The sequence below is a fragment of the Pseudopipra pipra genome, chromosome 5, assembly GCF_036250125.1.
Source record: "Pseudopipra pipra isolate bDixPip1 chromosome 5, bDixPip1.hap1, whole genome shotgun sequence".
NCBI lineage: Eukaryota > Metazoa > Chordata > Aves > Passeriformes > Pipridae > Pseudopipra > Pseudopipra pipra.
The window spans coordinates 9597017-9659499 of NC_087553.1; the positions used below are offsets into that span (position 1 = coordinate 9597017).

The 62483-nt window shown below is 38.1% G+C and overlaps 1 long non-coding RNA gene across 1 annotated transcript; it reads left to right on the plus strand.

Moving 5' to 3' along the window:
- The first annotated feature begins 22710 nt into the window (after positions 1-22710).
- On the plus strand, positions 22711-60379 carry LOC135415267 (uncharacterized). Its single transcript, XR_010431035.1, has 4 exons — positions 22711-22785; positions 51607-51691; positions 57258-57461; positions 57554-60379. It is a non-coding gene; the product is annotated as an uncharacterized LOC135415267 (long non-coding RNA).
- Positions 60380-62483: the final 2104 nt, after the last annotated feature.

Consider the following 62483-nt stretch of genomic DNA (forward strand, 5'->3'; position numbering starts at 1 on the left):
AAAAGAACCCCAACACCCCCAAAAAAACCAGAAAAACAGATATACACAGCCAATAAAGAACTAGTGAAAAAAAACTTAATACTTTTATTAAGAAAGCGGAGGCCATGCCACCAGATCTCTCCTCTCAAATTGGGAAGAAGCAACAGTCTCTCAAAAAAACTTAGAGGCCAACACTGCCACAGGAGGAGCACAGCTGCAGGGAGGTTGAATGCTTTCTCCATCTCCACTGGAAGAGATCTCCCTTCCAACTTCTCCCCCCTTCTATTTATATCTCTGCTTACGTAAAGAATAGAATGGAATATTGGGATATGGGTACTTCCTTAGTTTTGACCTGGTTGCCAGGAAGAGGCCTAAACCAAACTACTACACCAGGTTACTAGTGACTGTCTGCATTATAAGCCTAGATGTGTTAACTAATTGCTGCCTGTACAAGGGTGTGTCTACACACAGGTGTCCAAACCACATACTAACAACCTCATCTGAGCCAGGGTTCTTGTGATTTGCGTGACCTCATGGATCACAAATTGCTATCCCTCTTAATTCTCATGGTTCTGAAATACTATTTATGGTCAGGAACTGGAGTTTGTTTCCTTTGAGATCAGGGCCACAACAACCATGCATTATAACACTTTAAGTAATGGAATTAGCTTAATAAATATGATGACTCATTGACTATTTTTTACTTTGGAAAACATATTTTTTTTCTCAATTGGGTTTGTTTCACCTCTTCCAAAAAAGACTTCCACTCCAAACTACCATCGATTTTGAAAATGGAATCTGAACAGGCTTCTCTGGAGCATTCAGAGCTGTATCTCACAGGTAAATTTTCATATGAGAGCATTCAGAGCTGTATCTCACAGGTAAATTTTCATATGACCTTAGCAACAGAGTTTGTTCCCCTCAGACCACATTTCAGAGCCTAACTGACCTCACTGCCAGGGTGCTCTTTTGAAGACCAAGATGATTATTTTTTTTAATTTTTTACTCGCAGCTCTAGTTATAACCTCATATCCCATTTAATTTGTTCCTCCCCATTCTCCACACAAGATTAGGAACAGTTGTAGAGCCTTAACATATATCCTCTCTTAATTATATCATAGCTGAGCCATACACAGATAGCTCTTTTTATCTTCCCTGATATGTAAATTCTTCTGGTCCCCTGACCATTTTTGTTTCTCTTCTCTGAACTCTCTCTAATTTGTCAATATGTTTTTGGTAATTAAGATTCCCACAACTAAATGCAATGTTCCATATGCCTTCATGCCAGATCCCTACAGATTTTCAGGAGAGGTCACTGCTCACAGCTGGGGCCAGGTTTCCAAAAGCACTTTGAATTTTGAGTGCTTTTGAAAATATGGCTATGAAATATCATTAAGGGAGCTTTTCGTTAAGGAGCATTTTGAAAATTTTTGCTCTCATGTAGGTGTCTAAACTGAGTTGGGACTTTGTTAAAAATGTGCTGCCATTAAAAATCTTGAGCAAATGAAAAACTATCTCCAATCTCTTTAAGAAATCTGTCCTATTGAGGAGAAGTTGTTGGGTTTCTTTCCTTCTCAGTATCTTCTATTTGTATTTCATGTTATTAAGATCATTGCTATCTGTTTGGCTATATTACTCTGTATAATTTTAAGTAAGCAAGGTTAACCTTTAAATTCTACTGAAACAGGTAATTTGTGAAGTTGCATTACAAGTAGTCAATAGTCCTGAAAGACTGGTGCCAAAAAATGCTTACTGATAAGGTGATTGTCTGTACCAGCTTGCCATGACTTTTACACTTCACAAACAGTGCAGACACTGAGCAAAACAAAGTAAATAAATCAGGCTCAATAGTTAGTTTGAATTTTTTTTCCTATGAATGGTGACCATTTTTACAAATCTGTGTGTTTAGCTAACTTCTCAGTGGAAAAAACCAAAACTGTCTCTCTCTTGTTGAATATACATGGATTAACCAACACTGTTTGGCACTAAGTTTTGGGGCTTCATACAGATGAGTTCAGTTCTTAACTAGGTCCTTTGGGATCAACTGGGATTTTATATTTTCTATTTGGGAGCAGAAAGAAAAACTATTCCAATTTCCTCTGCTAACTCTACAGAGCACCCGTATCATTGACAGAATAAGTTGGATCACGAATTTTTTAAAATCATATGTCTACCAGCCAGAAGTGATTGATCTGTGGTGTGCAATGAGTGCTTCAATGATACTGTTCACAGAACAATTCTTATTTTCCTTCACAGTTACCTCCACAAAGCTTCATACTGGACAGTACTGAGAGGAGAGGAGGGAGGAGAAATTTTTATTTTTGTTTGGGGAGAAGGCTTAAAATGGCATAAGAGCTGCAGTTGAAAAATAAATTACAGAAGGTTAAATAATCTGGATTTGTTTCTATGCTGCAGTAAACGTATCACTAGACAGTTAAAAAATTGTTTATGATGTGCCTAATAGAGCCATTCTAGTTTATCAGTTAAATATGTATTCATAATTTTTTAAAAGGAATATTATTTACCCAGAAGACCAGAACAGTTTCTAAAAGAGCTTTTCCAGTCCATAATGTAAATATGTATTTAGGACAAGTGCTGTGTGTACAGTATTAAAAAAAAATCCTCTGAAAATCTCTTTGAAAAGTTATTACACATGTCCACTGCTGCAGCAAAGTTTTAAATATTCATATCTCAGCTGTTTTCTTTTTCAGATTTCTCAATTTGGTTGTGAATATATTGTGGGTGAATTACTCTGCAAGAGCTTCATTTGTTGAATGTTAACAGGCTTGTGTCCTAAAGGACAACTCGTGTGTGTCAAGCCATATATGTGCTTAAATCTCTTCCAGATCAGGGACTTCACTTTGCGAGGCTAACTGAAATATCACACTCACATGTAAAGAAAGGTCTTCCTTGCGTGGTCACAGATCAGTTGAGATGGTTTATCTACCTCTTGCCTGTCTCTCCTTCCCATTTTACTGTTGGCAAATTATCTGCACACAACATGTCTGCGTTATTTGGACTCTTTGATCCAGGTTGGAAAGTCCTCACTGCCCTGCAAACCCTCATCAGAGAAAGCCCTTTGGAAGTTGTTTCAGAAGTCAGTCATACACAATTCTGGCAGATGGCAAAAGTGGCTGTAAGGAGAGGTGTGTGTCTCTGCTGTGTTGAGATTTGAGCTTGTATTGCCCTTTCTCTGTGATGCCAATCATTTGCTGAACAGGCAAAACCAGGTGACAGGATCAGTGCTTGGAAGAGAGAAGGGGAAGTCATCTTAAGTTCTCTTTGTGATCGTCCTGGGCACCAGGGAACTGTCTGTGTAGACCTACCACGTCTGGGTTGAGGTGAGAGTTGGTCAGGAAGTTCACTCTCATTTGCATAACATGCTGGGGATTTGGAAAATGTTTCTCTTTCCCTTTACCACAATCAAAAAAGGTGAAATTCTTGTAAGAAACACGGAGCTACATAGACCCTTTTGGAAATTAGAAAGAATAATTTTTTTTTAAAAAAGGAATGAAAGCCCAGCTTGATGTTTCTCAGTACGTACTTTGCATGAGCTTGCTTGAAATTCAGTTTCTAATTAATAAAGCTGTATAGGATAAAAATGGGTTTATTTCTGCATTGCTTTGCATTTGGTTTTTTGTTTGCTTGTGAGTACAAGATGGGTGTACAGCAGCAGCAAACCTGAGTTGGGGTATGTTGCATTAATTTGGCAGTCTTAGAAATGGTTATGCAATGTGACAGATTAAATAGAGAATCATCATTATAACAAAGAATTATTTTCTCAAGTAACCACTCTAATAGAGACTTGAATACATATTAGGTACAAGCTTTTTCTTATGTGTCCAGCTGTATGCCAGTGCAGAATGGTATTATGTTTTAATTCCATGAATTGGTATGTTAAATTTTATATAATTTTATATACTTTATGAAATTTATATTTTTTCAATTAATTTTCATTTTCCTGTAAGTATTGTAGAGATATAAGAATCAAATTTATTTTTTTTTTTAATCTCCTGTTTTGGATTTAATTTTTCCTTTGGTAACATTGTAAAAATTTGATTCTTCAGGACATGGAAGCATTTTCCACTGACTTCACCAGAGTTTTTGGCTGTTTTGATTATGTTAAGGTTTTAACCGAAGCAGCAAGCATGAAAATATCAAAATTTGGAAAATTTTAGTTTATTACATCATGACAGATACAATGAGAAAGTATGGAGTGTCTAAGCAAACTTTTTAAATGTTTTTATTGTTTCACAATGCTTTAAAATAATGTTAAATTCTCAGCAGAGGAGGATGGGTTTTTATGTGAAAACTGACAGCTGTCTTGAATTTCAAAAATGCAAATATAGATCCAAATTTTGAAATAGTCTGAAGTTCTTCCAATAAAATAAAAGCAGTAAAAACTACATGTGCTTATTGCAAAACAATCAGCCGGAACCTTTTTCAAAACTGAATATATTTACATACAAAATTCCCATCTCTTCCAAAATTCTTGTTGTGGAATCTGTCATGATATTTTTGTCAACATTTTAATTGAAATAGCTTTCAAGGTTTTTTTATGAAAACAAAGCTTTAATTGCATTTTAAAAAAAAAGAAGATAAATCAACAATTTCATCTAAAATTCAAATTAGAAACCCTGAAAATCACCTTAGACTTTATACAAACAAAAGATCAACATCTTCTTTAGAGCTGTTTTTCCACTTTTGAGCTCAACTTCAGAATAGATGTTTTTTTGTTTTCTATGTGGTTTTTTGTCTAAACTCCCTCTATATTTGACTGACAAAAGAGAAATGGAAAATCCTCTATTTTGTGTCAGAGCTTGTCTAGTTATTTTATTGTTTTTACTCCTACGATTGGTTTGTGTAAGAGATTCTGTTTTCTGAATTTCATTTGAAGACTGGGAAACTGATTAGGATATTAATGTTTTACTCCACCAATCTCTCTTTCCCTTTTTTTTTAGAAACCCATGGCCAGCAGTACCATCTGGACTCGCTCTGTGACTACCAGTGTTCCTTCTTGTTCATTCTGACATCCCTCGCAGTCTGTTCTGCTCTGTGCAGATCAGAGGCAATAATCTCCTCTCACTGGATATATGCGATATTTTTTCAGTGGATATGTGAGGCAAGTTTAGGGCCTTCCAGTTCAGGGTTCTGAGGGTTTTTTTAGCTAATGTGAGCCCTGTGACCAAATCTTGCTCATATTTAGAAGTGCCCCATTCACAGACCTGAAGACTTGCTTTTTAAGCCACCTCTTACACATTGCGTGGAACTTTGTTTTGAGGATTACCTTAATCGTTAATTTTTAACCCGGGGGTTATTAATAATGCTGTTAGCACCTTAGCATCCTCTTGTTTTTATGGCCTTTTATAACTTTCAGTGCTCTTATGTTTAATGTTTCAACTCCCTTCATCTCCTGTGACTCTTGTCACGAATTGGCTGTGGTGTTCTTCACTTTTCCCAAAGGGAGAATCTGCTTTGTTATTCCTAGGAGGTTGCTGAGCCTGCTTAAACACAAACATATTGCCCTATTTAATCAGTTTCTTGATCTTGTATTTCTTGTTATCTATTTGTTTTCTACTTTAGTAGTTATTGCAAGTAGCCTGAGGAAATATTAAACTGGTAAAGCTCTTCTGCTTCTAGGTCATTGGTTTTCATCTATATAAAGTTGATCAGCATCAGACAGTAAATCTATACAGAGAAAAGGTGATTTCTAACCAGTGGATGGTGTGAATTTATATCTGTTAAAATATACAGGTTGACTGTAAGATCTAAGGGGTTACATTCACACTCATAGAATTTAATGACAGAACTTTGCTTTCTTTCACTGGGAACAAGTTCAGACTCAACTCTTCAGATGACAGAGGTGCATATGCAAATGGTCTTGTAATTTTTTCCTGGTTTACATCTCTGGGAGTACCATGTTTTTTTAGTTGATTTCTTGCATGATGCAAGAAATAACTCATATTAAGTGTTCTACCTTAAAATCTGATTCCATTAAAACAGCACCTGGCTTAATATTTTTTAGTTATCCTCTGTAAAACCTTTTCAGCCTATAAATAAAGGTTCGTGGGGTTTTTTTTAATTTTAATTGCTAGTCTCACAAACTCCAAAACTTTTCTTACCATTGCACAACCTATCCTATATATAGTAGAAAGGTTTTCTGTGCCGAATTAGGCTGCTTCCCATGACACTAATACTTCAAGATCACTCATATGGCATATACCATTGATGCCATGACTTCTTTCAGCATTTTGTGTAGGTAGACCTTATTGAAATGCAAGCCATTCTGGTGATATTGCTTACCATGGAGTAGAGTCTAGGCAGCTGATCTCAGTTAGCTCTCCCTACAGAAATAAGTGAACTATGAGTTTCATTTAAATAATGTCTGTAGAGTTTTTTCCCTTCTTTTTTCTTTTTTTTTTTTTTTTCACCTGGAAAAACAAAGAAACCTCAGAAAGCTCCACGGTTTTTAAGACATATTTCAGTGTTGGTTTTGTGCTGTTCCAGTCCTTTGTTTTTAATCAGATCAAGCCAGCTTGTCACTGAGAAAATAACAGTAGTGCCACCAGACTGTAATCTGTCAAGCCCTCCTAGAAACCTCCTTTAATTGCTTTTGTAGCCTTACTGTGTCTTTAAAGAGTTCCTGGGCTACATCCCTGCTGCATTTTGATAAAAGTTCTCCTAATGACCTGTGTGAATGTCAACAATTGCATGAGAACACAGAAGTATCTTTTTGAGGATTCCAGAAAGTGCTGTAGAGTTCGGAGCATCTTTCCTTGCCAACCCATAAAAGTAAAATATGTCACTGACACCCGTGGAAGAATTCTTGAATGTGTGTACTTTGACACATTTCCCTCCTGGGAGCTGTTGTCTTATTTTCAACATTATTTAAGCTGTGTGCTGATAGAACTGACCCTAAAAAGCTCTCTCATGTTTTACATCGTGGATGTAAACAGTGGAGCCCTCCTTGTGCTATTTCAGCACTTTGGCTGCAGCACTGTGTCTTTAGAGAGAGGACTGGTAGGGTTAAGTAAAGACCTACATGAGCATCACAACATTTCATCACAACAGTGGCATTAAAGTGCCTCGTTTGCAGAAATATCGGCCCTGTGATAATCTGCTCTCCTACTTCAATAAAGAACATTTTATTCGATAGCTAATTTGACCTTGGAAAACCTGCAAAGCTCATTTTCTTCTGTTGCAAAAAAGCCTCAGTCCTTTCTATCTTGTTACGTAACAATCCCACACAACGTTTAAATTTTACTTCAGATGAAATATCTGTTTCCATTACTTTAGTATATTCACTCACCTATTCTTATAACTTTTTTCAGCCAGAGGAATTTTGAATTGAATCTATTAATATACATATATCTATAAGGAATCCAAATGCTGATCTTTCTATTAGGTTTGAAGTATGCAGAGAGTTGACAAGTCACATTTTCATAGAAAATTTCAGTAAAAATAAAAACATACAGATTGTTAACATTTTTCTGTAAAGATTTGTTGGTTTGCTTTGTTTTCAAATAATGAAAAGAAAAACATTTTGACTCAGGTCAGAATGTTTCGGTTTAGAAATGTCAGTGCAGTTCCTCGCAGTGGAATTCCTTTCCAACACTTCTAATCAAGAGTCCAGCTTCCTTTTCAGACAATATTTGCTGTTATGTCTAAGCTCCCTGCTTAGGTAATGCCTCTTGATAGGAATTCTGTACCAGAAGTACCAGAGACCTCCCATGGTACTGAACAGTCACCCTCACCTCTGAACAGTCCAGGAGTGCAAGGTAAGAGAACTACAGTTCCACAGTGCACAAACATGACATATTTACATTACATTTTGTTATGGCATGTGGGTGATGTGGGTTTGAATTTTCTTCAGATGCAGAAGACAACAACTCCAACTTTCACACCTTCTGGATAGCTATCCAGTCAATGAGACACTGAAAAAAGGGATGTTGACAACCCTCTCAACACTTCCGGCCAGACTTTTAATCACAGATGATCAAGTGGTGTCTCCTACACTCAATATTGTCAGTATGGGTCAGCAATTCTTGGCACATTCTGGTTGGAAGATGCTCCTTGGATCACTGATGCTCTGATCAGTGATCCTCCGTGGTTGTACTTGGTGGGGGATGCTCACCTGAGCTGACACTTTCAGCTCAGCAAAGAGGAGACAGCTTTGTTTTAGTCAATAGCAGAACTTCAGCAGTCTAAAGAAAAATTAATCCAGTTAATAAAGATATTAGTCAAATCAAAGCTTCCTACAGTTTCTCACACTCCAAACTGGAACCTACAGAGGATTTGTGAACTCCAGCACTTACTTTCTACCCAGGAAGAACAAACATTTTTCCTGGAGCTAACCTTACCTATCTCAGTTTCCCATCTGTATACAGCCATAATCATGCCTTCCTGGCTTTTGTAGGTGTTCTTCAGGATAAATATTTTAATTAGAGATTTTGACATACCTCAGAAAGCAGAGCTTTGGGGCATACAAATATCTAAAATGCAATCTACCATGTTTTAATGTGCAATAACACTTGTAGATTGTTCTAAAGGAAATTCCTGTACTCTGTGTCTATGGAGCTTAGAGCCTATGGTAAGGAGAGAAAAAAGTTATTCTTATGTACAAAGATAATCAATTCACCTTGCTGGTGCACGTGATTCCTTGTATTGGTTTATTTAGAAGCCTTCAGGTGATAAGCACATTTCTTTTTGCAGGAATCTCCTCAGGAAACAAAAGCATCCCAGATGCTAACACACCTGCTAATACTTTCACAGAACTAGCCTCTTGCAGCCACATGGGCAAGCTCTTTTTGTTCCACATCTTATAAAAACTTTACTTGCAGAACAAATTTAATCAAATAATTATGTGTAACAAACAGAAAAACTAATATAGTAATATAAACAGCTAATATAGTGACATGAACAACTAATACAAAAGCTGACTGGCACTTCCACTGAGGAAGGAGGTGTGATAACATCTGACAGCCCCTACTGAAGATGACCAGTTGCACTTTACAGAGGAAGCACATCATAGCTTCATAACAACTGGTGTGGGAGCACAGCACGTGCTTCTGTTTGTCTACACAGGTGTTTGCTAAGCAATCAAAAATAAATGCACAGTCTCAACTACATTTTGACCATTCCAAAGCACTATAAGGGTCTGAATTCTTAAATGACTCAGGGAGATCAAGGCTGTAAAAGTCTCACAGGCCCTCGGGCCATTTAATCTCTTTCCCCAGAAAGTTTTCCTTTCTGCTGTGTGGGTTTGGGGCTACTTCTGAACTGGGTCGGGGAACTCCTCTTTGAGTTGTAAATAACTCATAACCAAACCCAGATGGTTTTGTGAACATTTAAGAGGGACAGTGAGTGGTAACGGCAGGACAAAGGATGGCTCAGAGGTTATTTATTGCTGAAATAAATGGGTTTTTTAAATGCAGTTTAAGCCATCAGATTTTCTTCTTTCTCCTGATTTGTACTCTTTCATCCCACTTGCCATACATACCTCCTGGAGCTGTGGCTAAGCTTAAAAATTTCAGTCGTCCAACTGGAATTACTGAGGACTGGATTTCTGGTTTTGGTTTAATTTGAGGGTTTTTTAATTCAGTTTTCCCTAGCTGGCGTGTGGAACGTATTTCAACAGATGGTCATGGAGTTTTAAATGTTGTGAGTAGATTTTTAATAAGTCTGACTAATTTTATGATCATTGCAGTTCATGTGCTCTCAACATTCCCACTGACTTCAACAGGAAGGGTTGGATAGGAAAAAATGTCATATTGCGCTCAGCCGATGTAACTCTGGCAGCGCAGATAAATAAGGGAATTCTGGCCTCACATTCTGGGCTACAACAGCCAGGTTCAATTGTTTTCCTCTGTTCAGTTGAGTTAAATGTATTATGGGGCTTTTTTACCCCTCTGGATAGCATCAGGTATCGGTCACAGCTGGAGGCAGGAGTTAGAATACTCGTCTGATCAGTGGTGACAAATCCCATGTTTCTTAAAGTGGTGTGGTTTGTGAGTAACTCCAGCTGCTTCCTTCACTGCATAAAAAAATCCCAACATAACAGTTAAAAACTCCTGCTCACTTTTCCTCTCTCCAGTCTGAGGGCTTTCTCTCTTCGCTTCTTTAAATTCAGGCAATCAAATCACGACACCTCTTTGAAACCTTACCTGTTGTTGTCTCGTGCCAGAACATAATATGTCACGGAGGGATGGCCTACAGCTATGCCTTACAAAGCTGAGGTAGGAAAAGAATCTCTGCCCATTGTCACATATTCTTCCTGCACTATTGCCACAGCAGAGATACACTGTCGGCCTGCATTTTCTTCCCGTTGACAAGTTCACATCTCAGGCCATCTGTCCTGATTTGATAAAGTGTTTGGTCATACTGCAAGTCAGAGAGGAGCATCAGGGCAGGTCTTCCTGAACCAGCTGCTTAGAAAATTGCTATCAGCAAGTCAACAAAACAGCAAAATGTAATCATAACTAAGAGAGCACACCTTCAAATCTCTTTTCTGCCCATTTGTTGGGGTTTTCTTTAATTTTGTTTACCACTGGCAAGCATAATCTAGCCACACATCACAAACTCCCTTTTGGCAGCCATAGGAGTATATTTCAAGTAGGTTTTGTTTGATATCTATAAGAAATCTCTGTTCAGTTTATGTAATAAGACAAAAGTATGCAAATCTATCCTCCAATCCTGTGAATTATATGCCTGGAATCAGTAAGCAATACAGTAAAAGCTCACTAAGTTGCATTTTACCTATCCACATATCCCATAAAACTGACATAAAAAACAATGGTTTCTTTATCATTTCTCAGCAAATATTTAATAGCAGATACAATATTTTGTAAGGCCTCACATTATTGCAACTTTCTGACTTTTATAAAATGTAGTGAGAGTGATTCTTTATAAAAAAAACCCACTTCACAATATATATTATTGTTCTGCAGTGCAAATATGAGTGTAAATAAATAATTCTGAACTGCATTATCAGGCAAATGTAGCTGTTGAGATGAATACATTGGTTTTGTGAGAGTATTTCTTCATCTGCTCTGACATTTCTCACAATTCAGTAATTAACTGATAAGTACTGAATTATTTTTCAGTCACTTAGAACATTTTCAAAGTGGGATATATGCCTAGGACTAGTTCTACAGCCCTCACTAAAAACTAAATCCACAACAGATCACAATGCTGCTTGTTTCCAGCACCTTCAGCCTCAAATGCCTGCTGCCAGGAGAATGTACAACTCCATTGTACAGGCTGCCTAAGATGAGAACAATTGTGTCCCAAAGCTTAGGTCCAGGAAAGCATATATAAGTGTAAAGAGAGATGGGTCATCCAAACCAGCATCTTCAAACAGCAGTGGGCACAGAAGTGTCAAACACTGATCTTCTGCTATGCCTTGACCAACCCTGAGTCTTCTTGAGTTTGATACTGATGTCTGTCCCACCTTAAAACACATGTTGAAGGAAAAGCCCTTCTTCCTCTTTCTTTGTGTCACATTGATAAATGCCCAGAGGTCTTAATCTAGCCAGTGAAAGATCTGGATTTTCATTCCTGCTTTGTAAAAAAGGTTGTGAACCTGTGACTCTCTAGGAACCTGCCAGACAATGGTGTGTATCTGGGTGGATCTCCGACTGGTCCATCCTTCCCACTCTGCCTGTCATGAATAAGAACTAAATGCAACAGAAATGGGGAGGAAAACCACAAGGATTAGCATGACTGTTCCCTATTGGTAATGGGAGCTATTGTGAAGTGGAGAAACCCACTGCTCACAAAGTACTTACCACACTGTGCCTACAAATCTACACACATGTGTAAATGCACATGGACTTGTGCAAGTCTGCTGCCCGTTGGCTACAAAGTCTTACTCTTGCATTGTTTTCTTCTATGGTCTAATGTATGTTTATTATTCCATACAAAGCTTCAACAAGAAGGACTGAGCAAGATCATCATTCCCGAATACCTGTTAGCATAATGGTTGGAGTTTTCCCTTGGAAGATGCAGGTTTGTTTATACTCAGAGAGAGAAAAGAATTGAACCCACATTTCCCATATGAATGCTCTAATCAGTGAAACCATTTAACAGAAGAATGGAGCCAATCTAGCAGGCATGCTCAGAAAATGAGTAATGGAACAGGTCCTGCCAGACAGATACAGAGGAGAGTGACTAAGGTGTCTGTCTTCTGCTGCTGCTGAATCTGACCCTTTGATCAGAGATCATTCCTTCCCTCACTGAATAAGGGTAACAGGCTGTTCTACAATTGCAACATGTAAGAATGACCCTACTTACAGGAGGGTTTTTTTCCTGCAGAGACTGCAAGGGTAGACTTAGCATCTGCTGCATGCTTTTTCCCATTACTCTTTTCAGGATATTTGTTTCAAAATAGCTGTAGGAATTAGCCTTACAGCCACTGCCAGGAAACCAGAGCTTGTCCACACTCTCTGGTGAAATACCTTCCATTGTTCAAATGCTGGTTTGCCAAAAACCACCTGTCCATCAGGCACTTTGGGCTAAGAGATAAAAATAAAAAGAGCTTCCACTTTTCATAAGTTGTTTGTTTGTTTGATTGGCTGATTTTAACAAAAGATAAGGGTGATATGAAATAAAATTTATTTAAATCGAGAAAAATGTTTTTTTTTTTTCACAGCTATGTAGGACTGTGTATGATTGCCTTTTCTCCAGGTACACATTTACAGCATCTTTTTCAGTGGCATCACGAAGTCATTTGGGATTAGATACTCAATCCCTTAAATTTGTCAAGTTTCATCACAAAATTACTTAGTTGCTCTCCACTAGTTTTACTGGAACCTGTTTCAGCAACTTCACTAGTGGTTAGAAAGAGTCGTGTAATTTTTCGGCTGAAGTTTTTCCAGGGCGGTTAGTAACCTTTTTTTTCCCCCTCTTGCCTGAATACTCTGAAACTTAAGAACTTTAGCTCCACTAGCTCTTTGATACTCATCCTTTCGCTATATCTATAAAAATATTCAAATCCTTTAACCATAGTGTTAGACACGTCAAGTTTGAGATTTTGGGGAACTTGTGTTCTCACATGTCAAGCTAATCGAAAAGTATCTAACCACACTGGTGTTGTACTCAGCCTAATATACCCACCCTCATGGCCTTAGGACATGTTAGCTTGCTTCCAGCACTGTGTTGTGTCTGCTGTGCTGCAGAGCAGCTTGGAGCACAGACACACAGCTTCTTAGAGCATTTTTAATTTTCTGTTATAAGTAGGGTCTCCCTTCTCCTGACCAACCTACTAGTATTTTGCTATCTCAGTTCCAATTTGCATTCATATTTCTTGTAGGAGAATGACCTGAATTATATACAGCATTTCAGGTCTCACCAGGTGTTGTACACTCATACAGTGTCATTAATCACCTTTCCAGCTCAAATGTCTGTATTTCCCTGCCTTGTTACTGCCTCACATTTGTGGTTCACAGTCACTCTTCCTTCTCTTTGTCACGTTCAGTGTAGAGCATACAGAGAAATTGTGGGTTTTTTGGCTTCTAAAACCCTTGTATGTACTTCTACCTGCTTGCTCCTTTTTTTGTTCTAGATCTGCTTCTAATCTTATTCAACCTGCTCATGTCTCCCAAAATTGCCATCAAAATTCTCTAGTGTTTTGCTGGTTTTTCATGCTGGGTTCACCAGTGAAAACAGGGAATTAAACAAGCTTAGAGCATTCCCTCTCAGAACAACCCACAGCAGTCCTACCATTGGCCTCCACCTTGTCTGCAGTACTGCACTGGTAGGAATGGCTTCCCACTTCTATCTAAAAGCCACATTGGTCTTGTGTTCCAGTCTGTGGGAAGGTGGTTTCTCAGCTCACTCAGCATGCTACCTGTATTCAATACAAGTAGCAATTTTATTATTTTCTGTATAAAAGTGATGGTTTACATTAAGGTTCGCTCCATGTACTAGCTCTCTCCAGAGTCTGCCACAGTGATCCTCTAGTTCTCTTTGGCTGAACATCTTTAATTTTGCATCAGTGAGGTACATTAAAATTATTTTTCTTGCTTGTGCAAACTCTCTGGCTCCTGATTTGCCCTTACCTGCTCAAGTTTTACCTTTACTCAGAGCTGACGACAGCTTCTCACTTAGCTGATAGAGACCGCATTTTAAATTGTTTTTCCTGAAAAAGAAAATTTATTTATTTCAGAATATATGAGTTTCCATGGAGAAAACAAAATATTCTGTTCTAAAAAACTTAAAAATATGCATTCAGGGGTGGAAGGAGGGGCTGTGTGATGCATAATAATCTTTCTTCGTGGAACTTTAGCAAAACTCTGATTGGCACAGAATTTTTAGTACCATTCTGTGACCCAAAATACTATAAAATCTTACAAAACAAACTTGACAGGCAAGCTGGTGCCAAAATGTGCCATGTTTGTGCAGTTTTTATGAAGCAAAACATTCTATGGATACCTATCTTCTCCATAACAATTAGCAGATTTCAGAAATGACCTGATCAGCTGACAACGTCTACAGAAAACAGATGGTAACAATATTTGGTTACTTCAACAACCTACCAGAGCCCAGAATTTACAAAGTAAAAGGTTTGAAGTCAAATAGCAGTCCCTGGAAACTTCTAGTACCCTGTAACCTACCAGAAACGTTTTTTGGCAATTCTAAGAAGTGATATTGGAAGTATTCAAATCACTGCACAGGGCTTCAGCTACATATCTTACATTGACTTCAGTGGGAATCATGCAGTGAAATCCCCACTTATTGCTTTGAAAATGTACCCCTTAGTGTTTCATGTCATGCTGAGAGACAGAGAAGTGATCCAAGGTCCGGATCCACAGCAGGTAGCAGTACACACAATGTGCTGGAATCCTGTAAGGCACCACTGTGTTAAAATATGCAGGCTTTAAGTTAAAATGACAGAAATCAAGGGCATTTCAAATTAAGGTTCCTAACAGCCTCCTCCCCTTTGTCCCATTTGGTGACGGTCATACCTTTAGAGCTCTAATATGTAAAGTTCTTTTTTGTCTTCTTCCTTTTCTCTCTTCTATCCTGCCCTCTATATGACCTCTCTCCTAATTGGAATATATCTTGTTTTTCGATAATAGAATTTCCCCAGGAGATAGTCAATTTTTAGAGCTGAAAATTAATTTACGGGCCCTGCTTGATTGCATGCATCAGATATGTTTGTCTTTTACTACATAGTGACCTTCTTCTCCCCTCTCCCTTCACATCTTCATAGCTAGGAACTCACTTCAGAGTCAGAAAACATGCCTTTTTAGTCTGTGAGACAGGTATTTGTGTTCATGTGCTGATGGTTGCACACAGACAGCACTTTCGGAGAGTTGTGTCCCAGTCAAAAGATTTGAACTTCTGTCGTTCCTTGCACAGCAACTTGAGGGACTGTGGCCTTTCTGATTTTGTAGCAGCTTCCTCTTCATATATGGAGGCATGGCCAGGGTGGAGAATATGGTCCATACCATTCAGAGACACTTTTTCCTTGCAGTTTGGTACTTCATTATGAACCTCTTCATAGCCCCACAGGACCTCTCTCCGGGGCTGTTTGAAAAAGATGGAAGGGGTAGGTCCATAAAAGTTCATTGTCACATCATGTGGATACAGTGGATGTGTTTATTTCCAGTCCCCTTAATATCTACCAAAAAAAAAAGACCTTTTCCTTTCATATGATACCTTAAGAGTAGTAACCTAAATGTATTGAGGTTTTTGATTTTTTTTCATTTCATCAGTCAAGATTTCTGTTTTTCAAGAAGCCTAGCATGTTTCCACAAAATACACTCCTATGCAGAGCCAATCTTTTATTCTGTTCAACTGATGATGTACTGGAGTGCTCAATTTGAAATGAAAAGTTGAGCAAACACAGATGCTATTCAGAGCTGTGCGTTTGCTCACGCTCAGTGTTAAGGACACTCCTTCAATGTTATTTTGATGAGTTTATTTAAGACAGTGAGTGTGGGATTCACCTCACCTAGACTTAGATGGCCACAGCATAAATTTTTACACCTCAGCCAGCCATCCTCAGTGCCCTTTCTATTCCATAAAGAGGAATAGGCACATTTAGCTCGTAACTCTTCTGACCTATTTTAGACATTTCCAATCCTTGCATCCTAAAATCACTGCAGTGAGTATAAAAGGAGTCTAAGTGGCTATATCAGATCTAGATGTCAGCAATTGATACATTTACCACTGGTTAAATGGATCCCACTCAAGGCTACAGGGCAACATCTTCTACAAAGTGAAATCTATGTGGCACCCTTTGATTTTAAAAACTTGATCATCCAATTATGTGGTGCTAACAAAGAGGTTTCTGCTGGGGCTTAGCTCGGAGCTGACAATGCTTGGGTTAAAGAAGCTTTTCAGAGCAATCTATAACAAGTCTATTTTAATGGCTGGTTTCTCCCAACTTCCAAATATTAACATGGTCACAAGGTCAGTCAGTGAGTATGTTCAGGTGTGTTAGGTTGCTGTAAATAAGATCCTGGATTTTACATATATCCAGACACACTTGTGCATACATGCACCCACATTTTCCACAGAGTGAATTACTTGCATCTGTTGAGCTCATTGGGCTGTCAAACACAGAGGAGTTTGTTCTTTAAATCAAGTCATCCTGGCCTGTTTGGATAGACACTGGATTTAAGTCAGTATACCACACTGAAAGTCTTTGGGAACATTGTGAGCAAGGGGGAAAAACTGCAGATATCATAAAACAGTCAATTAGGTGAATTGGATAGCAGCAACAGGCAAGAAAAAACAACCTGATAATCTCAAAGTGTGAGAAAATGAGATAGTGTGCATATACACATATGTTGTTGAGGAAGATCCAGGTTTTCAGCAGCTATCAGATTTCTAGGCCTAAAATAAAAAGAATAAGAATAAGGATAAGAATAAATAAGAGTAAGAATGTCTGTAGACCAGCTCAGTGCTCTTCCCTAACCAGAGAGCTCTGCCAAATTATGCCAGCTGAGAATCTCAACCCTAGTCCTTATTCTGGACTAAAGGAAAAACAAGTAGAAAAAAGAACCACAATAAAATCTCTCTGAGCGAACTTTTATTTGTTTAGTGCAAGTGTGCCTAATCTTTCACTGTCCAAGAGCAAGAAAAATAAAATGTACAACAATGTCAAAATGCTGCAAGATTTTAAAAAGCACTTAAATTAGTAGTTCACAGATTTGTATTGGAATTCCAACTACAAGTAGACGATACAACATTAAACTTTGTTGACCTTCATTTGTCACAAACTTAATGCCGATAAATATTTTAAAATTCCTTGGTACAATACCAGAGTTTTGTTTAGTTCCTTTATAGGTAACTAACTTTTTTTGGTGAAAAACAGCAGTAAGAAACCTTGCACAATACACAGTCAGCATATAACCAGCCTCCTACCACAAGACCCTTATATCTGCTGCCTGCATCCCCAGGCACAAGCTCCCGGTTTCCAGCTTTGGCAGGAGCCTCAGCCTGCTGCTTTACTCAGGAACAGGCTGTTACTGATACCCTAAAAGTGTCAGCAGCCTCAGGTGAGTTCAAAGTCCTTCACCACAATGGGTGTAAGGTGGCTTAGGAGTCAGGCACATCCCATTTCATGTTATCTCATGGGGAACAGAAGAGCTTTTGTGAGAAGTGAAGTTCTTAGAGAAACAACAACGTACTGGAGAGGGGATAAAGTGGGTAAGTCACAACTCAGGTTGTTCTATGTTCTCCACTGTTTCATACCAACTGCTATTAATGTTTGCCTCTCACTGTTAGAAATACAAAGTGAAGCTCATAGGCAGGGGTGGAAGTAATTCAGCTTGTAGTTTCTCCTGTGCAGGCTGAAAAAACAGAGGGAGCTTCACAGACGTATCTATTAAGCTCCCAAGTAAAACCTTAGTCTCTTCCAGTACCTCTAAAATCTCCACTGTGGTATTTTATCATTTGGCAGTTTCAGCACAGGTGATAAACTGTCTGTTGTGCAAAAAACCCCCACTTCTTTTGCTTTTTCCTCACTTTCCTACCTGCTGTCTTCCTGTATGTCTGGCTTTTTTTCTTGTCATAACTCTGTTTTTGCAATTGTGGCCCAAAGACTGTCTTCATTTGTAGAGCACCTGGTGTAATGGGGTCTAAATCTCTGATTGCTTGTCCTCAAATGCTGCTATATTACAAAGAACTCATAAAACAATTTCAAAATACCTGTAATTTAGAGAAATTGCTTCAAGTTTAGATTTCCATCTTTAAAAAAAAATAAATTGTTACTTCTTTAAAAATTCTTGTGGATAAAAATAAAATTAAAATTCAATCCAAAAAAAGTAGGTTTTATATAACTCAGAGAGTTAGAAAATGTTTGCTTCTGGCTGACAATTTGTATGCAAATGAAAACAACGGAGCTATAGCTGGTGCTCTCCTGTAACCTTCATAGTGTTGCTCACTGGGTGCCTTTACAGTAAAGTGTGATGCTTTTGTCAGAATTACCAACATTTTTCGAGAAGTAATTTTGAGTAGGATTAAAATGACCTTCTGCACCTTAAAAGGGCAATGAAAGGGGAAGAGAGGGAAAAGAGAGAGTAAATCGGTGCATTCCTGTTCATTATGAATAAAGTATAGTTATTTAAATCAGGCCACTCCACAGAGTGAGACATGAGCTAATACTTCATTGCCAGGATTTTGAAAGCCACGTCTCTCAAGCGGAAGAGCCTTTTTTCGGCAGCTGCCCACTGTGACAGCATCCCTCTGTTATTTACAGAGAAATTCGTGGAGAACATCTACAGGGGTAAATGCCTAATTGTGAAAGAAGCTGAGTGCTCTCTGTTCTCACTGAGGACCACAAAGGTTAAAGACACCTTGAATTTCACAGGATTTTGATCCTCAGGTGTTACCTTGCACTAGTGAGTCTAGAAGTCTCTAGGGGAAAATATTCAAAATTTTCCTTCTCTTTCAGAAGAACCAGAAGTGTCAGTAACTCCTTCTTCCTTATTTTATTCTACTGTTTCCAGTACTGATTTAAAGAGGACGTACACTGGGACCTACAAGATGTTAGTAGTGCTCAGGTTTCAAAACCAGCAGAGTTTATTTTGAATTGGATATTTGGAGTGTGTTGCCTGTCTCAGTTTCTGTCTCTCACAACCAGGCAGATCACTGTACTAATAACAGCAAACAGGCAGGAAGACATATAGACCTAAAATATTTTTCGATTCTTGTGGGATCCCAGAGGTGAGTCCTTGAGTTTTAGTGGGGTTGAGGTCCAAATTAACAAAGGATTACCCTCCATCTAGTTGAATAGAGCAGGCTCTACATAGAGCAGAGCATGATCTGTGGGTGCTGTTGAAATGCACATAAAGTAATCCAGTGAAAACCGTGCAAAACTTCGGTTTAACTATAAGGATAAACAAACTCTGTGTTATTCTCTGAAAAGCAGATGTGCCAAAAAGACTTGGTGTCTTGTCAGTAGTGATTTTGCTCTGATCCTGAGCGATCCTTCAGTCGGGCTGAGCTCACAGCCTGGTTCTAAAAGTGGCTCTCAAAAAATCTCTTAAAAATCAGCTCTCAGAGTTACAGGATGATGAAGAAGGACTAAGAGTGTCTTATTCTTCAGGCTGAGTTAAGCTGCGTACTGCCCACTTGCCCACTCGTGTTCCAGGGCGAAAAAAAGTTTTGCCCAGTATTTCCTTTCCAGCGTTCTTATAAAGGTAGCGTGAAGTGATGTATTTTACGGAGAGGGGAAAGCCGGTGTCCCTGCCTTGCTTTCACATTTCTGCTGACACCCAGTGGCTTCCCAGCACAATTACACACCGCGCCGCACGCTGCACAACCTCCTCCGTAGCGATGGAGTAATAAAAGTTACAGCAGCATTTAGGGGACTTTCAGTGAATCTGACATCGTCGTCCTCTTGCTTTTTAATCGCTTTTTAGAGGGAAAAATAAAGATAGGGAAATGGCTTGTTTGAAAATATGATTCTGGCCAGTGACAGCCCTGCTCCATTACTAGGGAGCTGGATCCAGATCTGGAAGGCACAAACGATCTCAGCGAAAAAAACCCAGAGGAGAAGCACTCTCTGACTCCTGGCTTTTCATGCAAGGAGAGGTGAGGAATCGTGTTGTGACCGCAAAAGGCATTTGAGCATAAACCAATTTTTCACAGTACAATGTGCCACCGCCTCCAACCCCCAAAAGTTTTCATGTGCGGTTTGGGAAAAAAAAAAAAAAAAAAAGCTTTCACACAGCTTCAATTTTCTGTAAAATAAGGTGATTTCCTACAGAAACAAATTTCATACCCTGCCAAGTTTGAGTACCAGGCCCTCAATATTAGTGGCTATTTGATATTTTCTTTGGGTCCCTCTCAACCTTTGGTAAAAGAAGTTCCCAAAAAAAGGAGCTCTGCTAAGGATCTTAAGCCTGGCCTATTATTGCTTTCTTAACAACAGGTCTTTCTGCTTTCAGAGACAGCTGTCTTGTAACTCGTTCTGAGCAAAAGGGGAATGGGATTTGTGTAAAATCCCAGGCATTTGTATAAAAACTCATTTATGTGCAGGATCCAGCTTTGTGAATGTAAACAGTGGCTAAAAACAGCCTTCATCTTTTCTATTCCAGAAACACGGAAAAAAACCCAGCCTGTATAAAGCATATGGGATTCACTCAAACTTGACCATCCAAATGTATTAGAAGTAAAAAAAGTGAAATAATGAAGTAAAAGAAAGTCATATCAGAAAACAATATCAAAACCCCTGCATGGTAGTTCATAGGCTAAATGAAGCAGCAGCACAAAGAATGTGCAGGCACAAGGAGTGTGCCCACACATCAGGCATTTTGAGGACTCACCAGCTAATATTTCCTATCTTTTTCCAGAAGCCATACGGTAAACAGATAGCACTAACAAAGTCAAATATTAATAACCAAGAACTGCACATCTCCAAATCCCCTTCCCCCAACCAGCAAAACCCATAGAAATTTACACTGACCAAAGCAAATAGAAAATAAAAGTCAAAGCACTTACATGGTTGACATTTAGGGATAGAACCAAGTACCCTTTCCATCCTTTTGAATTTCCTAAGTTATAACATTAACAGAAAATAAATACACATTGAAATGGAGTAACCCATGATCGTGACATATAGTCACTGAGAAGTTACAGTAATAAGGTCTTAAAACAGAACATCCCGAGAAGAAATTTTAAACTGTCTCTAGACAGCTCAGATCAATTTAGCATTTTGTCACACTCTTAAGCAATCTGGTTAGCTTTGTCCACCCAGAACAGCTTTCTCAGTGTAATTACTTTCCAGCCATACAGTTCTTTCTTTTGAGGAGCAGCATATTTTCAACTCTTCCAACCCTGTGATTGATTTCTGGCACGATGGAAAGAGAAACAGTTTGCAGAAGCATGAAAACAAATCTACGAAAGTGTTGATGGAGGGGACACGACTGAACCCTTCACCTAAAACCTGAATGATGTTTGGGGGGGTGGGTGGTGTAGAATTAAGGAGGAGGAAAAAAAAAATCTATTTCATATTTTATTGATGTTTCTGATCCCCATCCAGCTTCAAAAGTAGATACTACAGAGTAATACATAGAAAACGTCTCAGCATCAAGAAACCATTTCTTCTAACCTAAGTAGCTGAGCAAATGACACCAAAAATGATTTGTGTGTTTTCTTGGTTGTTGAAAAGTCAGACCCTACAAGGCCTGCTCACAAAATTGTTTGAGACAGCTGTCTCAAATTCTCACATTTTAGTTGTGCAAAAGAGAGAGCAACTACATTGTACATTTTTCACCCTCTACCTTTAGCTCCTTGCTTCTTTTAATTTATGAACAGAAAACTGTACAACTGTACAACAACTTATTTTCCACTGAATTACATATTGAATTTAAATTTTGTAAGACTGAATGAAGCTTAGTTCAGAAACCCCAGGAATTATTATTAATCTAACTAAGATTTTGTTAAGATGGAGTAAACTGGAGTAAACTGCTCTTTACTGACACGAATAAATTATGTTAGTTCATGCAGATGAGAAGCCATTTTAAAAAATAGATGTACCAAGAGAAGATGAACTTTTTTGTCTCAGTGGGAGTATTTTCTTTCCTTCACCTCTTTCCATTCTGTTAATTTCCATTGTCTCATTCCATGAGATGCTTGTTTGAAAGGCAGAAATCTCAGCTTTTTAAGTCAAGAGTAAAGGGTGTAAGCATTTAGACATCAAAGTTAGATATGGTTTTGTAAAAGAGATTTCAATCTCCTTCAGAGGCCATGAATTTGGTGAGAACTTTCTGTTTGCTTCCTCCCTGAAGTGAAGGAGGACTTTCTTTTTTTTTAGATTAACTCTGTAGGTCAACACAATCTTTTGTCTTCTGTGGTAGGTTAGATGCTGCTAATCTTTGTCTATGTGGTCTTATGCAAGTAGATTCATTTTGCCAATCATTAATCATTAGAAAAACATTAGCCTTGTAAATATGCACACATAAAGCCTGGACATGAGAAACCCACACTTGTGCATATGTCACCACTGGTCCTTGCTGCTAAACAATACACACCAGTAAGGAAGTAGAGCCAGACAGTAAAAATGTGTTTGCACCAAGTTAAGCAAGGATTTTTCCCCATTGCCCTTTTTCTACCTTCTTATTCAGTATTATTACTGTTTTCCCCTGGTTCAGCACTGGTTCGTTGGCTTATAATTGATTCCCTAGTTTGGATGGAATTGGTTCTACCTGGATAAATGCATTTCCAACCATGATAACAGCGCTGTAAAACAGTGACAACTTTTTTTTTTTTTTTCACAGGAACCCAAGATGATGTGAATGTGAGTGTTCACCAAGGCAGAAACTGCTTTCAAGGCCAGGGACTCAGAGCAAGGTGAGTGACACTGTGTAAAGCTCTACTGAATAGTACTGATGGCTCACACAAACCACAAGTTTTGATGTGTCAACTGGAGGGCAACTGGTCCTCAGCTGAAGAACAATTTAAGGCCCTAGGAACAGTAGTTTACTGGGTAGCCAGGCCAATAAAGATTAAGCAATTTTTGGCTTAAAAACAACCAGTACAAAGAAATAGGGTCTAAATGGGCACAAATAGTTTTCCCAAGTTAGGAGGAACACACATATCTAACTACTGGTGCATCACTCAAATACTTCTTATCATAGCATCATAGAATCATAAAATCACAGGATCATTTAGGTTGGAAAAGAGCTCTAAGGTTATGGAGTGGAACCATTAACCCAGCAGTGCCAAGACTACTATCAAACCATAAGCCTAAGTGCCACATCTACAAGTCTTTTATGATGTATCATATTCCTTGTTACGTACAAGCATTAAATACACTTTTTGCACCCTTTGGGATTCCTGAAGACACTAAAGTACCAAGCCAGAAAGCTGCAGAGAAGTCTTGGACTTTACTGAAAATTTGGACTAAACTTGAAGAGTCTTTTTTTTTTACTGAACTTCTCTCTATGTTGACCTTTTGTCATGGGTGAGAGTGGAAGTCTTAGATGAAATTTATTTAAAAAGCCCTGCCATTGAATCATGAGGTGCAGAAAGGACTTCCTTGCTTTCTAAATCCCTTCTCAGAGAGGAATCTAGGTGCAACTGAATCCAATCTTAGCCTTGGATTATATCAACAGTTTAAATTTAAGGAATTACAGAGGTGTGACTGAACCACTTTTGTCCCTCAGGTTTTAACAATTGGCAAAATGAGAATATTTATATAAAATGAATAATTTATTATTACAAATGATCAGACAAAAGATGTTAATCAGAATTATTTACTATACAGTGTAAAAGCTAAAAATCTACTAGTAGGGTATTATATAACAAAGTAATATAATTTTGCACTGTAACAAAGTAATTATATTAAAGCAGTTATATCGAAGCTAACAAAGGAAACAATTATTAAGTAGAGATTGATATAACTCACCATACAAGATAGCAGGCAGATCTCTCTCTTTACTTAATCCCTGGAGAGTAACCATGAAGAGGCATCCTTGCTTCACTGGAGAAGCTCCACAATTCAAGGAAGTGTGTGGAAGAGTCTGTCCTATGGAAGTTGGACTGGGCTTTTAGAGTTATAAAGTGATGGACTGGTAGTCACAGATTTACAAGCTCACAGATTGGCTTATCTGTCAAATCCTGCTTCAAAAAGCAGGACATATATTTGAAGTCTGGTGAACCAGGATGGTTTTAGCATAATTTAACACCAAGAGAGCACCCTGGTGCCAGCAGCTGAACTTGCATTATGGCTTGCATGGAATGCATTCTCTGAGGTCTGTTCAGGGTGGGCTATCCTGCCACACCTTTACACTTACAACTTTCTCCTCTCTCTATGTATTTATTTACATTGGAACAGTGCTTGGAAATCCAAATAGTTGGTGAAGACTTCTCTGTGGCCAGAACTACGCGATACCCCACCAAAAACAAAAATCGCTATTTGAGTAATAACACCAATATGAAATGTTAAGTGGTTGTATAGATACAGTCATACAAGTGCAGAAAAAATAAGACTGCATGTTTGCATAATCCTTACCTCTGGTTTTTAAAACAAGGGAAAAATAAGCACTGGTATCTCAGAATTTTCAGCATACACTGAAGATGTAGTCATCTTGACAGACTTCTGCCCTCTCACTGAAACTCCCAGGCTTCACATATTTTAAAAGCTGTTATAAACTAGATTTGCAAAGGTAGGATCTAAATTTGAATTTCTCTAGCATAGGGGACTTGTTTGGCCTAAATTAGGAAATTAAGCCAAATATCAGTCAAAATTTACCACAGATATTATTGAGGTTTATGTAGTGCTTACATTTTTAGCATCAGTTATAAATTGTCTCAATTTCATTGATAAGCTTTTTGGTGTGGGAATCAAGTTTTCTTCTGACAGAGGAATGATGGATGCCACCAGTGATCAACAAATTATGAATAATTATACCTAAACTAGCTGGAGTATTTTCAGTTAACTACACATAGGATATAATAATAGTTTAGGGAGAATGTGTTGAACATGGACATCATTTCAGGGAAGGAATATGTGAAACTGCATCCAGTGTCCAAACAGGTGAATATAAAATGAGACTGAGCAACTGCCTGTTAAATGAGCCATAGAAATTATCCTGACATTATTTATGGGATTAGGTGCTTTTTTAAAAAAATAACAGTATTAAAAAACACACATGCCTGTACATTCTTAAAGGACTAGAGAAATTTGTTGACTGTGGTAAGATGCTGTTGGATCCATTTTTCTGAATACATTTGGCTAATATATTATAACAGATAGTGCTTTGCTTCCCATGACATGATTGAGATCTATAGCTGTACTGATTATATATTATTTCAAAACCAAATAAACGGAGAGAATCCCTATTTCTGGGTGACAGTATTCAGACAGATAAGTAATAATAAGAGGAATGCTTGTGCTCCAGAAATCCATTTATTCAGAAAGATCCCAAAGCACTTACTAGATTATTAAGAGAAATCACTTGCACAACCACTTTAACAGTGGCAATGTAACAATACTACCCAGATGTCTGGGATGAGAAGAGAAGAATGTCTTGGTGATTATTCCACTGCACTCTATAGATCATCAGTAACCTCTATAATCGTTACTGTTGGTAATTGGCCGTAAATATCTTTGTTAGAGCCATAGACAATGTATAAAAGATGAAGTATGAAAAAAGCCTGATCCAAAACTCTTCAGAGTAAATATCCAAGGGAGTTTAACAGGCTTTGACTTGGTCTCTTAGCTTCCTTTATTTCAGTGGGACTACTTGATTGCTGGAAGATGACTGTATTTTTCAGAGCAATGCTGTTTGGATGTGTTATAAAAACCATAGCTCAGAAATGTTTGGATTCAAAATTACAGTGGGAAGGAGAAATCATGAGATCTCAACAACAGACTGAAGTGAGCTGGAATGTCAGAGCCCTGGCTGCAGCAGAGGATGATGCTCTTGAAACGGTGATAACATAGTAAGCAAGGTCAAAGAAGTCAAGAGCAGTGCCTGTATAGGCATGTAGGAGATAGACAGGGAGGTAGTGAAATTCTTTCTTAAGGTAAGCAAATACAGAGGGTCTGCTGGCCATATGCAAAGGCTGCTTCTTACCCACCCCCAGCCAAAGGCTTCATATACTTTGATGCTAGAAGCAGAAACTGCAGTGCCTGGAGTACCCACGTAGTTCGACTACTGAAGACAGGAGTAGAAGCATATATGTAAATTAACCCTGTCACAGTCTGATTGCAATATATTGTTATATTCTACACAATATGGATATAAATATAAGACTCATTGTGAATATATTCCATTATCTTCCCTCCGAATCCCATTTAACTGCTTTACATTAAACCCTAGTTAGTCCTTTTTCTACTACAGCATCAATTCTAACAAATCAGAAATGTTGACAGCACTACCTCAGTTGTACCATCCCAGTGTGAACACTGGCATATATCAAAGGACTGTTAAATTACCAGTGACCCTCTGATGCCACTCTGATTTTAGAAGTCAGCACCTTCTAGAAGCAGTACAATAGTGGCAGAGCAAGATGTGAGCAGGGGCCCAGCTCCTCTTCCCTCACTTGCATGCTTGGGAGCTTAAAGTGAATTACTGCAGTTGATGGCTGCTGTCCCTCAGAGAACACCACCCAGAGACTCACCAACCAGGCTCCTGAACCACTTTTGTTGGAGAACCAGTGTTGGAGAACTTCCTCGTCCACCACACCTCAGCTTACCGATCCATCCTCCCATTCCACAGTCCCTGTGTGGGATGCTCCTCCAGTTGTCCACCCACCTGGTTTCTCAGTCTGTAGGAATGGTTGGCAGCATGTCTGGGTGTTTGGATGTCAGTGAGACAAAGTTAACAGCACTGAAGTACTGAAGAAAATAAGAAAGTTAACTCTCCACAGAGTATGTGACTGAGTAGAAGGGAGTATTGGCACTCTGTGCAAAGGACCACGAGGAGACAATGGGGCAGGAGTCATTCCAGGAAGTATTGGGTGATATATAAATTAGTTTCATCAGAAAGTCCCTTAGAAATCGACTTACCATTGCTACATTACAGAAATGAATTTTGTTTCTTCCAAGTAACTGTAGCAGCTAAACGAGCAGTGCTTGATTTAGTAGTGAATCAGCATTTCCATTTTCTTTCTTCCTCCCCTCTCCAAACTTAACAAGAGTTTTGTGGAAAAGAGTAAGACACTACCAGAAAGCAAAGGCATTCATAGGCTATGCTGAAATGAACACACATTTGAATCAGCTTTATCCATCTTTGCTTTAAATGGGGCCCTGAACTCAGCAGAGGCTGTTAGGTGCTTTTGTAATACAGATTAACAATAATACTAAAGTTCCTCCCATATCTCAGTCCTCCCAAAGAGAGAGACTTAGGCTAAGATACTTTAAAGCTCTTCTTAGGCTGTTGTGAGTTCAGTTTGAAAATACATCCGTTGCCATCTCACGTTAACACTTTTGGCTCTAGAAGTGGGGGTCTTTTGCTTTTACTATAGCTTGTCAGATTATGGAACTGAAAGAACCATTGATCCCTGAAGGATAAAAATCAGTGGAAGGCTCCTTAAAAGAAAAATACAGTATATTCAAACAGCGTTAGAGAAAGTCCTTTCTTTGTAGTTTGAGATGTTGAAGGTCAAGGGAAAAAAAAATAAAAAGAGCCCTACATAAAAGTTAAAAAAAAAAAAAGTTTAAGCAAAGCAGCCATTGCAGAGTTAAAGTAGAAATAAAAATAAAACTTTAAAGCTTTTTCTGGTATCTTTCCTTTGTTTTTACCATGTTAGCTATTTAAAAGAAAAAAAAAAAGATTAAGCCCCCTGTTTTCAAACTGCTGTATTAAGGTGTTGATAGTAAATAGAGTGTCTTATTTATTGTTTAAGACCAAAAATGTCAAGTTCATAAAAGACCAAATACAAACTTTAGGAAAATCATTGTTGAGGAATTCTGGAGGATTTGGGTATCTAATTGAAGAGAAGGCCATAATTTTTAATGGGAATCAGGTCCCCGTATCTCTCTAGAAAAAAGACCAGCTTTGGAAACTTTAGCATTAATCTACACATGTACTTTGTTGGAACTGGAATAACACTTTGCAGTGGGAGTGAAGAAAACCAGAAAATCTGGATGATGCTTTTAACTGGATAGGCTTGTGAATTCCTTCCTTTTTGTGCCTTGTGTTACATCCTAATAAAATACATTAGTGAGGCAAAACTTGGCATTTCCATGTCAGAAGTTTGTAAAAGGATTTGGCTGGTGGAGGCTTTCCATGGCAGTCAGAAGCAGGGAATGGGGCCGTGTCTCTAACAGAGAGTACTGCTCCAAGAAAAGCCAGCTCCAGGCATGCAAGTCACCAGCAGTCATCTCCTGAACGCTGTGGTCCTGTCCTCGTGGAGACTGATAAACCTCCCCCTGGCTCCAACCTGAGCAGGATCAGGCTGGCAGATCCCAGTACAGCTTGTACCCCGCCCCAGGGATCACATGTGGGAGATCCAGTGCAGAGATAAGAAGGGGAAACAACTCAATGAAAACCATAAAACTCAGAAAAGCGAGTTAGGACTCGGTGGGGGGGAGAGGGGAAGGAACCTAGTGAGGTTTTGCAAGAAAAGTCCATTAACTTTCATTCTTATGGTCATGGTTTCAAGCACTGAGTGTGCCTAGAAAACAATTAATTTCTTACTTTATGAAGAGACTTTCACACTACATTTTTTTTTTTAATATTGTACTCTGAGGAGGTTGCAGTCTTCTTTTGAACAATAATAATGGGATCTGGGTTTGGTTTAGAATTTTTTCTCTGGACAAACTATCTGGGTTTTGTTTTAAATACCTGCTACTTTTACCTTAATGAGTTGGGAGTATATTGTCCTTAAAGTGAAGAGCTAAAGCACTTTTTTTGTTTGTTTGTTTTTCACATACTAACCTCTGGCTTTTGGCCATGGCTACGATATGCTCACTTTATGCCTGCCAATTTAAATGAGTTTTGTTTTAATTTTTATACCAGATGAGTTCAAGTTGTGGTCTTCAAAAAGGCGAGGCAGAGAGTTTCCCAGAAACCTAGCATTTCCAAATAGTCTTTTCAAGTGGAATCACTTACTGCAATTTAAATATTTAAGCACTTTTATTTTAAAGTTAATATTGTTTATAGGAAGCAAATGCAAATAAGTGGTAAAAACCTTTTGGTATTAGGTCATTAAAAATCCATTCTTGACTTCCTGCCCACAACTACATCTTTTTTCAGACCTGTCACCCATTTCATTTATGCACTTAGCTTTCTCCTAATGAATGAATTGGCATTTCATATTACCTTATTATCCTATAAAGCAAAATGCATACTCAATAACATTAATGGTAATTTCTCATAAAGGCACATTATCGATCCGGGTGCTACCTGTAAGCATTGAAAATTGCAGCCTGCACACAGAGCTTTTCACATCTGGGCCTGAAGAATTAAAGAAAAATTAAATTTGACAGCAGTAAATTCACAGGCACAATCTAGGCACCAATTTATATGCAAAATGAAATGCTTTATGAAAATTTCCTCTATTTTCTCACGGAGATTTGGGAAAAAGATTTCACTAGATGCTTCTTTCTCTAATATCCCTCTACTTAAATATTATACTGCAGTCACTGCAGACTCCCTTTGATGTATAAATAATCAAGTTAAATTATGTGCAGCAAGGAGACTAGTGCTCTGCCATTCTTATTTTACAAAGTAATATCTACCCTAGAGGGTCAAATTTCCCTGACAAATTCTTAATTACTATGTTGCAACAGAAGCAGAATCTATTTGTGCATAAATCCCGGGCATTCCCATGTGGTAAGTAACTAATATTACCAACCATTTCACTTGGCCTGTTCACTGAACTCCATAATTAGATAATACTTTTGATGATGGTACATTTGAAGTCTTAATCCATTTAATTTTTTATGAGATTTTTTTTATTTTAATAGGGATATGTTAGTGACCGCTGCCTATTTAAAAATCATTAAAATTCTGTCCACAGCAGTAATAAAGATTAAAGATTACTAATATGGCATTCATAACCTTTCTGGTTTTCTAGAAATCTGGGGCTTAAGGTAAATGTTAAAGGTCATTTAATATGTTAGTCAGTAATTATAATCCTGGGTAATAGGTTCCTTTTCTAATTATCCTGGTATAAAAGTCCTATTGTTTGGGTCTATTCTTCTGATTTTCTTATTTGGGTTTTTGGGGGAATGAGTAATCCTGGAATTAAGTTTCTGAACATTGATGAAAGTAGGTAATGCACGATGATTAACTGGATAAAAGCCATATGTTTGAATGCCTCATAATATCTTGCCTTGAAGTTACTTACAAAAGATGCAGCACCCCTTTCCGGGAGAAATAAAGCAGAAAGGTCACTGCAGAGATTAATACCTTTTTTTATTTTAATATCAAACATTGACAAATAAGATAAAGGCTTTGTGAGCAACCTCAGAAGAAAGTGAGAGTGGTTAAACACTAGACGGGAGAGAATCTTAAAAGAATAGTCTGTCGGTCATTTCAGAGACAGGAAAAGGAAACTTCCTTCCTGAGGCTCCAGTTTGGGAAAACCTTCAGGCATGAGTTTCATGGAACGCAGCACATTCTGTGTGCTTTGCTGCAGCTTGGACCTGCACCTAACTGTTGCCCTGAGATGCATCTGGGGTTGCTAAGGCTTGCTGAAGAAAATGCTTTTTCCTCTTTGCTCATGCCAAAAAATTCTGTGTGATTTTGTCTTAGAGACACATTTCTTTCCTGTGATGTGGATGTTCAGCAATGCCTTTTTCCCCTTACCTAGAAGGGTACGTAGACATATATTTGTGATGTTTGTAGATAATGAATTAAAAAAATTTACACACCGGGACCTGAATTCTGCGGTAAGCCATTAAAACATATTTAAGTACAAGGCACTTGATTTTAAATGCAGTTTTAAGCTCCCTTTAAGTAAAGTGTGTCCTAAAACGCTGTGTTAGGTAACGGTGCCCTGCTGAATCAGCTCAGACCTTGCAAAGGGTCAAAAAGGACAAAAGTCCCCCAGCAAAACCTAAATTTCTATCCACACATCTTCCTGCTTAGCTGTGGATCTCACACCACGCACCACAGCTGAGTGCTGCAATGCTCTGACTGCAGAAGGAAAAGTGTAAGGGAAAACCAGAACAACAGTAAGAAAATGTCTTTGGGAGGTGACCTGCTCTTTATAGTGTTTTTCAATTTTAGCACAATACAAATACATAATAGCATTAAAAAAACCTCCAGTGTCACAAACTCTTATTTCAGCAGTAATTATATCTCACTAGCCGGCTTTGGGCAAGTCACTAAGGTCACATTTGAAGAGCATCTGCAGGTCATGATTTTTCCATGGTCACTGAGCAGCTTCTTGAAGTACAGATTTGTGCTGGAGTTGATGTCCTGTACTTTTTAAAATCAAGCTTTTAACGTTATAGCATGGGAGTAGAAAAAAATGTTGTCAAATCCATGAAAAATCTAGTCTTAGTGCATCTCCTTTTTAAAAGGATGACAGTGATAAGGTCTGTTGGGGTGGTCTGAAGTTTAAATGGTCAATTTTTGTAAAGCTTTTCCCTTTTCAACAGAAAGGCACTACTAGTACACCGGTTAATAAACCACTGAAAATCAGAGTTCAAATCTTTTTCAGCAGTCCTTTATTCTTGAAGATTTAGAAATTCACAGCCTCTTGTACTTAGAGTTATTTCAAAGGAGCTAAAAAGCAGACTGATGAATATAATTTAACTCTGATTGGTGAAATTTCAAGAATGCTAAATCAGAATTGTATATAAACCCTTGATTAAGAAATTAATCTCTTATAAGCATTTCCTTCATACTGTAACCCAAGTATATCTGAAGCTTTCTTGTAAAGAAGCAATAGCTGACTTGAGAAAAAGTTCAACTTTCTGATTTTATCAGTAAAACCATGTGAACAGCCTTCTTTCAGAGTTTTCTTTAAATACTAGAGTGAGAGTTTGCTAAAGTTCCAATTCTTTTATACTTTTCTGCCTTTTTTTTTTGACTCTTATCTAGCTGCAGATTTCCACTGAGTCTTTCATACCAAATACTACAAATATTCATTTAAAGCAAAATAAATACAGCAAGAGCAATTTACCCATTCACCAACTTTTTGACAGATAAAATTCATGAGCAATTCTCATGGCTACTTCTGAGCTAGAGTGCCACTCAGATGTCAAATTAACAAATACAGTTGAAATTAGTAATAATCTAGTTATGAATCTTCACAGAAACCTTTGGAGCAGTTTCTACCTAAAGAAACTGTGATTAAATTTTAGCTCTTTAAACTGAGTGTCTGTCCAAGGATAGAGCACTGGAAAAGGAAGAAATGTATATTGTGCATCACCAAATGAGTTTCCAGCCACTGGAATGACAGTCAGATGATGCCTGTCCTCTGGACCTGCATGGCACACCACCAGCAGCATCCACTCTCTGAGCCATCTTGGTGCCAGTCTGGGCTCTCCAGCCCTTCTCAAAAGTTGGAGCAGCTTCAAGACTTCATCTAATCTATATTTGGCTAAGATATTTTGTCATCTCTTGAGTCAAGATGCTCTTGCCATGCTACCTTCCTACATTATATCTCCCATGCTAGTGATCAAATGTAATTGGACCTGCTTTGCCTGTCCCAGACATGTTCTGTGGAGAAAAGACCCTTGTGGATAAGCCTCATCTTGCACAGCCACAGCTCCTTAAGGGCTGATGCAAAATGCCTCATCTTTTATGCAAAGCATAAAAAAGAAAGATTTAACTTATGGGGTATTTATTTTTACTGTCTTGATCTTTAGTATGCATCTTCAGAGAGTTTTCCTAAAATATTTTCCATTATTCTGCAATATGAATGAAAAGGGTAGCTAGAAATTTTATACTATTCAGTCATCTGCTACTTAATACAGCTGTGAAGAAAAGCTATTTTTCATGGGACCGTGGAGGAAAGAACCACATTGAATGACTGAATACAGTGAAAACCTGCAGCACTCTCAGCACCTTCTTCCCATCTTTAGCAAATGGGTATTCATGGTAGTTCTGTCAGCCAAAAAGTCAAACTGGTCAAAGTCTGTGCATGACTATTAGGTGAGACACGAATCATAGAGCTCCATGATGTCTTCTTGCATATTATTCCATTTCTAAGTGCAGCAAACCCAGGTAAAAGTAAATTTCAACATAGAAAAGAGTTAACATCAGATTTCAGCCAGTCACCTCCTTAATAAAAGTACAAGATTACATTTGGAGTCTGAGCCAGCAAATTTTCAAAACAACTTTGTTCATTTGGTAAGAATTAACTTGATAACATCTAAATGTATTTGTTTGTTATATCTAAGTTTAGGACTGTAAGTGAGCAGCTTATGTAAAGGGAGAGCTGAGAAACTCAGAAATGATACAAAGAAACACTAGAAAATTATTTTATATTTCATAGCTTATTTTCCCTCAAACACAGTTTCAAATTCTTGGGGCAGAATAAAAGAGAGAATAACACTGAGAATGTTTTAAGCCATGCATTAAAACCAAAACTTTCTTAATCTTTAATATATTTTATGCATAACTTTTCCACTGTTTATTTTCTTGCAAAATTGTCACAGTTTTTCCCTTATTCCCTTCACTTATGTTATAAGTGTATAACATACTACTACACCTAAAAATATGCCTAGAGAATCCTGAAGTTGATAAGACTATATAGACACAACTTATGACCTGTCTTATAGATCTGAGGGTTAGTTCAACAGCACAGAGCAACATAATTAGAACTATCAAGATATGCTACTTTCTGTCACATATCATTGCTTGAAAAACTTATGCAACAGAAACATATTCCAGTGCCTCATAGCCATGCTGAGAAACAGCAGAAGACATTACCAAAGTGCACATCTTGTGTGAAAAATTCACAGGCACATACACAGGTTGGTCTGTCTTATATCTGAGGTATTGAAATCTAAATTCAGATTTGACTCTTAGTTTTAATAAATAATATCTTAATATAATATCCCTGTTTTAAGTGTTGTATTACTTAAAAGGCAAAAAAATCACAACATTTAATTAAGTGTTCTTTTTTTCCTACTTGAATTCCAAAATAAAGAAAAATATTCTTATTTATTTTTAGTAAGTTGGTCTTTGCTTTTTCTTCTTTTCATTTATAAATCTCCACCTCAAATGACTCCTTACCTCTCAATCATCTTAATAGGCTAAATCCTGAAACTAGTTGCTGCAGCTGCATTTGGAAGGAGGAAAGCAGAGTGATATCTACCAGACACAAAAGTTCCCTGCTAGTGGGTGATAGGCTGGTGTAGAAGAGCAAGGATAGTTCTGGCAAAAATAACTGTGTGAGCTTGCCTGAGAAATGCAAAATTATGTTCCTTAAGTTAGTACTTCACCTCTCCTCTGTTTCATGATCCAAGCTGGGCTGTGAGCACCTTTTCCTTTGTGGTTTTGAGGCAACAACTGAAGGAATATTGCATGGTACTGCATGCAACCCCAGCAGAGAGGTGGGATTAGGGACTTGGCTGGTGACACAAAGTGCTCACAAAAATATATAATTCATGGTCTGAAATAATTTTGTGACTGGATACATCTGTCTTCTGTATGCTTTTAGATAGAACTACAGTCATAATGTGATTTATTCATCACAAACAGGGCTGAATAGAGGTATCTGAGTTGTAACAGAATTCATAGCTTCGAATTAGAAGATTTGGGACTAGTATAGGACACAGTAAACATTCTCAGTAGAACTGCTTATTGCTACTGAAAGGTGTTGGTGTACTGAAAATTGTGTCTTAAATGCTACCAGGTTTTTGTGATTTGTAACAGCTCTGGTAAGAGAGGAACTTAGTGGTAGCTGAGATACAGGTAGGAATCGTGTTAATGCAAGATTGGTTACACGCAGAAGTGCCAGATAAAAGCAGGGAGAGACTCAGAGAGGCATAGGATGGAGTCACTGGAGTAATGTTAATGAAGATTAATAAAAAATATATATATTTAGTAGGCCTTTTGTTTGATAACTATGTAAACTCCCTGCCTGCTATGACTGAATAGTCAAGGGATAGCAGGTAAGTGCTACTTTTGCCTAAATTAGAAAAGGCACAGTTCTGCATTTCCTTTGTTTTCCACCTCTAATGCCATGCAAATAGCAGGAATGCAAATAGTAGGCATCACTGTTGTGTCACTGTAATCACCATGTGTTTCTGTTTTTTGGTATTGTAAGACCAACAGAATTTGGTCTCTTGCTATAAATTCATGTGGGTTATTCCTACAGAGATTGCTCAATTTGTGAATCATGGGGACAACTGAGACTTGATCTTTTTGTTTTCCTTTCTTTGTATCATGGCAGTTAAAAATCACCTTTCAGACACCTCCTCAGTCCCAAGGTTATAAGATGGCGGATACTATAAGATGGCAGAGAAAAGATTATTTAATTCAAATGAAAAAAAAAAGAGAAGAGAAAAAACATTGTTTAGAGGTTAGGATTCTCACCTGGGCAGAATGAACACATAAACTCCATCCAGTTTTTGCTCTTATGGTTGCACACACACTTCACAACAGGCCACAATCTCCAATGGCCCTGCCATAGAATGCAATGCAGTGCTGAAGGAAGCTGTGTTTGGAAGGTCTAGAAGGAACACTGGTTTCACACTGCTGCTATAGCAGTAACAAAACCCATTTGCACCACTGTGGTGGCAGTGTGGACAGACTAAATGCCTATTGATAGGCTTACCTGGAGCTCAGGTATTTAGTAACTGGTCAGGACAGATGATAATGACACTAAAGGTCTTGTCTTCACTCTACTAGTCCCCTGATTCCAGCTTATCCTCCTGAGGACAGAAGTCAGAATTGAAAGGACTGAAACCTTTACTTTTAAAGATGCTTTCTCTGTAGTGTCTGGGCATCTGATTTGGTCATTGTCTGACTGACAATTTTTTGTTTAGAGTTTTCCTGTCTGTAAAATTAAAATGTTGTTACTTGTTGCACTGGGGCATCACAAAAATTATTTCAAGAGTTATAAACCCCTTCTGGAATTGTATAGGGATAAGTATTATTTGTATGCAAGAACCTGAAAAGGGGGATGTTTTGTGTAATCTAGAGCTACTCTATTGTGTTTGTTTTGTTTGTGTACCTGGATCATGGCAGTAAACACAGTTTAGAGAGCAAACATTTGATAGCATATTGTGGTGCATGAAAAAAACACAGGTGTCTAGTTATATGCAGATATGAAAGAATTAATGAAATTTTTAAATAACAGGGTAACCTTTCTGGTCAGACATACTGATATCCATTTATTTAAATTTTATATATATGCATATTGCCACATTCTCTTTCAGCTAACCTTTGTGTGACAGAAACTTCTGCTGATGTCAAAGGACCAGGAGGACATTAGCAGCTGATATTGGTGCCTGTCGGGTGCTGTTGGGTATGTCTCCCCACCACCAGGCTGGCTTCCCTCACTACTGCCAGTGACCTTGCAAACAGCTCCGACAAAGGTCGGAATGGATTCATTGATCAGCCAGGCCAAGCATATGACAGTCTGTGCCTTAATTGAATCCCAAAAGGGGGCAGACTGGGTTTTTATTACAGAGGCCAGACGATAGCACTCATTAAAAGCTCCACAGACTGTGTGGTTTACTAATTAGTTTATTATACAGACACCTTGACGATGGGCAAAGTTGTCATTTTGCCCTTTATCGCACAGGGGATGTTGTTAAAAGTTTAATCAGCTAACACTGACCAACTTAGCTTGGCAGGCTGTGGACAGTCATTACCGAGGTCACCCCTGCTGTAGCAATTCTGACAGGGTCACAGCATGAATCTCCAATAAAAAGCACGTTACATAAGGTAAGAGTGCACCTGAAAGGGAACCAGGAAAAGAGATGTGCTCAGTGGGGAGCAGGAAACAGATGGACTGTTAGGACAAGTGAAGCCTGTTACGGTTTCTCTTTGCTTACATTGTTTAACATATGCTTTTTGGAAATATGGGGAGCTCTGAGCTATTGCTGTGATATGTTCATTAGAACACAAGATAGCCCGAACCAAGTGGTGTGTGAACAGGCATTAGGGATCTCTGCTTTTGTGAAAGCAGGGATGATTTCACCAGTTAAGGAAAGCCTAACACCCAAGTAATGTGCTGGCCCGGAGAGACAGGAGAGCTTGCACTGGGAAAACCGAAGATCAAGACAGTGCAGGTTTCCCTGCAATGCTGCTTTTCTTTCCAACATTCTTCTTTCCTTCAAGAGAAGACTGAGGGGAGACCCCACAGCAGTCTACAGCTTCCTCTCAAGGGGAAGCAGAGGGACAGGCACTGATCTCTTCTCTCTGGTGACCTGTGACAGGACCCAAGGGAATGGCATGAGGCTGTGTCAGGGGAGATTTAGACTGGATATAGGAAAAGACTTTTCACTCAGAAGTTGGTTGAGCACTGCAACAGGTTCCCCAGGGAAGTGGTCACAACCCCAAGACTGACAGAGTTCAAGAGACATTTGGACAACAGTCTCAGGCACATGGTGTGATTCTTGGGGCCAGGAGTTGGACTTTGATGATCCTCGTGGATCCCTTCCAACTCAGGAGATTCTATGATTCTATGATTCTATACTCTGGGTAATTTTGCAATGTACCTTTGTATCTTTATTCCCTTCAGATGTGGGAATATGTTACAGCTCAGAGAAACTTTTCATAAGGTTACCTTTACTTGGTTTTACTGCAGTGACATCTGGAAGTCCCAGGAGTGTTCAGGGCCCATTAATACTCAGTCTTACGAAAATAAATATCCTCTATTAGCTCCGTATCAGAAGACATAGAGTATAATTAGATATGTCAGACTAAGGATGGTGTAAAAAACTGAAGTAAAGTGACAAAGCTCCTTGATCTCCTTTTCAGAGTCCCTTCGACTAAAACATCCTGTAACTTGATTTTTTTTCCTTAGGAAATGAGCTAAAAATAAAAATAGCTTGATCTGCCTGCCAGTCACACCTATGAGTCAACATCAGTCCAATCTTAGATTGGATAGGGGCCTTAGTTCCTTCAAGTCTTCTGGTAGTTGGTATTTTCCACAAATGCTAGTAGAAAAGTACCATGTTTAATGATTTCCTTGAGGAAAAACCAGGGAAAAGCTGTTTGGTGTCAGCTGGTTAGCAAATCAATCAGTCAGCATGCCTAATGTACCAGATCAGCCAAGGCTCATGCTGTCTCTTACTGAACCACAAAAAAATTCTGGTAGGGGACACTGAATGAAAAGAGAATCTGTGATAGACCACATGGAACAAGGAGATATCTGAGGGCAGGTTGGGGAAACATCATCATTTCACGGGGAGGAACTGGGGAAGTGGGTGACGTGGCCAAATAAGTTTAGAACAGACTCTTTGGAGAGGGATGGAAAGAAAGAGAGTTTGTTGAGGTTGGTATTTGCAGAGGATGTGGGACAAAATTCCGGATAAAATGAGACTTTGTTAGATGCTCTACATGGAACAAATAATTTCTTTAGGTGCAGAGCCGTGTGACATGAAAAGAAAATCAGTTTCCAATCCTTGAACAGGATCATGGCAGAAATTAATTAGAAGTGAATTTCCTGAGTCTAAGTTTCAGTTGACAGGGACAGGGGTACACCATCACGTTTCTGACAGGACAAGAGGAAATGGCCTCAAGATGCACCAGGAAAGGTTCAGGTTGGAATCAGAATGAATTTCTTCACGGAAATAGTTGTCAGGCGTTGGAATGGGCTGCCCAGGAAAATGGTGGAGTCACCATTCTTGTAAGTGATCAAGAAGCAACTCGACTTAGTTGCACTTAGTGCTGTGATTTAGTTGACATGGTGGTGTTTGGTCAGAGATTAGATTCTGTGATCTTGGAGGTCTTTTCTGACTTTAATGTTTCTATCATTCTATGTTCTAGAAACTGGAAGTGACTGTGCCTGAAGGCACACATTCCTGGAACCAGAGGTAAAGAAAGATATCCACGATACTGAGTCACAGTTACAGCCTGCAATGGAAAAAATACTGGTCCAGCTGGGAGCATTTAATAAGTGTAGTGACTTTGTTACCCTGTTAGAGCATTAGGGTATTTATTCTTGGCTTCAAGTCATCTAAGACAGAATGAGCTGCACATCGGTGTATTTTGGTATTGCCACAAAGCATCACCTATATTTTTTATCTCAGGTATGGGTTACGGTCTCTGATTTCAAACACCATTTACAGTCAGCAGCTGTAATTTCAGAGTATCAGTTCAGAAAACAGAAAAAAAATATTAGATATACGGGATATATTATCTTCTGGGAATTTGAGGAGTGTATGATATATATTGCATTTGTTTCATTTCTTATTTTGGCTTTTTTATTTGTACATAGACTGCAGCTGAAATTCTGGCTTTGGTGAATCAAATGGAGGATTTGCTTGTTGACTGTAATTGTCCTGATTGTCCTATCCCAGGGCAAGAATTTTGTCAGACCACTTGGTAGCTTTTTCTAGCCCAAAGATCTTGGTTCCTTTGCCAAAAAAGAAGAAGTTCTAATGTAGTGGAGCTCATATACCTGAAAATCTCATGCTGTTCTGAAGCTGGGATATGGAGATGGGCCCAGAAGTCTGGTTTCACCATTATATTCCCAAATAAATGCATATGGCAACACAAGAAGGTAAAGTGCAACCTGGTGTGCCACAATGTATACTATCCATTTTCATCTGAACATTAGCATAAGGTGCAGTGGCAGCAGATTTGTATCTGTCATCATACAGACTAAAGATCAATGAGTGTGTACTTACAATATGTCCGGAGCGCAGCACGCGGTGGGATGTGCAATAAAGGGAATGTGAGAGGGAGCCAACTCTGTGACAAAACACAACAGATGCACCTTTCTTCACGGCAACGTTATCTGAACGCTTAGGGCAAGAATAGAAAAAGAACACTGGACAGACCCTCAGCTTGCTTTCCTCAGCAGAGTTCCCTTACCCTTAATTTTTACGAGCTGAGTTTGGCTGGTGTCTCTGTTCGAAACACAGATCCATTCACATTACTCATGCAGGAGTCTGGCTGGACTACATCGCAACACCGGGGCGAGCAACGGGTCATGTAAAATGGAGGTACCATTGCTAGTTAACATGTCTTGGTAGTCACCCCAGGAGTCTTCTCACAGTGACAGATTGCTCTGTTACAACTGCACAGGCAAACGTTCCATCATTAACTCACTTTAAAAAAAGCTGCCTTAACTGTGGAACTAAAAGACTCCAACTTTTCCTTTTGCTGTAGCTCCCTCAGGCAATGAACGAATTTGCGATGTGTGTCAATGAGACTTTTGAAATCTCACACATTTAAATCGTCCTGACTTCAACAGCATTTTAAATACACTGAAACTAGCAGCATTTCTAAATTCAAACACTTAGCAGTTTCCTTCCCACAAGCTTGCTCCTATGAGCCTCAAAGGCAGTAGAAAATGTTATTATGCGAACAAAGCATCTCTCTGTGACTGAATTAAATATAAATCCATTAAAAAGAGAGAGATAATATAATAATTAATACTTTGTACTACTATATTACCTTTCTATTGCAGTCTAAAGGTATTAATTCAGCCTTAGCCCACTGTTTCTTTTCCTATTTTATAAATAGAAAAATTGAGGCACAAAGGAGAAAAGTGATACAACTGAAGTCACAAGGCAAATCAGTACCAGGGCAGGCATAAAATCCTGGAAATCTTGTTCTCAGTGCTGCATTCACCATTCCAGCACCAACCTTACCACAAAGCAAAAACACAACAGACAAACGGTACCACCAGCAGCACTGTCTGAAAATGGAAATACATGTGACTACACATGACTACAATCAAAAGCAACAGTGAATCCTCAATCCCCAGATCTCAGGCTCTGAAAGACATAAGGCTCAGTGGAAAGAAAACTCTAAGGACAGTGGCAATGATTTCAAACAAGCAACTGCATGCATCCGGCGGTGGGCAAATTAGAGAGACTTCTCCGCATCATGTGTGGTATTTCTCAGTCTAGATGAAGAAAATCTCATAATCCTATCCTCCAGTCTTTCACCATGCAAGTGGGTGAGGAGTTCCCATTCAGTTCAGCAGTGTGAGGCTACAATTAAACAGCGATTGAGTCACACAGTGCAGCCCACTGGAGGGATGAGCTGTGTTCTGGCTAACGCGATCAGCAAACAAACCCTTTGGAAGAGCTTCGGCAGAAAGAGTACCCAGCGAGAGGAATGGCTGTTCTACACTCACAGACATGCATCCGGGCTTCACTCAGCCCTGTAGATGGATAGACCTGTTTATCCTCCAGAGAGATTTCACATGGCACCAGCAGGCTGCCCACGATGCAAAATCAGGCCTTTAATGATTGCTTGTGAGAACTCAGAACGACAAAGCATTTCATTAATCGTCCATTCCTCATCAGTCTCTTAATAGATCTATAAATGAATAAATACCCTAAGGAAATTGCTACTTTAAAAAAGGAAGAAATTGGGTACCACTTTGAATATTGGCAGACACAAGAGTTGCCTTTTAACTCTGGAGTCATTCAACTTTTGTTGGAGTGTTACATAAAAGCTTTTAATTTACTGAGTACCTTTTTGTGAGTCGAGGGGATCATTTGTGACTAATGAAGAGCAAAGAACATTTTAATAATAGTGACAACTGGCTTTGATATTAATATTGTCTCAAAAAAAGTCTCTTTTGAAGTCTCTGAGATTAGGAAAACCCTTTATATTTTATCCAACCGTGTTAATAAAATTGCCTTGCCTACATAATGCTCTCTCCAAAGCGAAAGTAATTTTCCCCCATTTAGTTCCCTGTGCTATCCTTTGGATATTTTTATATAATTTTTTTTCTCATCTTTCATTTTTCTGTGCATCAACATTTCTAATTTTTTTATTAGTTTTCAGAAATCATATTTAAATGAAAACCCAAGTGTAATGTTCTATTTCTTACAAGAACTTGAACATATTTCATATCTGTAGAAATGGAAGACTTTTTTGCATGTCATAGATTTTTCTTGAGACTTTTTTGGAAGGAAAATAGGAGGATGTTTAGGATACTTCAATGCTTCTTAGAACTTCTGGAGTCTATTAAAGGACCAAAAATCCCCAGGTCACCCAACAACAATATTGTTTGGTAAAAAACCCTTCATACACTTACCTAGGCAAGGAAATTTAGCTGATATCCAGGAAAAAAAAAGAAGAAAAAAAAAAGTTGTATTATCAGTTTAAACAAGACACCAACCCTAGAAATGCTCTACTACTCCAATAGGATTTACTGTGAGTATGGGAACAGAAGTACAAATTAATATGGGGCCTTTATCCTTGTAAGGAGATGGAACACTGTCCATTTCCACACCCAGTAGTAGGCTTTATGATTCCTGGCCACTTCTCACGTATTGTTTCCAAGATGCATTGCCAGCCTGGTGTCACAGTAACAGGTTTATTAAATACAAGGAATTACGCTCTACAGTCTTCCTGAATTTTGCCTCCATTCCATTCTTCCTCCATTTCCAACAAGAGCTTGTTTTCTCATCATAAATGGTTGTGCAGTACCCCAAATGTTTTAGTACACACCATACTGTCCCCAGAGAGATCTGCATTTGAGTGGTTCATGTCACAGGGGCAGGTGCTTTTCCCTGTAAGGTTTCTGAACTGAAGCCTTCTCCAGGAAGGTATCAATTTTGCAGAAGTTATGACAACAGAAAAGAAGGAAAACATTAATCTAATTCTGTTCTAGGTTTGCTGTTCTATAAACAATGCCATATAGATCTTACTTATACATGTGTGACCCTTAGATCATATCATTTATTCAGGTGACATGGAGTCAATCACAGCTAAGTGCAGATTACTTCAGTTTTGCTTGCAAGTTCTGCATCCCTAGAAACTTTATTACATTTTGAAGACTTGTTAAAGTCATAGTGAGACAAGACATGTTTAGGAACTGAGAGACACATTAGTATTTACTTTCACTAAAGGGGATCAGCTACAAATGACTAATGTGAAAAAAGTATCTTTAAAAAGGGGTGAAAACAGTATAAGAGACCTAATTCCTCTTGAGTCTAACTTCTGTCCTCACTTAGTCTTTCATTTTTGAGATGAAACACTACTCATTTTTCCCATAGTTTTCAGAGAAGGTTACAAGTTAAAGCAATACACTTGCCTAGGAAGCTTGTTGAACCAGGACTGCATATGATGTATTGCAAGTCATGAATCATTTGAAGCATAAACCAGAAAAAAATTCTTTTTCTTCAGTCTTTTTCCTACTGCCCATGATGTATTCCCTCCAGCTCTTCCTTAATTAGGAAGTTAAGACCACTAATTCGTCTCCAGTTGTTTCCTCCAAACAGCAGCAGCAGTAGGGGACATTAGCATAGACTGAGCTCCAGATGCTTTGCCATGTGCTCTAACCCTGCTGAGTAGGTTCACATCAGTCCAAAAAAAAAAAACTATGGCTCTTGGTACGTTTTCCTAGAACAGAAAACACAGATATAAGAAGTCTACAATTTTATGCTGATTTCTGAAGGTGCTACATGCCCTTGATATGTTAAATGTGGCCCAGCTACCGCTCGCTCTCTCTTTCTTTCTCTCTCTTTCTCTCTCTCTCTCTCTCTCTCTTTCTCTCTCTCTCTCTTTTCTTGGGTGAATTCCTCATAGAACATATTTGAGGCAGTTCTGACTAGATCCAAATCCTGCTTTCTGTTTTGATTTTAACCATTTTTAGTCAGAGGAGAGACTGCAAGCTTTGTGCCACATTTAACCAGAAACTCCAGGCATGTGATAAACATAGAGAGAAGTTTGCTACAACAGAGGCCTACAGCTAATGTTCATGGACAAGTTTCTAACAAAGGCATGAGAGGTCTAGGCTGCTGACTCAGCCTTCCCTATCTGGGTAGGGATGCTGTCACTAGAGTAAAGATAACTGAGAAGGTTACAAGGGGCCACAGAGGCCCCTGTGATCTGCAGGAGCCAGAGTGCCCACAGAGACTCATTCACTTCTACTGCATCTCAAAGTGGGAGGAAGAAAGGACCTCGGCGAGTGTTCGTTCAGACAGGGAAACCTTTTATGAGAGTCTCTATAATGCTTCATTTTGAATGACTGTGTGGTAACTAGAGCTGGATGACTGTATAATAAGGCTCTCTAGCTCTCTGACAGAAACTTTCATAAAGGAAAAAGTTGCCGATGAAAGCGAAGGGGATTTCGTGTGCGTGTTTCTTGTGTGGCTTGAGGTTTCATCTGGATTTCAGTGCCTGTAAAATGAGGGACAACAGGGGAGAAGGCCACAAACCTTAACTCCCTGTGCTCTCTTCCTGAAAGGGAAGGAAGTGCATCAAAGGGAATGAGAGTGACAGAGTCTCTAACTGAAAGGCATTCTATATTCTTGCTTTAGGTCACAGTCATGGTTTGCATCACAGAGCAAAGTCTGTCTAATTTAACATTTATGAACTCCTCGTTTCCAGGGTGCAGTCTTAAGTGGGCTAGGAAACTTAGGGTGATAGTGCAGAGTTACAGTCATGTTTTTTTATTTGGTTTTTACTTTTGGCAATTTTAAAACTTTCCATCTGTGTCCAGGTGTTGGATGACTATTACTGATCCTTTCCCTGCAACTGTGTAACCTCTCTTCTTCTCTGTTCATCAGGCTGAAAAAGTAGAAGCCCTATCATGTCAACAAGTTTACACCAACACTTTTACGTGCATTCTTCCTTTGTTCATAAAATATACTAAAAAATTACAATGTACGAGTGAATGTGCAGAAACCATCAATGAAGTGTGCATAAATTGCTCCCACCAAATAGACAGGAGAACCTTGCCTATCTGATGTTTCTGCATTCATGTTAAATTCACTTTTGCATATGGCTCAATTAATGAGGAGGTGAAAAAAGAAACTCATGTAAAATAGTTATTATAATAGCTTGGGAACAACACGGTGCAGAACTGTAATTACTGTATTTACAATTCTAAGAAAAAGTATAAGGTATTTTTTTCCCCAAGATTTTAATAATTTTACAGATGTTGAAAGGTGTTTTGAAGCAGCTTTCAGGCTGTTTCATCTTCTTGCTAATTTGATTTTTTAAGTGCTCAGTATGCAATTTGTTATATATATATTCACACATATATGCACACACATGTGTGCCCATACTGTAACCATATGATCTCAGTTATGGGAGCAAATGGGCTCACCTGAGTTAGTGCTCACATTTGCAAAGCATTTGCAAACTGGTGTTCTGTGAACATGTTGAACTGGTGTTCCACTACTGTGCCTCAGTACCAGGCTTCAGCAATAAGCTGTCTTCTTTGAAATGCAAAGTATCTTTTTTGTCTTGTACATCAACAAAACAGGAAGATCAAATACACAAATCTGTTTTTAATCAGTTGACAGGATGGTTTGAAGGATAGAATTGATGTTGATAGGAAAAAAATTACAGTAAACCTCATGTCTTCAGTTAAGTTGTTGGTATGCATTTTGTATAGATTCTGATAATTTTGATTCTGCCTGGTAGAATCACCCATTAGTCTCCAAACTAGCTACTGAACTGGATAAAAGATGATGTTGAAATTCCCAATTCTTTATTCTTCACAAAAAGGAAAAAAAGAAAAAAAAGAATAAGAAAAAAAAAGAGTAAGAAAAAAAAATCAGATGTCCAGCATAAAGAAATCAGAGATTTATATAAGCAAACAATAAATTAGAGATTACTTTGAAAAATATGAACTTTTCCTATTATTTCTGGGTGTGCTGAAATAATCTAGAACAGGTGGATAGGAAAATGAGAGAATGATTGGAAACCTAGAATACAGGAAATGGGCAAATGTAGTATCTGATTTTTAAACAGCGGAGAATTGCAGATAAAGAAATTCTAGGCCAAATAGATAAGAAGCAATACTCAACCTACCTGTAAGCAAAGGATTTAAAAGTGATAAGTAACAACTGACAGATACATCAGACTGAGCTGTCAAACCAATCACCTTTCCTTCAACGCCAGAGTAACAGGATTCATGGAATGAAGTAGTCGTGAGTCACCATCTGATTCTGACATGATTTGAAAGATGTTACCATAAATAAACCAAGAAAATGCAGAATGGGTAAGTACTGCAAGCACATCGAGTCAGAAAACTGAATTTTAGAAAAGAACAATTATAAATGGGTTTCTGTTAAACTGGAGCAACACAGAAAAGGAGGAGAGGAGTCATACTTTGAACTGTCCTGAGTTTTGTATTATTCCTCATTTTTACCAATGAAGGGTGGAATTGAGCATGCATAACGATTTTTGTGGATTATACTCTCAAGCACCCTGGAGGACAGGATTAGAATTCAAAATAGTCTTAGCAAATTAGATTCATAGTGTGGAAAAACAAGAGATGGTTTAACAAGGCCCAGGCCAAGGTCTTATGCTTATTTTTATTCTCTGTGACCAAACTCATGACTTCTGCACAAATATAAGGCAAGGGAGGGCTGCCTACACAGGAGATTTGCCTGAAATTATTTTGAGGTTATAAGGGAAAATAATCTGTACGTAAACCAATAATTTTTACCACTAGTACTAGCACATGTAAAAAGTGTCACATTAAATCACGGCAAGTAGTCTTCTCAATCTTCTGGTAAAGCCCTCAACTCTGAACTCCTGTTCAAGTTACTACATTTAAAGAGAGATGTGAAGAAAGCAGCGGCAGTCCACAGGAAAGTGACAAAGATGATCAAAGACCTATACAAAAATGTCTTACAAGCAAAATTTGAGAGTACTGGGCTTGTTTTGTCTGAAGATCAGAAAACTGAGGAGAGATGTAAAAACAGTTTTCAAATTAGTTTATTCCTGTGAAGTGAATGGCAGTGAGTGAACTTCTATGTACAGTGAAGGTAGAAGGGGGAGGATGGTGTGGGGTGTTACATGGAATATCAGAATCTCTTTCTGTCTATGATTTTCAATCTCCTCTCAGAAGAAGGAAATAATTTCATCCCCCTTCTTACATCAGTCCTTTCTAAATTAAAATTATTCTGCAGGTTTAAATCCTGGAGCCTAAATCAGTATTTAGCCGAATGTAAAATGTAAAACTTTTCTAAAAAGAGGCAGCCTGGATTAGATTTAAGAATATGACTAAATTTAAACCATTCAAATACTTTAACTACTCAAGTGATTGAAGTTGGGTGCTGGTTGTTACATGTATCTGAACTTAATCTGAGTTAAGTTAATATATGTGTACTTTGCCAATTTAGTTCCTCTATTACTTTGATATTTATACATATTTAGATAGAAAACTGAGTTGATGAACTTAGGTCTCAAACTTCTGAACATATACGTTGTAGACCTTCATTTTTTCTCCTCTTTCCCTTGCCAGCTGGGGGTCTATACATCAAGAATTTGTGTTCTGACCTTATAGTTTGAAAGGTATTGAGTGCTTTAGCCTCCAGGATTGAAATCATTGGATGTCTGTTGCTGACTCAGATGGAAGCAAGGTTAAGCCTGTAAATAGTAACATTATTGAAAATCACTTTTTTAACTGCAATTTCCTGACTAACACCAAGGCTCATTTTTATCAAACCTCTCCCCTAAAATCACGTGTTAGGGCTTGTACACCTGCACAACTATTAACACCATGCTGGAGAAACAGTCAGCTTTGTTTGCCCACATTTTTGGGAGGACACTTCTGAACATGTAGCTATTAAAATAGTAATTTCTCTGTTGGTCTGCAGTCCAGGAAGGGACTGCAGCCCAGACCTTCATTCACACTGAACACCTGTGGGGACCCACAGTCACCAGGTTTTGTGTGGAAACCCATGCAAATATGTCACTGCTGTTAATTCATTCCCCCTTCACTGAGAAGAATGAACTGGTGCAAAAGAATCACTGCAATAGGAAATCAGTGGAATATCTGCCCCTGTAGAACTACAGGCAGGTTGATGGCCAAAAAGTGGCATCTAATGTTTGACCACAAGGAGCTAAACTGCTCCAGGTGGGTGTGTGAGGTAGTAGCTAGCTGAACAAATCCCTTTTACCTATCAAACCCATAGAGAACTGACTAGAAAATTCTCAGAAGGCACTATTATAGCTAACACTTCTAATGGATAATTTTTTTTTAATCTTTAGCTTTGTAAAATTTACTGCTAGATTGCAACATATCCTAAATTACAGCAGCATGCTAAAATATCATTCTCTATCTCGAGATGAAAGATCATTTCTCCATCTAAAAAAAAAATCTGTAAAAAATTATAATGTTGCCTGCTTAATTATTTGTTTTCATTTTATTTTTATTTTAGTATTTTTCTAATGATAATTCAAAATATTTTGGTTCTTTTTTTTTTTTTTTTCCAGCTGAGGACTATTTTTTAAGCAAAAGCACACTGTGATGCTGTCAAACCAATATAGCATGAAACCTGTCTATGACATAAAAACACAGTATGTATAAATCAAGTAGTAGGAATTGTTGCCTTTTCCATTTAGGCAAAAACAACCTTGCTGGTGCAAACAAATACAGTGAAGAAAAATGAAGGTCAGATGCTCACCTGATATGAATCAGCTTTGTTTCAGTTATTTCAAAACACTTACTGGAGTTTGCACCTTCTGAAGTCTGTGGCATATTGTCAGTAACAATTATGGGAAATTACTCTTAAGAAGCTCTGTGTTATACAAAGACTCATGTTATACACATACAACCACTTGAAATAGACCCACAAAATTGGAAAAATCTCCACCAGACTCCATAGCTGTCACTGTAAATTTTGCAGTGTTAAGGTTCAGGTAGAAACCTGGTTCTTGGGTTCCACCTGCCTGCAGTTGCCCAGCCAATACTACTTTGAAGTATTAAAATCACCTTTGGGAGCAGCTGATTCTGTAGGAAACATTTTGGTGACAAGTTGTGGAGGATTGAAGGTTGAAATGGACACCTCAATACCTGAACAATTTTGCCAAGGGGAAAAATGATGTCTGATGATTTACAATGAGTTTACCAGTTCTTCCTCTGCTCACCATTGTCTCTCACAGCCATGACTTTCACAGGCTGAGTTTACACACTGACTTGCAAACAGAAATGGATAACACAGGATACTCATATTAAGGGGTTTTGAAGAAATTATTTGCAAACAGATCTGCCCTACTTTTATTTTAGTCTACTTTATTATACTGAATTTTCCTCACTGGAGCAGGTGATTCTGGTGGGAAAGATGAGTTTTGTTTTTTGCTTTATGTTCATTCTTTCTTTTCAAAAAAATCCCTGTTAATTGAACCTTTTCCTGCTTTATCTGATCCAGTAAAACAGCTAAAGTCTGGTACTGAACATCAGTAAATTCAAAAGCTATTATGAATAACTAGTGGTAGTATTGCACAGTGGTTTTCCCAAGGTATTCCATAATAGAAACAAACATGCTCTTGCAGTACAATATTAAGACATACAGCATTTCAGCACTTTCTGTGCTTCCAACAATTAAATTACAGTCTACCCTGTGCTGGGCTACAGGAGGAGGAGCACAGTTCTGTTCCCATACGACTCTGTGGAGTATTAAACCTAGTTATTTTATTAACTAAAGGCTCTCTTGGGAAAGCCAACTAAAATTATCACATTCTCTCACACACATAATGTAATTAAGGCCCCTATACAAAAAGGTACTTAAGCACATGCTTTACTTTAAGCACAAAGGTAGATGACTTGATTCAATCAGGATTACTGCTGGGTTTACAATTAAGTGTGTGTGAAAGTGCTTTGCACCAAGGTTCCTATCACCAGAATAGCTAGGGAGATACCAGGAGATATGTTTTGCCTGTTTATTCCGAATTTAAATGGATGATCTACAATGCTTTTGCCTCTTAAGTTAGTCTTGATGCTTACTCAGATATTTCTTCACAGCAAAACCTGCAGGATCTCTGAGGTTCTCAGTCTCATTTAAAAAAAAAAAAAGATCTCATCTCAATTAAAAAAAAAAATTAAGATAGTTTTGATTTTCTGTGGGCACCATATCCTTATTTCCTTTTATAGGCCTTTGTTTGGGATTTCATTGGTTGTAAAGTCATTCAAATGATACGTAGTCATGGGTTTTCTTAAATGACTGTGCTAAATGAACAGTCCTGAAAAAGTGTAGGAATAATTGCTTTGGGAGTCAACTCCTCAGTACTTTTTTTTTTTTTTTGCATGAGCATTTTATGGTCAGCACAAGGTAAGTCTCAGCCATCAACTCACTGTTGCCACAGTTTTAGACCACTGAGCTATGAGACAGAAGTGGGACTATTCCCCAGTGTGCTTCTGTGCCCACCTGCAGTGGTGTAGTGTTCCTACTCCAAAATTCAGTCATGTCCTAGAAATAGGACAGAAAATCTCACATCAGAACTAAAGAAAATCAAAGGAGTTGAGTAGCTGCTCCAAGTTACCTGTCACAGATCTGAACTGTCCAAGGAAAAAACAACAAATCCTGTCATTCTGGCATCCTAAACCCTGCTTTTATCCTTGTGTGAGAGTATACAAGAACTCACACCTGTGATCTCCTACAATGTACACATAGACCCAGATGCTCCAAACTTGTGAACTGTTGGTAGCTGTGTCAGGACTGACATTTCTTTGGTAGGATTGCTTTAACAAATTTAGAAAAATTGAGTAACTCATGATATTAAGACCTTTAGCAAGACTCTTTAATTTTTACTTTTTAAAAAAAGCTCATGGCACACCTGCTGAGATAAGATAGAAGAGGACAAGGAAGGCCAACAGACTGTGGCTGCTCCATGCTAAATAGGAAAGCTCTGGAGATTGATTTAACATTACCTAGATTATTTTTTTTTATATTTTATATCTATATTTCTTTTTGCTATTTATATTCTGCTGTCAAATGCCATGAAATACATGTGACACAGGCAACACTCCCTTCCTGAACACAGCTGTAAGTGTCTGAGGTGTAATGGAAGTCTTACTATTCTCTGGTCATTCTCTGCTCTTCTGAGTACCAGAAATTTGCATCCACTCAAATCTCCTGATGGTGATGAGCCAGGGATGCTGCTGATCATGTTTCATTATCCCTTTAGACAAATCTTTGTTTGTTTGGGTTGTTGGAATCCTATCATTCCTGAGCACTAATTTCACATAGAAAATGTTGAACAAGCAACCACGTGTGTTATCTTTTGTGCCTTCCCATCCACCTGCTCCTTCTCCCTTTACTCTTCCTTTCAGTCCTAAATGCAGTTTTTTCCCTCTCCTGGCTGTCAAATGTATCTTTTACTTCAACTGAAGGAGAAAATCTCTTAAGCCACGGTGCCACATGTTCAGTGCAATCAAAAGGAGTTTGGCTTGTGTTAATCTAGGTGTGCTATATTGTCTGCACCTGGGGAGAGTGTGTGGATGTGCCATATTGAGAAACCATACATTACTTATCTCTGAGCTGTAGCACAGAGAAATAAACAGCCATATGGCAAATGAACTTCATTTTTTATTACTCGGTTTTATTTGTTTCAAAATAACGCAGTGCCACAAATCCAGAATATTAACAATGCTCCATCTGGAAAGTGAAAGGTTTTGCTGCTTTGCCATTCCAGCATGTTTGCTTTCTTGATAAACTTCGGTTGCTCTCCCTGCCCCCCTGCCTTGCACCTCAGGGATCTGCCATAGCCAGGGAGGTCAGTGAGAACAGAACATCTTTCTTTTGTCTTAGCTGGGCTCATTAAATACTCAGGTGCACAATGCATTATGTCAGATATGAAATAAAGGGAATCAGGTTAAAGCTATAGTTTGACAATGCCTTTACTCTGTGATTTCTCTTCCTTTTAAAAGGCAAGGAAGTCATCTGACACTCTTTGGCTGAAGAGCTGTTGTGGAAAGTCAGTGACCAGCTTTGTTGTTCCAAAATAAAATGGAGGTAATTCATACTACTATAAATAAAAAACAATGATTGTTATGGTATGCAATGATCATTTGTCATTATTCCTATATTGAAATGCACAGCTATATAACCAGTCCTCCAAGGAACCTGTATGTATAATTTAACGAGTTCTGAGCTACCATTCACTTTAGTACTGTTTCTTTCCATGTCAGAATAGCTTTTTGCCATCTAAATCACTTAAAATAAACTATTCTTGGCCTACATTTGTAACCATTATTACCTCTTAGGGGTGCAAAGTCACAGTGTTCATAAACACATCATGATGTTCTGATGCACAGCTTGTTTTGCAGAGCTTACAATCTGACCATCTTTGTACCTAATCCAGTTAATATGTATTAATGATTTATAACTTGTGATAATTATGGGAAAACTCCTAGATAGTAACAAACATAACTGCCTTGTTTTCCATATTAGAATTTTAAAGTAACATGTTTTTAATGCCTATTGTAACAGCCAAAACCATGCCAATAGAAACTTGTGAAACTTTGTGTTCAAATCCTAAGTCAAAGGAAAAGTAGCAGTATAAATATCCTTTAAAAATGTGATATGACCAAGAGTTATTTAAAAAAAAAAAAAAAAAAAGGAAGAGTGGTTGAAGATACAGATTAATATTTGCAGGTAAATAAGTTGCTGTGCTTATTAGTTATCATTTTTTAATGAGACAGAGGCTTTTTGATGAGTAAGAAGCCAGCAAACAAAGAGTAACATAGTGCAGAACACAAATGCAAACATTTATGCATGAAAATGCATTTGTCCATATGTTTGTTTACATGGAACTTAACACATTACCTAAGTTCAGATGCCATTTCTCAACTTGGAGATCATTATCCTTTTCTGTTATTCCTCTGCCCTTATCCCTTCTCTCTTCTTTCTTCTTTCTCTCAACTGGAACTTGTCATTCCTTTCAGATTTTAGGGGGGGAAAATTCTGGTTATGAGTATTTACATGTGATCATATTTTCAGTGTCTTTAGCTCTTTTCACCCTTTTCATTCCTCAAGCAACCAGGGGTATAAGTGAGTATATTAAAAACTTCTACAATCATGAACAATGCTGTTCTAATTATAGGGAAGTGCCATACTGTAGTCAATCTCTAAGCAGTTCTAATTATAAGACATCATCAGATTAAATTAATAAATAATGAAAGTTAATTTAGAAGAACTTCTGTAAAAATGTAAACGACACTTTGACATACAAGTAGAATTTGTAGTTAAACTGAAAAACGTCATACAATAACTTCACAGTTGCATGCACAAGTCTGTGAATTCTTTGCTTTGATCTTTTTCCTCAGATGTACTGGCAGATCATGTAGGCTGTCAAATGGACATGCTAATTATGCATTTACAAAATTTTCTGTGCTTAGTAACAGATATAAACTCAAATCAAACTATACTGCAGTCTATTCTAGATGTGGACAGCAGCACTTTGTCCTTTACCTGTGTATTTATTCTTCCTGTTCACCTCTTGACCATTTCACCTTTCTATATTTCAACACCTTAACCATACAGAAGAGACTTGAAGTCTTTTCATGATGAAAGCAGACCACTATAATATGAAAATTTTTATGCATTTCGTCCACCTCTCATCAAAGCTTAGATGGTTTTCTCTATTCTTGGCTTCTTGTTCTCTCCCAAAAATCAACATGTATTGTTCTATTTTGTTTTTTTAATATTTTTATGAAAGAAAAAATATCTAATAGACAAGGTTCTCTGATGCCTGCCTAATTTTGTGATTTCCCTTCATTTTTATGGAATTTCCCCCCCTACCATATAGATTCCTGAAACCAGCCCTTAGAAGGGAAAGGTAAGGTGTTCAAAACTAACCAATGATCAAGGGAGTTTGGAATGCTGTCAAATTTTATTCTCTCAAGTTCCTTTATATGTTTGGTGTCACTCAAACCAAGTATTCAATTCTCAAATTTCTCATCAAATGGACAAAATATATCCCTATTTGTAGATCAATGTCAAACAGAAGCCTTCCCTTTGATTTTTGTACAAACAGGCATCAAAACAAACATTTCACTTACAAAGGACACAAGACTTCAAGCTGCCAAAATTCCTTAGCTTCAATTTACTGCAGCTTTTTCTGAGATCCATACTCCTACTACTACAGTTGTCAACAGCACAAGATATGAGCTTGGAGTTGATCACAGCCTCAGAACAAGTGTTCAGTGGTTTAATACCAATGCAGTAAATGAAAGGAATGGGCAAAAAAAAAAGAATTAAAGTCTTCCCTGCTTAGCAATGGACAGCCTTGAAAAACTGGTGCCTGTGGAATAACTTTTTCTGAATATAGTGCTGTTTGTGCCTGAGAATTCCTGTTCTAATGACAGTGAAATGGAATAACCATGAGGAAATAAGCGCATTTATCTTCATCTCAATTTTATCTACTCTTGTGTATTCTTAAAGCTCAGCATCTAAAATCATGACAGATAGACTCTCTGCAGCTGTTCACTTCTGTTGTCAGCTCCATCACTACAGGGAGATCAAAGTGGTCTTTTAGTTCCATATAAACCCTTACTGCTCTAACATGTTTTACAGAGGTATAAAGAGACTCTACCACCAGCTTTACTTGGCTCTTCCAGTGCCTTCCCTCTTAAAATCATAACTGGTGTTTCCTGAAGAAATTTTTTTTCAGGAAGGACCTTTTCAATTCCCACAGCTACCCAACAGCACAGCTGCTGTGTCACACTCTCCCCTTTCATCCTCACCACAGGGTCCAGCTCCTTCCAGAATATGACACTGAATTTAAGGATTTGAGGAACTCATTGGAAAACCTTATCTCTTGTCCAGATCATGAAAATGAGTGATTTCAAATAAGTGACTTAGTAACAGCTGAAAAAGCAAAAGCTGAATAACCTTTTTTTATTACGTTATAACCATGTTTTCCTAAACAATCCCATGATTTCCATGGGACCTAATTTATAGTTTCTCAACATTTTGAACTGAATGTAGTGTAAACAGCCAGCAATAAAAAATTCATTCATCACATACACTGGTAATTTGCATTAAAGGTGAAGGATGCCTGGCTGACTCATTGCAAATTAACTGCAAGATTATGAAACATTTTTCTGGGTCTAAATTAATGCATAAACCAGGGCAGGGATGAGATGGGAGAGGAAGCAGCGGATGGCAAAATTACTTTTTTTCTTAAATGAGGACATATTATTATGATGACATACTTTCACACTCAGATTTTCAAGACTTCAGCCTAGTCGTTACCATTATATCTCTTCTGTAGATGAAACCTAACCAGAGACATGTAAAACTGTCCAGTATGCATGTTCTAGAATTGGAAAAATATCCTATGTTCTTGAGTTTCAACTAGTGTCTTTTTTACTGTATACCACTGTGTCCCATATAGGCTGTGTTGCTTGAAATTGCCACTATTTAAATCCACATAAAGCTTACTCCAAATAATGACTTTCATGTGCTTCAAATTATGCTGCTGGAGTCCTACTGTCTCTCAGAGACATAACATAAAATATGTCAGATTATCCTATACTTTCACATGAATAGCTTTTCTTAATTCAATTACCTATAAAGTGTGTAGGTTTTACTTTCCTTTCTTCCAAGATTCTTGTAAAAGTGAAACAAAGTTGGTAGACTTCTCAGAAAAATAAAAACTGCAGTATTAGTGCAACAGTGTGGTGTAATTTGTTCCTTGTAATTTTGCATTAATGAATGGTTTTGGAGAAACAGATTTGGTCTTCAAAAGTTTCTAACTCCAGGATAATTTTGCATGTTTAAAGAGTTGTCAACTGTTTTTAAGCCTGGGGGCTTCATGACTGGTTTGAATTCTACCTGAATTCAAATTATTGAATTTTAGTTGAATGGCTTGACTTTCAAAATCATCCTGTAGAATTTCTTGGCATTAGTCTCATGTGTAGGTTTCTGAAGGTTAAGGCTGTTAGCTCTGGACTTCTGTCATCAGTTTTACTGAAACCAAAAACGGGCTGAACACGGTGCAACACAACAAGAGTTTGGTTCTAGCTTGCCAGCAGACAACTGTTTTAGACCACAATTATCATTCATGAAAATGAGTGTCTAAGATAAAAAAATAGGTTCATTTGACGGGGGACTGAAAAGTTAACAGTAAATTAAAGCAAAATTAAAATTTTGTAACTTAGTTTATTTCTGCCTTACTACTTGCAATAATTTTACATTTCTCCTGCCCACACTGAATGCAATTAGCATCTACTTCTTTGCAAGTTTTATAAAAGTACTTTAATGCACATTATGTATCAAGCACAAGTATTTTTTTTTCTTTTGATCTAATAATTATTGAAGACTAAAGCACAGCAAATGCTAACATAGGTGTTAATTTATTTCTGGAGAGTGTGTGTATGTGTGTACACATATGTGAAATGTAGCTTGTAATCTAAACCTGGCAGGGGGAGCTATTACACTTCAGTAATATTTGTGAGCCCAACTTGCTGAGAATTCAAGCCAGATAGTTTTCTATTCCTTTTAAAAACTAAAAGACATGGTATTATCATGGCAGACAATACCTAAATATGCTTTTCTTACCTCATGTGAGTTCCCTTCATGTCCTAAAAGGAAGCCTGCATCTCTGAATGGAAATTCTCATTTAATTTCTAGTCTTGTAGCTCAGAAAAATTAGAGATGTGTTTCCCCAATGTTGCTTATATTCACATCTGGCCTCAGAGCAGCAGGTAAAAATCTACTCTGTAATCGACTCTGTACTTTGCCTGCTTTATTTCACTTAGAACGAGTAGCTATCAGAAGCATAAAGTACTTGGAATATTTAGGTATGTGCCAGGGTGCAGATGTATATGAAAACTGGAAATTTAAAGGTCATGGTAAATATTATGGTTCTTCACAACACTGGGAAATTTGGAATTTGAACTTTGGGAGCTAGGACTGCCCTGATAATAGTCCCTTGAACACGAATAACTTGGAGATCAGCTTTGCAGAGTGGATCACATTTAACACATGTTATCAATTCATGCAGGAATTGATGCTGAACTGCTCACAAAGATGGAAACCCAGCCCCGTTTCACTGATATCACATGGATTTTGTGAGAGTAAATGAAAGTCACAGGCAGTAAAATCAGACGAATATTTAGAATTTGTATCCTGGACTTCTGTTTCGCATATTTTAGATATTTTGTTTTAAAGAGGTATTCAAACAACAGCAGAAACAAGTGTTTCATGGGTAAGGGAGAGAATTCACATTACTTCACTCTAGAAGCATAACAAATAAAGCTGTTCTGATTCAGATGGGTCCTTGCAGGAAAACACCATGCAAAAGAGAAAATGTATGAAGACACTGTTCTTCTTTCCACTAGTCATCTTCAGCCTTTGGTTTCTGTAAGGTTCTCTTTTACTAGGCAGCCCTTGCAAAATCAACAAAACCAGCAAATTTTGTACATGTGATGGCTCACAAAGAAAAATTTTTAGAATGTTTAGAATGTTTCTTGTCTCTAATTCATATTGCTTATGTGCCTGTTCAGCACCTGCTCAGAGTGCCTATCAAATTATAGCTAAAATCTTTTTCTTTCTCTTCACAAAAATTCCTTAGGTTTAGAGAAGCGACTGTGTTGTAGTTCCACTAAAGGTGAGAGTGGATTGGAATTGCAAGACCAAAAATGGAACTGTATCCTGCACAGCCCTCCTGGACCAGGACATGGAAAGGACAGCACTGGAAGGCTTATGCACTACCAAGTGTGCTTTCACAACCTCTTTGGCTACAGAGACATCCTGCATCCCACATGCATCTCACCTGGTAAGAAAATCATGATATTGTAAAAAAAATATTGGGGAAAACATGAGGTTGAGGTTTTTTCCTTCACTTTCTCTATCTTTTTGTCTGAACAGGTAAACATGAATTTGCTCTGGCTATTCTTTACACCAGTAGAACACAAGAAAGTAGCTTTACAAAAATCAAAATAGTGGACAGCTCGAGCTCATGCACCTCCACAGGAATTAGTAACACAGCACTCTTTCTGTGTGCTTTGTGCTTCAGAACTGCTTTGTGTCTGGCTTATCTGGAGCTCAGGACGGACTAGTCTGTAGCCTGCCATGCACAGCCAAGATTTAGAAGCATTTCCTCAAACTTGAAAAAGTTACTTTTATTTTAGAAGGAAGTAGAGATCAACACCTAATCCCTTGACCACAGGTGCTGGGACTTTAAGAAGAACAACAAATATCACAACAGTCCCAAAGAAAACAGTGAGAGCTGGCATTGCTGCTGTTGGCAATTTGAATTTGTGAACAAAGTTCAGGCAAACTATTGGTTTCGGTCTCATTTTTACATTCAGGGCAGTGTTGATTTTTGAGTACTTCTGTGGTGTGATCTAAATCATTTTTACTCCACTAATTAGGATGACACCTTTGATGCAGACTGTAGCCCTTAGGCTTCTGTACTCAGTTCAGTTTGGTTCCTTAAGACTCAGGTGAGAGATCAACATTTCCCACTTGTCACAATTATAATTTGCGACACATTTGTGGCACAGAAGCATCTGTATGATGCTATATGATTGCTGTGCAAAGCCCAAAATCTGACTGTGATTTTGCATTGAATGAGACACACACATTTAAGACTCAGTGCTGCTCTGTTTTTCAACAACTTTGATTTAAAATAAAGTTGGATCTGTGATAAGGACACTAGACCAGGGATCAGGAGAATTTGGTGTTATTCCCCATTCCAATATTGGCCCAAGAAGTAAATCTATAGAAGTCATTTCATTTGTTGGTACCATTTTTCTGTCCAATTTTACTAGTTTAAAAGGTAAATTGGAGACTACTGCTGACTCTGAGACAAGGATGTGCCTATAGAGCTAAATGTAATCAACATAGTAAATTAAGACGTGGGTGTGCAAGTGAAACATTTGTACAACTGCTCACTAAATAGCTATACAAAAATGCCCATTTGAATTTGTGAATTCTGAGCTTAACTGACAGATATTTTACTGCAAGTTGTCTGTTAAGTGTTTGTTTCAGTAAACAAGAATTGTGTCATGGTGATGTTGTTTGGGTGAAAGTTTCCTGCATGTTTGGGATTCTTTGGATAAAATGCTGGCCTAAAAAACATGATCCATACCAATTCCTATGAAAAATATGCAGTTTGAATATGCTTGTCTCTATACAGGGTCCCTGTTGTGCATGTTACCACAATACACAAAATGTTGTTGACTGAAAAATTACATAAAAAAAAAGAACAAGAGTGTCAACAGAGGAGCTCAACAGTTTCTGTCATTTAATGTAGAGAAGTAAAAACTTCTTAAAAAGGCAACTTTTTAAGTTTGCATATTTCCTATTCTCACCTCGACCCCACCCCCCCTTTCAGACTAACCCTCAAATTTGGATCAGGTGGGGAGCTGTGGCTTAAATAGTTCCTTAGCAGCTGGAGTGTTAGTTGCTGTGCTCTCTTTGCTCTTCTGAGTATGCCAATGTTTTTATATTTCAGCTTTTTTATATTTAATAGGGAATTCTTTCAAAAGGAAAAAAGATATTAAGTCAAATTTTCAAGAACTGGAGCAACTTACAAGTCTCTTGAAAGGTAAGGTCTCTTGAAAGTTTCCTTTTGTGATGTTCATGTTCAGATGAAAAATTAAGGATGAGGTTATGAGGGACAGCTGTTAAGACTGTCATTTGAAACTAAGAAATGAGGAAATAATGAACAAAAAGTGGTATGAGTTCAAAACAGGGTAATTTTTTGCTGGGGAGGAGGGTGATGGTATCGCATTGAATTAACTTAGTCCTGCCTTCTAAGTGAAGAAAATGAGTGCTGCTGAGAATGCTGGGCCTTTCCAGAGCAGTATATGATTGGTTTTCAGTACCTTGAACACCCGGAGTCTGAAGAGTTGGGATTTAGGAAGACAGTAAAAGAAGCAACTGTAATATTCAAAATATGAAGTGATTAGGATTGCAACAGGATTGTAGGAGAGGAAAACTCAAGGGAAGGATAGATACAGACAGCTTTCTGAAGGTACCAATAAGCTTTTACATACGGAAACACTAGCTAGTGTTTTTCTTTCTTTTTTGAATTTGTTGGCAGTTTCATTGTTAATTTATCTTCTCACTTGAGGCCTTTCTCCTAATAGCGTAGAAATCAAAGTTTCTTGGGAAGGAGTGTCAGCAGCTCAATATGTTTAGCTAAATCTTGTCCTAAACTGTTATGTGCTGTTGCAGTGTGCTGTTGCAGTATGCTGTGTAATATGTACCACAGTCCCCTGAGAGACAATTGCATTTCAGTGATGGTTACAGTGATGATTATCCACGTACTGAGGAGATCTGTGTCTTGTGTTTCAGAGTTTTGTGGCATAATAAATCCTCCTATATCTTTACCTATATCAAGTGTACCTCCAATAAAGATCAAGCTTCTGGACAACCCTGAAAAACATTAAGTATCCTTTTTTTTTTTTTTTTTTCCTTAGCGAGGCCCCAAATTTCAAATTGATTCCCCTTTATAGGCAACCTTCCTACCTTGCAGGAAAGTTAATAATTAGGCTGGGATAAGCAGGATGTTTGAGAATCAATAGTAACTAATTTAGTGTTATTAGAAATAAGGAACTTGCTGTTCCAGAAAAAGAGATGCCCAGTTGCACATTTTAGTGTCGCTGCCTCATGCATGGAGGCCCCAAAGTACGGGATATAAAAGCAAGGCATGTTTGATTAATGAGGACTGGGTCGAGTTCATCTGATGGCTCTCGAAGCTACAATCTAACTATTATCTCCTGATTAATGTCAGGCATCAAATTTACAGTTGCTAACTATGACTGTCCACGCCAGACTTTATCTGTGCTGTGAGATGTCGGTCCCATTTAGATGGTATCAGCCTGCAGTGGGAATTATTATACTACCATGTGGTCATTTTAGCAGCTCTTGTGCATATTCTGTGTGGGATGTCTAAAAGTTATGTGCCCAAGTTTGAGCAAGTCACCTCAGGCTCCCTAAATACTCACGGAAATACAATACATATCTCCAGAGTGTGATTTTTTTCTGACCTATTTTAGACACCCCCTTCTTAGGGTAAGATAAATTGCTCTCTGGAGATGCTGTTTCTCTCTACAGATAATAAAGGAAACTGAGGGTACCTGCCTCAGACCTTGGGCAGATGGTGACTAAATTAGAGCAAATGAATCACACCTTTGCTATCATTCAGGAAGAGTAAAACAGGATTAGCCTCTTCATTTGTGTGGCAGGAGGAAGAAAGGAAAATAAGAATAGGGAATTAATGTACCTCCATATACAATGAAAGAGTTCCAATGCTGTCAAATAAAAAGGTGAGTGGTTTATTTCACTGATCTGGTTAAGATTTCCAGATCAGCACTAGCTTAATCAGAAGATGAAAAGTAATAATTAAAGGCAGAAAAGGTAACAAAAGGCAGCATCTTGCTGAAATACTTCATCTTCCTCCCAAGGCAGCCATACATCATGTAAGAAGGGAGCCACTTAGGCTCTGTAATAACCAAAATTGATGATGATGATTACTTATACTTACCTGGTGTTCTTTGCACAAAAATTTTAAACCTCTTCAGAAATGGGGATGAGTATGATTGTCCTCAACATATAGAGGGTAAAACTAAGGCACAGTATGGCTATAATGCATCAGAGATTGTGATTAATCAGTGCTAAAGTTGAAATGGGAGTTCAAATATTTTACTCCCTGTCATCAGATCTAGCTATTGGTGCTTTTATCTTTCTTCTCTCTACATTGTCAAATGCATAATATGGACTTGCTCCTGTGGCTTTTTAAAGAATATTTTGGAATTACTCTCCAACTTTTTAGAGACTCAAGTTTGTTTGGTTGGTTGGTTTTTGTGAAGGCCACAAAACAAGTTCAGCTTCTACTGCTGTAGGACCTGCTAGCTGAAGACAGTCTAAGTATTATCAAATTTATATTGAGAAAGCAGTGTGGAACTGCTCTGATGTGTGGTTACATTGTGTACAGGGAGAAAAAAGTTACTGAAAAAAATTTTATTTGTGTTGTTTTATTTGCTATTTCCTTTTTAGAAAAAAAAAACAAAACAAAAAACAAACCAAACCACTAGTCACATTTTATAAATATGAGTTCCAAGAAGCATATTGCTATCCTTTCCTGCAAAATAAGTTAAAAGTGATCCACCACAAGTACCAGCAACTCACTCCAATTAACACTAGAAATAATTCTGCAGGTGGCTCCCCTGATTTTAAGAGCCATGTCCCCTCAGCTTGCTGGGAACAAAACCAATCAAGATGACCCTGAGGAAACATCACATCCATTTCTACCACTCGTGATGGCTCACATGAGAAAGGTGTCTGCATAGGCAAGTTTAACTGTCCCAAGAGCGGAGCTCCTGCACTCTGAACTCGGTTAGCATCTGTTTGAGATCAGTGATCACAAGCAGGTTCTTCTCCTTCTGCTTACTTTTGCTTCAGCAAAAGACACTGTCTGTGGTCCTGAAGGCAGTGAGAAGGAAAAGAAAATTGAAGTCAGGGTATACTGCAGCAGCAGGACATATGTATGATTCCTAGAGCTCATGAGAGAGACCACATAAAGACAAGGTGTGTAACCACCTGACTTTTGTTGTGCAGCTCCTTCTAGCACTTGCATTATGTTGAGGGTGTATGAAAATACTTAAAGGTACACTGGTAGCTCAAATTCCAGAGGTGAGGTATGTGTTAGAAACATGAAATCACACTAGAAATATCAAATCCTAATTGAAACATAAATGTAATTAGAAGGACAATAACTTTTTTAAATTAAATTCAAGAACTGCAAGCACTGCTGTTTCAAAACAAATAATTTTATTTCCAACCTTAA